General features: G+C 41.2%; 3 protein-coding genes across 3 annotated transcripts; 1 reads left to right on the top strand and 2 right to left on the bottom strand.

The window, feature by feature from the left end:
• Window positions 1-47701: 47701 nt before the first annotated feature.
• On the bottom strand, window positions 47702-50425 carry C18H7orf25 (chromosome 18 C7orf25 homolog). The gene is made up of 2 exons (XM_043873033.1): window positions 50275-50425; window positions 47702-49344 (listed from the first exon to the last, which is right to left on the bottom strand). The coding sequence occupies exon 2, from the start codon at window positions 49321-49323 to the stop codon at window positions 48058-48060; it is 1266 nt and encodes a 421-aa protein (XP_043728968.1). The 5' UTR covers window positions 49324-49344; window positions 50275-50425; the 3' UTR covers window positions 47702-48057.
• A 5007-nt stretch (window positions 50426-55432) lies between these two features.
• On the bottom strand, window positions 55433-65801 carry PSMA2 (proteasome 20S subunit alpha 2). Its single transcript, XM_043872919.1, has 8 exons — window positions 65688-65801; window positions 62053-62129; window positions 61356-61488; window positions 59886-60008; window positions 59341-59422; window positions 57813-57886; window positions 56345-56402; window positions 55433-56260 (listed from the first exon to the last, which is right to left on the bottom strand). Exons 1-8 carry the CDS (start codon window positions 65726-65728, stop codon window positions 56144-56146), a joined length of 705 nt encoding a protein of 234 aa, XP_043728854.1. The 5' UTR covers window positions 65729-65801; the 3' UTR covers window positions 55433-56143.
• A 127-nt stretch (window positions 65802-65928) lies between these two features.
• MRPL32 (mitochondrial ribosomal protein L32) lies at window positions 65929-70957 on the top strand. Its single transcript, XM_043873267.1, has 3 exons — window positions 65929-66097; window positions 67929-68110; window positions 70510-70957. The coding sequence occupies exons 1-3, from the start codon at window positions 65968-65970 to the stop codon at window positions 70762-70764; spliced, it is 567 nt and encodes a 188-aa protein (XP_043729202.1). The 5' UTR covers window positions 65929-65967; the 3' UTR covers window positions 70765-70957.
• Window positions 70958-72089: the final 1132 nt, after the last annotated feature.

Below are 72089 nucleotides of genomic sequence, written 5' to 3'. Positions count from 1 at the left end.
CTAGTACAGCCGCTATGGAGAACAGTGTGGAGATTTCTTAAAAAACTGGAATTAGAACTGCCATATGACCCAGCAATCCCACTTCTGGGCATACACACTGAGGAAACCAGATCTGAAAGAGACGTGTACTCCAATGTTCATCGCAGCACTGTTTATAATAGCCAGGACATGGAAGCAACCTAGATGCCCATCAGCAGATGAATGGATAAGGAAGCTGTGGTACATATACACCATGGAATATTACTCAGCCATTAAAAAGAATTCATTTGAATCAGTTCTAATGAGATGGATGAAACTGGAGCCCATTATACAGAGTGAAGTAAGCCAGAAAGATAAAGACCAATACAGTATACTAACACATATATATGGAATTTAGAAAGATGGTAATGATAACCCTATATGCAAAACAGAAAAAGAGACACAGATGTACAGAACAGACTTTTGGACTCTGTGGGAGAAGGTGAGGGTGGGATGTTTCAAGAGAACAGCATCGAAACATGTATATTATCTAGGGTGAAACAGATCACCAACCCAGTCTGGATGCATGAGACAAGTGCTCAGACATGGTGCACTGGGAAGACCCAGAGGAATCGGGTGGAGAGGGAGGTGGGAGGGGGGATCAGGATGGGGAATACATGTAAATCCATGGCTGATTCATGTCAATGTATGACAAAAACCACTACAATATTGTAAAGTAATTAGCCTCCAACTAATAAAAATAAATGGAAAAAAAATAAAGTATTGCTTATTTGTTTATGGACGACACTATGCAGTACTATGGTTGATAGAATCAAAATACAACCCCCATAAGTAGAGTGCTGGAGCCAGCTCTCATGAGCTCATAGATTGGATTATGCACGTCTCTTCTCAACAGTACTTTTGGTGACATCACAGCCTAGCCTGAGATCCACCACGATGGGAGTATTTATACTACAGAGTTTGACAAACACTCGACAGAGCCCACTGTTAACCACTTACCTGGACACCACTGACTACCACTACTTTTTGCTCAGTCCTCATTTGATTCACAGTTGCATCATTATATGAGTTTCCATCATGATCTATGTAGACAAATACTGATGGCAATTCAGGCTGAATGACTTTCCTAAGGTGACTAAGTAAAGAGAACAAATGTCAACATAAACACTGTCTGTAAACATGATTTTTCCACAATATGTTCTATTGGTGAGGAAATCAGAATACAAAAGGCCCTTAACAGGCTTAAATATAGTCCCTATACAATGAATCTTTTAAAAGGCTACCAGTGAATTTATCTACAGAACGGAAATAGAGTTACAGATGTAGAAAATAAATTTATGGTTACTGGGGGGTATAGGGGATGTGGGATGAATAGGGAGACTGGGATTGACATATACACCCTATTATATATAAAACAGGTAACTAATAAGGACCTATTGCACAGCACAGGCCATCTAGTCAATGCTCTGTGATGGCCTATACGGGAAAAAAAATCTAAAACAGAGTGGATACGTGTATACAGTTACACATGTACAACTGATTCACTTTGCTGTGCTGCAGAAACTAACACAACACTAATTCAACTATACTCCAATGAAAATTTTAAAATACATATAGTTCATATTCAACAAGATAAACACAATCCACAAGTATAAGGCTCTTGACTTGGAATTAAAAAAAAAAACAACTGCACCAGTTGGCTTAAATATAAACTTATAAAAGGAGACTAGAGGGGTTAGTTGAGAATATACCTTGACTTGATAAAAAAAATGTGATGGTCATTTCCACTGTGGCTTTCAACCTGGCTGACTCACTCATGAAACCATCATGTCCCAAGTGCCATGTAGCACCAAGGCGTTAACAGTGGCCCCTCTCATATGTGATCATCTGTCCTCAACACTTCACACACAGCCAGCTGTTTTTATTTATCCTCTGTGCTGTGTTCATTCCTTTGGCTTTTAAGTAGTCTGTTTCAAGTGACTGTTTGGTCAATTCAAAGTTCAGACTCTCTTTTAGGAATGCCTCTTCTCCAGTGGGATTCTCCTCTACTTTTTCCTTTCACACAACCTCAGAGAGCAAAGGAGAAGATTCTGGACTTCATGCTGCTCCTGGTCACAACGGTCTCACTGATTCCCCAGGTCACTGGTCTCCTTTAGCTGAAGTTTCCCAAGATGTGTCTGGTCTTTCAGATATCATGCTGACACCAACTGTGGGAGCCTGCAGCTCCCACCACGCCCTTTAGGAATTCAGTTCCTCCCTCAGCCTCCTCTTCCTGGGCCTTCCAGCTTATAGCTCTATCAGCACTTCCGCGCTCTCCCTGTCCTAAACTGAACACACAAATCTCCTACCTCCCTAATCTTCTATGCTCTGGCTGTGAGTCATAAGAAAAACTGTCACATTACCAGTCATTAGAAAAAATGCAAATTAAAATCACAGCATGATACTACTACACATCTAGTAGAATGGTTATGATTTAAAAAACACCATGCCAAGAGTTGGTGGGTATGCAGACTAACCAGAACTCTCCTACATGGCTAGCGGGAATGTACAATCATCACTTCCAAACATGAGCCAGGCTTTCCACTGCTAGATATTTACCAAAGAGAGATGAAAGCATAAGTCCATGCAAAGAACTGAACAGAGTGATGTCTCATCCAAGTCGCCAAACTCTCAAAGATTGGATGTGGCCTCCAGAAAATGACTGTGGGCCTGAGGTCATTTTTCACATGGACCCTGCCCAAGAGGACCCCTGTCACAGGATGAGGGAAAAGGGAGAGGCCGGATGAGATGCAGCATGGCAAAGGGGTGCTGCCATGTCATGGGAGTAGTCCGAAGGTCCATCAGGGAGATCCCTGAAGAAGCCAGGAAGTCCTCCTGGAGAAAATCCTCAGTTTTTAACAGCAACCAGGCCCAAAATGCACAATGAGGAGAAGCCATCCTCACTTTCCACACTAAAGCTTCTTGCCTGCAACCAGCTAGTTGAAATCCAGTTCATAGGTGTTAAATACACACCAGACTGGGCACTCTACTTTTCAAAGGGAAAGTCTCAGGACCTTCTATGACCTAGGACATAACAGAGAAGCCACAGGTCCTGCCGTGGGATGGGGAAAACCTTGGGACACAAAAAAACACGTAAATATGTACTGGGAACATATCCCCAGAATAGCACCCCTTTAATGAGTTGATTGTGCTTTAAAATGCCTCAGAATATAGAAATACTTGAAAAAATCATAGTGCATCCATATGATAGACCAGTATAATTTTTTATTATTTTGAAAATCATGACATAGCCTGAAAACAATTCTAATAGTGTGTGAAAACAAGCAGAACTCAAAACTCTTTATTCCACAGTATATGATCCCAACTCTATAAAAATTGTTATAAATATATAAAGAAATATATATAATATTATATATTAAAGTATATTTTTAAAAATATTATAAATATATAAAGAAATACACACAAAATATTTTATATAAATACACATTTCACCAGTGGTTTTCTTTCAGTAGTGAGCTTGCTGATTACTTTTCATTCCTTATTTTTACTTTTCTGCACTTTGAACATTTTCTACAATTAACCCCACAGTGAATTCTGGGTTTTATTTTTAAAGATGTAATGAAAGACTTCAGTGTGGCAGCCAAGTCTTTCCTCTGGGTCGGCTCTGGTCCCCTGGTGACCCTTAGGGAGGGAATTTGGGGGATCCTTGAATCTGCTGACCTCTCACCCACGGCAGAATGTCAGTGAAGCAACATGAGGTCCCCCATGATCCAGTGATCAGGTGGCCTTCTGTGATGTGGAGTCAACAGAAAGTAGTGGAGATTTGGAAAATTCATGCAGTTCAGTACCAGGATCAAAAGAGCAAGAAAAGTTTTGGAAGCATTTTCTATGTTTATCTGAAGCCCAAATGTCTGTGATTTTCTAGGAGCTGGGAGATGTGACTTCCTGGAGGGAAATAAATTTGGAACATGTGTTAAGTGATGCCCAGTGAAACATCTTTCCTTACAAAAGGATGTGATATTTTTTTCCGAAAATTCTGTAGGGTTATAGTAGACTAAAAAATACAACAAAACATGCATCATCATTCTGGTAGAAAAGGAGATTTAAAAAAGATGATTAGTGAGGAAATAACAAATTCTTTATATTTGTAAATCACTTTACAAAGTATGAAGTACTTATCCTTATAAGTCATTATTCAGTTCTCGAAGCAGTTAGAGATGAATGAACTGGGGACTCAAACAAGTTAAGCAAATTTAAGTTTAAGAACACCCAACTAGAAAGAGGGTGGGGCCAAGCTGGCTTAATTTGATCAGAATTATGAGATTTTGAAGTAACAAATATATTTTAAGGTCTAAGAAATATTATCAGAAGGTAGCCCGCCTTTCCTCTGAAAACACTACACTGTCTTCAATGTAGAGGAGAGCTCTAGTTAAAAATGTTTCCCACTTTTATAAGGAATAAATAGTCTATTTACACTATAAATAATTGCTATATTTCAGTTTGAATTTATCAAGTTTCAGGATTTCTCCAATATATCGAGTTTAATTTCTTATTTGATCTATGTTAATTTCTTTTTACAAAACTTGTAAAAATAATAGTGACCTATTGTATAGCAAGGGAACTCTATTCTATACTCTGTAATGGCCTATACGGGACAAGGATCTGAAAGGAGTGGACGCTTGTATGTGTATAACTGATTCACTGTGCTGTGTGCCTGCAATTAACACAACATTATAAATCAACTCTACTCCAATAAAAAGTGTTTTAAAAATAAGAAAAAGAAATTTCCCACCTCATAGATTACTACCCCCTGTGTCACAACCTCTACAGATAAGACTACCAGATACTATCTAATCTCTAGAGGTAAGAGGAATCCCAGTTATACTTGAATTTGAGCTAAACAATGAATTTTTTAACTGATGGTATATCCCACCCAATATTTGAAATCTTCTATTTTTATATGCTAAGTCCTGCAATTTTTTTTACCTACAGACAGCGCCTGAATTTCAGCCAGAGAGTCTTATGCTATATTAAATTTTGGCAGCATTTAAATTCTGTCTCCATTCTTTCAACTCATCGTTCCTCTGGAAGCAAAGTTAGAGTCTTCATGTTGCAGCCTGCTATCCTATTTCCTACTGGAGTTTCTTCCAGGAGAGTCCTGCAGTCCAGTCTTCCTGACAGGAGCACTTTGGGATACTATCCACACCTCTTGACTGGGATAATCGGTAGACAGGAAAATAATGTAAAAACAAATTAGAAACCTTACATTAATAACATAATGCATGGAAGGAGCCAGAGCAGGAGCATCAGAGTGAAGAGATTACTGCTGAAAGGATATCAAGATGGTGGAGTAGCTGGAACTCCTCTGGTTGTTCAGCAGTTAAGACTCGGAGCTTCCAATGCAGGGGGCCTGTGTTCCATCACTGCTCGGGGAACTAAGGTCCTACATGCTATGGGGTGTGGCCAACATTTTTAAAAATAAAAATAAACAAATAGGTTTTCCCTACTCCAATATTTTTTTAAAAAGCAATTTTAAAAAAAAAGATTGTGAAGTAGGAGGATGCAGAATTCAGAATTCACCTCTCCCCATAAACTCTTCAAAAATACATCTACAAATTTGGAATAATTCTCACTGAAAACTAATTGGAGACTGGGAAAAAGACTCCTGTACAATCAAGGATGTAAGAAAGTAAAATCAGGTAGAAAAGAAAGAGAAGGAATCAGGTCAGGATCTGTACCTCTGGGAGGGGTCTCAGCAGAGGTAGGAGATTACACAAGCAGAAATCTTCACTGGGAAGTGAGGTTCGAGCCACATATTGGGCACCCCAGCTGGGATTCAACAAAGGGAAGACAGGCTCCCTAGGCTGGTTGGAGGGCTGGTAGAACTAACAGGAGGGCCGTGGAAAGCCTGGACTACACTTGCAACGAGTATGCACTCCTGCTTGCTTACTCCCAGACAGGCAGAGAGAAAGGCCCGAAACTGAACGGGTCACGGGCAAGTTTCCCATCACTGCAGGAGGAACGCGCACTAGCCCGAACCGAACCACCTCTCTGACCCTGGTTGCTCCTCAGCACAGCTCCACACTGGGGTGAGACCTGCCGAGGCCTAGAAGAGAACTCAGCTGTAAGGTACAGAGGTGGCTCAGACCTGGAGTGGCATCGGGGCAGGGCAGAGGCAGCCGTCACTGGGCTTGAACCGGCAGAGCATCGGAAGCATCCGGCCCCTGACTGCAGCTGGACTGCCACAGCCCATAACCAGCCCCACGCCAAGGGCCTGCAGCAGTCTTTCTCGCTCCACCCAGCACCGCTCCCCTCTGAGGCAAGGGTGTCGGTGCTGGGAAGGGGAAGAACACACTCTTAGCTAGCTTAGACCCAACCCTGAGGGCTTCCACTCGAGAACCTTAGAACCCACTCCCGACCCAAATAAGGCAGTGATGGCCAATGAGCAGAGAGGCAGCCCTGGCTCACCCGTGGCTTTGGCCCCAGCCCCTTCTTCTCTAGGCCCAGAGGCCCCTTCTCATGCTACCAAAGGTGATCGCTGCCAGCATGCCCTGGAGAAAGACATGACTTGTGCTCACGTCAAATCCAGCTCTCGCTCCAAAGGCACTGGGCGCACACAGACCGTACGGGATGCTCTTATGTAAGGACACCCCTTCAAGACCACAACAGGTAACTCTTTCACCTAATTTCACACAACAAAGAAATTTAAGAAAGTGAGAAGGCAGAGGAGTTTGTTCATTGAAAGAACAAGAGAAAATTCCTGAAAAAAACAACTAATGAAATCAGAAAAAAAAACAATTTTAACAGATAAAAAATTCAAAGCAGTAGTAATAAGAATGTTAACTGAATTAGGGAAAAGAATACATGAACACAGAATCTTAACCAAGAACTAGAACATATAGAAAAGAAACAGTCAGAACTAAAGAATACACTGTGTGCTCCGTGTGTGCTCAGTCATGTCCGACTCTTTGTGACCCCATGGACTGTAGCCCACCAGGCTCCTCTGTCCATGGGATTTTTCAGGCAAGAATACTGGAGCATGTTGTCATTTCCTACTCCAGGGGATCTTTCCAACCCTGGGATCAAATGCACATCTCTTATGTCTCCTGCACTGGTAGGCAGATTCTTTTACCACCGCACCACCTGGGAAGCCCAAGGATACAGTACCTGAAGTGAAAAACACTAGAAGGTATTAATAGCAGACTAGGTGATACAGAAGAAGGCACAAGGAATCTGGAAGATGGAGTAATGGAAATCATCCAATCAGAACAAAGAAAAAAATTAATGAGAATGGTGTAAAAGTTCTCTAATATAACATGAAGTGTACCAACATTCAGATTATAAGAGTCCCAGAAGAAGAAGAAAGAGAAAAGGAGGTTGAAAGTGTATTTGATGCAATTATGGCTGTAAACTTCCCAAACCTGAAGAAGGAAACGTATCCAGGGACTGGAAGCACGGAGGATCCCAAACAAGAGGAACCCAAACAGGCCCACACCAGGACATTCCAAGAAAGTAAACTGAACTGGAAAAAAGCAAATGCAGAGGAGACAGACGGAATCTCGGGTTTTCTTCACGGGCTGTATGTGAGGAACGGGTCAACTTGCACCAGTGGTTCTACAGTCCGAGTCAAGTGAGTCAGTCAATGAGACAGACATGGGGTCTCCATGTCTGTTCTCCAGAAGACTGCAGGCTACGGTGAAAGGGGCGGGGCTGGACAACTGACAAGGCTCTGGATGGCAGGCCCTCAAAAATGTTTGCTCCATTTGAAAACAAATCTGGTGTCCCAGGCACATTCATACCAAAAAGGGAGGCAGGGACACCACCGCGAAAACACTGTCTCTCTGCATTACAAACCTGGGATTAGCATGAATCACTTCCTTTTTTTCCTGCTATTGTGTATATAATTTATTTTTTTTTATTGGAGTATAGTTGTTTTGGCTTTCCCAGTGGCTCAGTAGTAAAGAATCCACCTGCAGTGCAGGAGACACAGGACATGTGGGTTCGATCCCTGGGTTGGGAAGATTCCCTGGAGGAGGGAATGGCAACCTACTCCAGTATTTTTGCCTGGAGAATCCCATGGACAGAGGAGCCTGGGGGCTTACCGTCCAGAGGACTGCAAAGATTCAGACACGACTGAAGCAACGGAGCTCGCATAGATGCTTTTCCACATTGTGCTTGTTTCTGCCGTACAGCAAAGCGACTCAGCTCTGTGTAGACATATGTGCCCTCTTTATTGGATTTCTTTCCCGCTTAGGTCACCACAGAGCCCTGAGTAAAGTTCCCTGAGCTGTACAGTAGGTTATTAGTTACCTATTTTATACATAGTATCAGTAGTGTATATATGCCAATCCCAATCTCCCAATGAATCGCTTCCCTTGGATTGCACTAGCTCTGGGTAAATAGATAAATGCAGTGGTAGAGCCTGGGGCCTGAGCACCTCGCTTCCCAGACCGTGGACCATCTAGATGCTGCACGTCGAAGGCTCTGACAGACTGTCAGCTTCTTTGCATCCCTTTACAGCACTCGTGCTGAGACAATTTCCTCATCTTAGGGGAAAGGGATGTTAACTTCAAGATGATGCATGGAGGAGGCTGGGAGAGTCCTATTAAATTCACCATCAGATGGATAACTTTTGGATCCCTTTGCCTCTGTAGTACAATTGCTTCTTTATAGCTCGTTTTGTTGAGCTTGGAGGCTCTGCATCTGGTTTGGTCCAACTTCAGCTGATTTGATTTGCTATTGTTCAAAGATTACATCGGCGCACTTGACATCCACCCACCGAATGCTACTTCCAACTCTGGGTCCTGCTAGAGACAGTGTTCCTCCTAATCAGAACTGATGTTTTAATGGTGAGAGAAACAGGCATCGAGTATTCAACAAATCTATTCTTTGGCACCTCTTTTAGCCTTTATTAAGCCTAATGTGAATAAGTATAACATGAAGTCTCATAAATACAGAGGACAGGGAAAACTCTTGTTGGATTATAGCCAAACCTGCTTCCTTCTGTAATAGGACACTTAATTGCTCATTTATTGATTACACTGTGTGTGCCACAGTGGCCTGGCTTGCCAAGAAGATAACATTATGTGAGTTCAGCCTTGTAAAAGAGAGCAAAGAGGGTTCAAGGAGTAATACGCAAGAAAATTAAAGATATTTTCTTCAAAATCTTTCTCACCACCGAATGCCGTTTTTCTCAATTTGGAAAACAATTTTTTTAAACTATCTCATGTTTACCATGAATTAAACTTAGCCTTACAAGTTGGGTATCTGGGCATGTGGTTGTGGGTTTGACTATGGGTATGCATCTGTAGCATCTAATTATTTGCCTTGACTGCTTGCCATTCTGGTCACCCCCATAGACGCTGATGGTATCTAAATAGTTCCTACTGACTTAAAGTGGAAATTGTCATTTTAGAGCATTAAATTCCATTAGCACTGGTGATTAAGAGATTCATAGGCTCTCGGTCAAGTGACTTTAAGAAATCAGAGATATGCAAATTTCAGGACTATTAAAAAATAAGATTAACCTCTGTAAACAAATGTTCTCTTCCATAGTAAGTATTTGGAGCTTAATGATCATGTATTTATTATCTTGGTAGCTTTTAACCAACATTGAAATGATTCTGTTCAAAATGTTTGGGGCTATTTTAATACATAATTTATTTAATACAATGACACAAGCCTGTTCTCATGAGGTATATTTTTATTCCTTCCTTAAAGCACAAAAGAAAGAGGAAGACTTGGCTGCTCTTTGCTCCAGAAACCAAAGGCAGGGACCACTGACATGTAAGTTTGAAAATACACATGGGCTTTTTGGGTATACATTTGGTTTTCATTTGCTTGAAATAGTTTTGTAGCCTAATAAAAAAAAAAAAAAAAGAACCTACATTTTTTATAAGGAAGTTAACTGGCTATAGTTGAACAGAAAGATGGTTTTTCATTTTTCACTCAGTTATTTTAAGGGCATTACAGCAATAATATCCAACACTCCATCAGAATGATAATAAAAAGCATTGAATTACCTTAGTATCTCTTATTACTCATTATCTAAAATACCAAAGGCCGACACCTACACAGTCTCATGTCATATGTAAAAAAAGAATCATTTTCTAGAAAGCAATGACTACTATAGTATAATATGCCCATTCCTTATAAGTAATATAATGAATATAAGTATAAGGTGGCCTTCTTTCCTTAACCAACACTTTAAACAGAAACAGCAAATGGTCAATGTTGCTTTCATGCATAAACTACCTTGAACTCTGATCAGATGGATGCTTGCTTAAGAATTTGGAGTCTAGGGTACCTTCCACACAGAATAAACTTAAGAACCAATTTGAGTTCTTGAGAAGGGGCAGCCTACAGGTCTTGCCCACAACCTACACCTTCCAGGCTTATGTCAGTTCCTAAGAGCCAACAACTGCAGGTGGCATAGATCTAAATACTTGGACTAGATGTTAAGCTCCCTAAGGTACCAACAAATAAATACAATCAGAAGCATTTCCTTTTTTACTTGAATGGCTAGTGACTTAACCTTTAAAGCCATTAACACCAAAGTTTTGGGGTTTTTTTAATCTATTTTATTGAATTATAGTTAATTTACAATGTGCCAATTTCTGCTGGACAGCAAAGTGAGTTAGTTATAAATACATATATATCCTTTTTCACATTTTTCGATTATGACTCATTACAAAATATTGAATATATTTCCCTACACTATACAGTAGAACTTTATTGCTTATCCATTCAATATTTAATAGTTTGCATCTGCTAATCCCAACATTGCTGGATCACAGAAAAAGCAAGGGAATTCCAAAAAAAAAATCTACTTCAGCTTCATTGACTACACTAAAGCTTTTGACTGTGTGGATCACAGCAAACTGGAAAATTATTAAAGAGATGGGAACATCAGACCACCTTACCTGCCTTCTGAGAAACCTGTATGCAGGACAAGAAGCAACATTTAGAACTGAACATGGAACAATGGACTTGTTCAAAATTGGGAAAGGAGTACATCAAGACTGTATATTGTCACCCTGCTTATTTAACTTCCATGTAGAGTACATCATGCGAAATGCCAGGCTGGATGACTCACAGTCTGGAACCAAGACTGCTGGGAGAAATATCAACAACCTCAGACATGCAGATGATACCACTTTAATGGCAGAAAGTGAAGAGGAACTAAGAGCCTCTTGATGAAAGTGAAAAAGGAAAGTGAAAAAGCTGGCTTAAAACTCAGCATTCAAAAAAACTAGGATCATGGCATCCAGTGCCATCACTTCATGGCAAATAGATAGGGAAAAAGTGGAAACAGTGAAAGATTTTATTTTTGTGGGCTCTGAAATCACTGTGGACGGCGACTGCAGCCATGACATTAAAAGATGCTTGCTCCTTGGAAGAAAAGCTATGAAAAACCTAGACAGTGTATTTAAAAGCAGAGACATCACTTTGCCAACAAAATTCTGTACAGTCAAAGCTATGATTTTTCCAATAGTCATGCACAAATGTGAGAGCTGGCCCATAAAGAAGGCTGAGTACCTAAGAATTGATGCTTTTGAATTGTCATACTGGAGAAGACTCTTGAGAGTCCCTTGGACAGCAAGGTCAAACCAGTAAATCCTAAAGGAAACCAATCCTAAATATTCATTGAAAGGACTGATGCTGAAACTGAAGCTCCAATAACTTTGGCCACCTGATGGCAAAAGCTGACTCATTGGAAAAGACCCTGATGCTGGGAAAGATTGAGGGCAAAAGGAGAAGGGAACAAAAGAGGATGAGATATGTGGATGGCATCACTGACTCAATGAACATGAGTTTGAGCAAACAGGGAGATAGTGGAACTTCCCTGGTAGCCCAGCTCGTAAAGAATCTGCCTGCAATGCAGTAGACACCAGTTTGATTCATGAGTCAGGAAGATCCCTTAGAGAAGGGATAGGCTAACCACTCCAGTATTCTTGGGCTTCCCTGGTGGCCCAGACAATAAAGAATCCACCTGTAATGAAGGAGACCTGGGTTTGATCCCTGGGTTGGGAAGATCCCCTGGAGGAGGGCATGGCAACCCACTGCAGTATTCTTGCCTGGAGAATCTCCATGGATAGAGAAACCTGGCGGGCTACAGTCCATGGGGTCACAAAGAGCTGGACATGACTGAGGAACTGAACAGCAACAATCCCAAACTCCCAGTCCATCCCTCCTCCACGCCATCTCCTCCTTGGAAATGGCAAGTCTATTCTCTGTATCTGCGAGTTTGTTCCATTAGAAGTATTTCTTAATACATGAGTTCCAAATACAACTCAGAACTTGGCATTCAGAGTCCCCATGATGCAGGTATTTAAAGGGCTCACCCCTTCTTTGCTCAATCAGACTTCACCCTTACAGATGTTTCTTTATTTGAAATAGCAAGGTTGATGTTCAAGAGAAAGTAGATATATCAACATAGAACCATAATGGCCTAATAACAAGAAAGTTGTATTTTGCAGACCACGTGCATCTATCTAATTTGGGGGAATTGCAACAATGTGAGTGCCTCTCCACCATCCCCTTCAGGCAAGACAATAGATTCTAACACCCTTGGAGAAAATGGTCCTACTTCCATAAAACAACAGCTGTCAATGAGTACTTTGTGTGTGGTCAGGCACCCTGCCTACTGCTTCCAACCTTCACAGTGATACTGTAAGATAGCTAGTATTCCCACATTATAGGAAGACACTGAGGCCCAAAGAGGGCAAGTGACTTGCCAAGACCACATAGACTAGAAAGAAGAGGATTTTTCATGCAAAGTGAAGTCAGAGAGAAAGACAAATATCATATATTAACACATACATATATATATGGAATCTGAAAAAATTGGTATAGATGATCTTATTTGAAAAACAGAAATAGAGACACAGACATAGAGGATGAACACATGGACACCAAAAGGGAAGGGAGGTTGGGATGAATTGGGAGATTGGAATCGACATATATACACTATTGATAATATGTATGAAATAGATAACCGTTGAGAACCTACTGTATAGCTCAGGGAACTCTACTCAATACTCCGTGGTGCCCTAAATGGAAAGGAAATCCAATAAAGAGGAGATATATGTATACGCATAGCTGATTCACTCTGCTGTACAACAGAAAGGAACACACAGTGAAGCAACTATACACAATTAAAATTTTTTTTAAAATAGTCCACCTGAGAATGGCTCTAAATAACAATAACAATCGTTCTCTGTGAATTTGATTCTCCTCTTCATGCCTGAGGAAAGGGGGACAACCCCACCTTTTATAGATGCTCCCCCATTCTCTTTGAGACGATTTTTTGTTTCCTACTAACTCCTGACCCTGCCCATGTGGCAAAAGAATAGGCCAGATGGAGCTGAGTGAGAACAGGAGTTGGGGAAGCAGACCCATGAGGAGAATCTCCTCAGTCTTGGAATTCACAAGACTACTTTGGGGAGCCCCGGGTGATTCCTCATGTGACATGATACCTCGAAATCTTCAACAGTGGCACCCAAGAAGTTCATATGCTCTCAGCCTCCTGGTCTTTCGTGAGGTTTCCTTTGAGCACAGTCCACTTGGATGACAGCTTGGGGGCTTCTGGTAGATGCTGTCATCCACACATCTTGTGCACGACACTCTGAAATGCCAGGGTTTATCAGGAATAGTCTCATTAACTACAAACCCTACTGGGCTTTGTGCTTCTGTGGTTTTTTTTCTTAAGATTTTTTTTTTTTTTAAACGAGGACCATCTTTATTGAATTCGTTACAATATTGATTCTGTTTCATGTTTTGGTTTTTTGGCCACGAGGCATGTGGCATCTTAGCTTCCAGACCAAGAATCCAACCCACACCATCTGCACTGGGAAGCCAAGTCTCAACCTACAGGACTGCCAGGGAAGTACCTGTGCATCTGTTTTTATTTGGACACTATTATAATGCTACCTCTTCTTCTGCACTAGAAGGTAAGCTCTGTGAAGGGCCAGTTACTGACTCTGTGTTCATGCTGCATCCTCTGAACTGTACCTGACACCTAGGAGATGCTCACTACCTATATTTGAATTCATGAATAGGTAAATGAGTTTATCCCATTGATTAGCCCAGAGAAAGCAGGAGCCAAACTGCTTCTTCTGTAAGACGGTAATAGGTTGGATTAGGATCCTGGTTAAGAAACAGCCCAGTGGTCAATCTTTTCTCATTCCCAACACATGGTGAGCAGGACGTTGTGCTTTGTATAGTCACTAAGGACACCAGGCAGAGGATAAGCCACCACTCCTTCTGCAGAACTCTTGTTTAGAGAGTCTGGAACCCATGGTCAATGCTCTGACGTAGCAACACCTACCACACTCGCAGCTCACTGGCCAGAACTAATCATGTGACCCCACTCAAGCCTAAAGTGCCAGGACATGCAAACTACAAGATGGTTGAGAATATTTGGTGAATTACACAAAATGGAAAATAAACAAAACAGAAACTCACTAGGCATCAAAGTGCAGGATGCAGATTCAGACAGAACACCATGCCCACGGACATGGAAGCAGGCAAAGATGTAAGAAGGTCAGATGGGCTGCATTCACCCCAGCTTTCTTTGTAAGCTGTGCAAAGGCAATGATGTCTCATGGTGACAGCCCCACTGTGGAGCCCAGCAACTGATACTCAAGAACAACTTGAAAGTATTTGCTGAATGAATGAGCACATAAAACAAGTGAAGTCTGCAGATGGAGTAGAAACAGAGTAAAGTTGAAATGGTGTTGTTTCATGGGAGGCCCCGGGAGTCATGCATCAGCCACATCAGAGAGCACATTTTCCCTATCCCAGAGTCCAAAACTGTAGCCCCTCAATGTCACACACACACAAGGCTGCAGAAACCCAATATCCTGGATAACAATAGGCTGCGATCCCAAGTCCTGGGCTGGCTGCCAAGGGAAAACTGGCTGCCCATCCTGGAAGTTGCTCCACCTCCTCAGATGGGGGCTGGATCAGGTGCCCCCTCCCATCTCTTTCCAGCTTCAAGAAGCTGTGATTCTCTGACCCTGGTTTTGGCTCTAACACAGAGCTGTATTCTGTTTCTGAGGTCATTGTTTATCTTACCACATGGCTGTAGCAGCCTCATTTTATAAATGAAGGAACAAAGAACAAGAAAGTTCACGGAGAGTCCAATCTCACACCATAGTTTCATAACGAGGGCAGGATTGTGGAAGTTAACCTGAAGTCTTATACGTTCTCTCTCAACATTAAATCACCACATGGAAGGTGCTGGTGAGAAGTTTGCACACATGCCTCAGATCCAGAATTACACAGGTTATTCATTCGATGCACCAAGCCAGGCTTGATTTCAAGTTAAGCCAGGCTGCCTGAAAATTCCTTCTGAAGTTTTAGAAGGGAGAGACTACAGATCCACGCAGCAAATTCAGAGGCAGTTCAATTTGGACAGAAAGCTCCCTCTGCTGGCTCAGAGTCCTTATTTTTTGCCTGAGAAGAGTCCAATATACTCCACTTGGAGGTCTGCCTCCAAGGCCTCTGGATCTTTAGGATGGCAATGTAATCGGGAAGAACAAATCTGACTCCATGTTATATCTGCTTATTTTACTTCAGCCTTTGCTTTCTGTTTCTTTTGTTACAAGTTAATCACTAATATGATGTTGCCTGGGCTTTCCTAATAGCTCAGTTGATAAAGAATCCGCCTGCAATGCAGGAGACGCCGGTTCAATTCCTGGGTCAGGAAGATCCACTGGAGAAGGCATAGTCAACCCTCTCCAGTATTCTTGGGCTTCCCTTGTCGCTCAGCTGGTAAAGAATTCGCCTGCAACGTGGGAGACCTGGGTTCAATCCCTGGGTTGGGAAGATCCCTTGGGAGAAGGGAAAGGCTACCCACTCCAGTATTCTGGCCTGGAGAATTCCATGGAATGTGCAGTGCATGGGGTTGCAAAGAGTCGAACAGGACTGAGCAACTTTCACACTCACACTCACGTAGCTATAAGTACATATAATGGCCTGTCTCAGGGAATGGCCTGCCCTCTGCATGAATATTAAACTAAAATACCTTTGTTCAACTCTCAGGAAAATATCCTGATCCTGATTACCTGTGAATGGCTGCAGGAAAGAAGAAATTAACACATCCCGTCCTGGAGGCTAGTGAAACCAGGAGATATTTGCAAAATTTAGGGTATCTTTACTTTACCTCCTCATCTCCCCCTCTCTTTGTTTTATAAAAGAAACTAGCGTCCAGGTCCAGGTAAGATGGTTCTTTGGTATATTAGTCTGCCATCTTCTCAGACTTCTGGCTTTCCAAATAAAGTTGCTATTCCTTGTCCCTACACTTTGTCTCCCAGTTTACTGGCCTGGCCTGCAATGAGCAAAAGGAGCTTAGACTCAGCAACAGCAAGTATCTGCTGGATTAGCAATCCCTGGAATGACAGGTAATGGATCAGACAGAAAAGCCAAAGCAAAAAGGAACAAGTAGACTTTGGCCAGGGAAGAAAATGCTACTGATGTTGCCTGAGTTGCTTCTAAAATAAAAATCTTTTTTAAAAAAGATGTGATATATTTTTACAGATTTAACACTCAAATCATCTCTTCCATCCCACAACTCAGTCCAGTTGAGGTATTTTGAGCAGAGATTATGTTCTCAAATAATTTTCTTATGAATTTATATTAATAGTAAATAAGAGCCCAAGATAAAGTTCATTTCGGGAATCTGTCAGCTTTACAGTGTTTATCACAGTGGAGATAGTGATCCTGGCTCAGAGGTCTGGCAACGTCCAAGGGATTGGGAGGAAAACAATCTGTTTCATAGTTGAACAAAAGACTTCCATCACCTGAACTGCTGTTTCAGCAGAGGTCAAAATCTGCCACACACACACACAGCCACATACACACCCCACATACACACATAGCCACATACACACCCCACATACACACACAGCCACATACACACTCCACATACACACAGCCACATACATAACCCACATACACACAGTTATACACACAACCCATGCACATGTAGACACATACATACCCCACACACACAGCCACATACACACACAGCCACATTCATACCTTATATAAACACACACTCCACATACACACACATACCACATACTACATACACACCACAATATACTTATATTCACACCTATCACTCACATATACTTGTACACACATGCACACCACACACACACATACACACCCCACATACACACATATTATATATACACACACAACACACTCATATTCACACCTATCACTCATACACACTTGTACACACATGCATACCACACATACACACTCACACACAATTCAGCGCCTTTTTATTTTCCAAAGTTTTAAGTTAGCATTTTCCAATTAAAAGTTAGGCTTTAATCTGGTCATTTCTCCACACCCCATCTTTGCCCAAAGATTTTGAATTATGTCTTCTGAAAAATTTGTCTGAAAAATGAATAACTCATTTCTAAAGAGGTCACTCTAACCTCCAAAATGGCTTGTCAGGGGGAGGAGGGTGCCAGAATCACTGGGGCTAGTGAAGTCAGTTTTGCAAGTAGGTGAAGGGGAATAATAACTTGAGTAGAATTTCCAGAGTCCCCACAGTATGTCACTCTCCTACCTCTTCAGCTTTCTTCCTAATGCTTGAAATGTGGAATTTAAGCTGCACTTTTTTGACCTAAACCGATGTATCCCTTTCAAATATATCTTAATATTTAAAGCTGAGGAATCATTCATACCTAGAGCATTGACTCTTAAAGTTTGGGGCACTAAAAATCAACTCAAGAGTTAGTTAAATGTACACACTCATATTTATAAAATAGATCACCAACAAGCACCTATTGCATAGCACAGGAACTATACTCAATATTTTGTAATAATCTATAAGAGAGAATATGAAAAGGAATAAGAATATACATACTTATAACTGAATCACTGTGCTGGACTCCTGAAACTAACACAATGTTGTAAACCAATTATACTTTGATTAAAAATTTTAAAAATAAAATAACAAGAAAATAAAGAAAATTTTAAAAATTATAGTCTATTAAAATAAGAACCTGATCCAAGTCTCAGCTAGGGCCGAAGAACGTCAGTTTCCTAAGTGCCCTGGGTGATGCGGTTACAGGCAAGCTGTGCGCTGCTGTCAAAAACAGTCTCTCCTAAGGGGTGGGGGCAGGAGGAGCAAGGGAACGGATGACCCTAAGATAGTGGGCGTCTAATCCAAGGAGAAGCTGGGGAGGGAGTGACAACCCCAACCAAACGAGTGAAAAATTCTGGAAAAGAGAGCCACGAAATTGTTCACCAGAGCCCTGGGCCACCTTTTAGCCTTGCTGATCAAGGATGCACTTTCACGTTATTAACGATTAGCGGTGGCGTTTCCTTCTTCCCGTGTGGTGAGCACTGTGTTCTGAGCTGTGTGTGCTAGGTCCCCCGCCCCTGAATCCTCAGAGGAACGATGAATCCTGCCATCTCCCAGACAGAAAATGAAGGCTCAGCCTCTTATCCAGGGTTAAGTAACTGCTCTGAGAACAGTCTGTGCCACTTAATGCCCTCAATGGGGACTGCTTGGATGACTGTGAATGGAGTTATCACAATGTTTCCACTGCTTTTACCACCAATGGGGACTATTTCTGAAGAGTAAACCAGGGTTTAAACCCCTGAACAATATCCTGAGTGCCAGGACATCCTTCTGAGGTTATCTTTAATCCCTCCTTTTAAAGATTAAGAATTAAAAACCTAGATGGGGCAAAAGACATGAAGTATCTGAGGCACCACTCTGCCCCCTATGTCTTATAAAGGCTGAACCAAGAGCCAACCCTGATATCAGGAAAGAAACTGAAATGCACACACATTAGAAGACATGCATTCTCACAATTTCAGTGTGGGAATAGGCACATATTTATAAACATAATTATTTACTTTTTATAAGAAGAAGACTTATATATCAATATTTTCATTCTATTGTTTAGTTTTTTCCAATGAATACATTTGCTTATTTTGCTCACAAAAACCAGTTCTACAGTTAGAAGTTTTCAGAATCTATAAAATAGATATGAATCATTTCTTCCCAAAAAACAATGACATTCTAAGCCAAACGGATAAGTTCCTACTCTGAATTCTTCATGAGCAATATATTGATTTAGCTCTGTCTTCAAGAGTGAAGTTTTCAAAGTTGAAGGCATGCCTTTGCATAAGTAAATCAAGAAGTATTCTGAGAATCATCTACAGCCAGCACTAGAGTCTACTGTGAAATACATTGACTTCATAGTTGCTATTAAGAATTGCTCCGCTGTTTTGATCTTTAAATGGGGAGACTCATCCAGAAGTTTCTAAAAGAAGAGAGCAGAGGATGAAACACAAAAGTGTTGAAATACTTTATTGTTCAAACTATTCCATTTGATTTTTTTTTTTCTTTCACATGGAAAAACTTAGGCTCCTAATTCGGAGAAAGCTTACGAGTTTTCTGTCCTTTCCTAACCCATCTGCCTTCCTGTTAATTACACACTGGGAAGATTTTTCTGTTTCTTCTAAGACTTTGTATTTGAGGCTTTGCAGGTGGGTGGGGATATCAGGCAAGAAGTTGACTAAATACCAGCCAATGACACTAGTGGGCCACTTTTAACCATAGGTTCAGATTATAGTGGGGCTTCCCAGGTGGAGCTAGTGGTAAAGAACCCGCCTGCCAATTCAGGAGCCACAGGAGACACAGGTTCGATCCCCAGGTTGGGAAGATCCCCTGGAGGAGGGCATGACAACTCACTCCAGTATTCTTGCCTGGAGAATCCCCATGGACAGAGGAGCCTGGCAGGTTACAATCCAGAGGGTCGCACAGAGTCGGACATGACTGAAGTGACTTAGCACAGATTCTGGTAAGGACTTCATACCATAGTGAAGGGGTTGGCATCCTAGAGAGCCTCTGTCTCAGATTCAAGTTTCATCTGACTGAATTCTTAGTGAAAACCTGCTACCCCACTCAAGCCACTATATCACTTAATCAAATTGTCTTTTCACAAGCTGTGAAGATCTTGAATTGACATACTTCTATGTTTTTTTCATAGTCTCCCTGTTGGGACCACATTACCTTTATAAATAATAAGACCATACATAACTGAATCCTAGTTACAGTTTAGTTATTAAAAACAGACTTTGTAACCAGATTTCCATGAGTTGGAATCCTAACCCTGGCATTTCCTGGTTGGGTGACCTTGGGAAAGACACTTAGGGCCTCAGGGCCTTAGTTTTCTCATCTGTAAATCTCTTATTGGGGTATTGTTGTGAGGCTCAAGTATTAATATAGAAAAAGTCCTTAAATAGCCCCTGGAACAGAGGCAGCATCTATAAGCAGATCCATGATTATTAATCTTTCTTGAGGTCCTGGATTGAAAGGCTGTTCTATCTATAGAATGTCTGCCCATTTTGTAATCATAAACAATCAACCATAAGACAGGCCTGGTGAGAGTATAGGCCTTGTATATTTCTCTATTGATACTAATCTTACTTATGTTGGTGGTGAAGAAGCAAATAATCATGTTAAAGCTATTCAGGAGAATAATCCTGCTGCCACAAAAAGTTCTAGCAGGCCTTTCCACTTAACCAAAGTTCTATTACTCCAGGGGTAGCTGCTCCCAGGGAATTCTGAGGCTTAGGGGAGGAGAGGACCTGGCATAATCTATGTCCACTCCACACTCTTCTAGAGAGCTTCCTTCACTGCAGACATGAAAAAATAATCACCACATTTCCTGAACACACTTGCAAGTAAGGTTTGGCAAATGCTTTGAGTCCCACCAATGAGACACATCCACACAGTTGGGAAGATGGCACCAAGATCTTCGAGCTCTGGCCCTTCTTCTGCAGTGTCTAAAGCACAGAACCCAGCACCTTCTCCTTGACTTTGTCAACATCGAAGACTCAACAATCAAAAATGTTGCTTTCTACTATAACTGAAAAAGACACATGTACCCCAATGTTCATTGCATCGCTATTCACAATAGCTAGGACATGGAAGCAACCTAGATGTCCAGCGACAGATGAATAGATAAAGAAGTTGTGGTACACGTACACAGTAGAATATTGTGTGTTTGTCCTAAGTCACTTCAATCATGTCCCACTCTTTACGACCCCATGGACTGTAGACCACCAGCTCCTCTATCCATGGGGATTCTCCACGCAAGTATACTGGAATGGATTACCATACCCTCCTCCAGGGTATCTTTCCCACCCAGGGATCAAACCCATGTCTCTTATGTCTCCTGCATTGGCAGGGGGGTTCTTTACCACTAGTGCCATCTAGGAAGCCCCAATGGAATATTACTCAGTCATAAAAAAGGCATTTCAGCCAGTTCTAATGAGATGAATGAATCTAGAGCCTATTTACAGAGTGCAGTAAGTCAGAAAGAAAAAATGAACATCATATATTAACACATATATATGGAATCTGGGCTTCCCTGGTGGCTCAGATGGTAAAGAATCCACTTGCAATACAGGAGACCCAGGTTCAGCCCCTGAGTCAGAAAGATCCCTTGGGAATGGCTACCTACTCCAGTATTCTTCCCTGGAAAACCCCATGGACAGAAGAGCCTGGCAGGCTACAGTCCCTGCAGTCCCAAAGCATCCAACACAACTGAGCAACACAAGCATGCAAACACGTTTGGAATCAAGAAAGATGTTATCATGAACCTATCTGCAGGGCAACAATGGAGACACAAACATAGAGAACAGACCTATGGACACAGTGAGGGAAGGAGAGGGTGGGACAAATTGATAGAGCAGCATGGAAACACGTATATTACCATATGTAAAATAGACAGCGGGTGGTAATTTGCTCTATGACTCGGGGAGCTCAAATCAGTACTCTGTGACAACTTAGAGGAGTGGAATGGGGTAGGAGGTGGGAGGGAGGTTCAAGAGGGAGGGGATATATATACCCATGGCTTTACTTATGTATACCATATGTATGCCTATGGCTGATTCATGTTGATGTATGGCGGAAACCAACACAATATTGTATAGAAATTATCCTCCAATTCAAAATAAACAAAAATGTTGCTTTCTTCCTTGCTCCCCTCAAAAGTTTCTTCTGTGTGTTCCCCAAGCCATGCACAGTCTAGGGCAATGGTTCTTAACTAGGGATTCCCCCAGGGGCATTTTTGATTGTCAGGAACAGCAATGGGGGGCGGGAGGGGGAGCTGGAATATTACTGCCATCTAATGAGTAGAGCCCAGGGATGCTCGCAAACATCCTATAAGACAGCCTTCTACAATCAAGAATAATCCAAAAGGTTGAAAAACCACAGAACCACACAATATGCTCCATATATGCTCATGAAGTAGCTCTTCAGCTCCATGAGTTGCTTGTATTTAACCCCGGAGGAGAGGAGATAACAAGTATGAAAGTGGGATTTGATCAAGAGCATGAGAGCCTTGTACGGAGCAGAAAAACTTATTGGGTGTCTGTCTGCGGTTAGTTCATTGATCAGTCTGTTGGTCAGTGGCATCTGTTTCTAATTTTTGAATGCTATTATCAGTAGGGGGGATAAAGGGTCCTAATTTGTTCCAAGAGAGGATCAATAGAGGATATTTCAACCTTCTTACTGATTTGTTGAAAGGTTCCCTAGACTCTCACTGCTGAAGATATGGTCCTGAAACCAACACCACTGGTACTACCTGAGAGCTTGTCGGAAATGAAGATGCCCCATTCCCTCCCCAGAGCTTTTGAATCAGAATGTGCATTTTAACAAGGCCCCCAGGAGACTAGCTTGCACTTTGAGATGCATCGCAGGGACAACACCAGCAGGTGTGTATGGATTGCAGAGACAACTTTTAATTGGCAGGTCCCTAGATATTAAACTTCATGGTTTCATTCTTTAGCTCCTTAGCCAGTAAAAGGCAAAATTTCAAAATCAGACACATAAATCAGTATAACTTCAGATCCACTTTGTTTTTATATCCGATTGCTACTTAAACACCAGTGGCCCAGAACACATCAATTATTTCTTTCTCCCTCTATTAAGTATTTAATGATCTGCAAATAAGCTCCCAAGAAGATGCCACTTAAAGAGACCCTATGGTCCTTTTGTAATGTGAGTCATTACACCCTTTGTTGTTTCAACTTGGTAAGACAGATGTTTAGAGACCAATGTTAGGTGTACTGTTCAGTAATGTAAAAGACCGTCCTATATGAGAAAGGTTACATCTTCCCCTCAGCAGAAATATTCCCAGCACCATCACCTACTCTACACACACACACACACACACACACACACACACCCTCAATACCACTCCTCACCTACCTGCCCAGTGGGATTTTGCAGGTGGTCCTTGGCAGCCTTCCTAGCTCTTCTCTCCTTCAATCACACAGGCGTGGCTCCACAGGTCACCAAGTTACCTCTGCAAGGATTCTTCAGGGATATCTTCCAAGGGGGTAAGATCATGCTAGAGGCAGATGGGTGACTTGCAAACTCTTCCCCAGAGGACTAGGGTTTCATGGAGCAGAGTCATGGGTTGAAGGAAAGCTAAGTGGTAAGGCTTACAGGACCCTCCACTCCCACTCCAACCAGAACACTTGTATTTGTAGCTGTTCTGGAAATTGGAGTGTGTAAAATTTCTTTTGAAAAATGAATACTACTGTGTATAAAAAAATGAATGATACTGGAGATGATTGCTAAGATCTAGTCAAGATCCATCATTCTATAACCTAAAGAAACATAGCTAGTTAGTTAGTTAAGTGGCTCAGTCGTGTCCGACTCTTGGCGACCCCGTGGACTGTAGCCCACCAGGCTCCTCCGTCCATGGGATTCTCCAGGCAAGAATACTGGAGTGGGTTGCCATTTCCTTCTCCAGGGGATCTTCCCGACCCAGGGATCGAACCCAGGTCTCCCACACTGCAGGCAGACGCTTTAACCTCTGAGCCACCAGGGAAGCCCATAACTGGTCACAAATCATGAAAAAATGCTTACCCTCAACAATAATCAAATGCAATTCCATTTTTCCCAATATCATCATAAAAAGTTTTTTAAAAATAAACCATATCTCACCAAAGTGTGATTAAACATAATTCATACCATATGAGTGATGAAGCTATAAGATGATATAAAATTTTTATGAGTATTTGACTATATGTGTCACTATTCACAAAAATATTCATATCCTTTTATAGAGAAATTCCATACCTTTAACCTTTTCCTAGAGAAATAATTCAAAATTCATTTAAAAATTATATATACTAATATATTTATTATGGTGCTATTTATTATATCAGAAAAACAGGAAACAATCTAAATTTCCAAAACAGTGCAGTTATTTAAATATGATTATAATAACTATGTTGGAGAAGGAAACGGTAACCCACTCCAGTATTCTTAGCTGGAAAATTCCGTAGACAGAGAGGCCTGGTGGACTACAGTCCATGGGGTCACAAGAGTTAGACATGACCTAGCGACTAAACCATGCCCATAAGTGGCTCAGGTGGTTAAGAACCTGCCTGCAATGCAGAAGACACAGGTTTGATCTCTGGGTCAGGAAAATTCCCTGGAAAAAGGAATGCCGACCCACTCCAGTATTCTCGCAGAAGAATTCTGTGAACAGAGGAGTCTGGCAGGCTGCAGTCCATGGTGACGCAGAGAGTCAGACACAACTGAGTGATTAAGCAGAAACACACACATAGTAATTACAGAGTGTCTATGATATCATCTGAGGTTAAGAAAAACACAATACCAAAAATGTGCAAACTATACTTTCTAAAACTTCATTATGTATAGAAAGAAAACTAAATATTCACAGTAGTTATACAGGCAATTGAATGATCATCTTTTTTCTTCTCATTATTTTCTAAATTTTGTACAATTCAAGTATGTCATTGTTAAAATGAAAACAACTCTTTTGCAAGGAATCTTAACAGATTTCAGTGACCACCATCAAAGAAATATCTTTAAGCTTTCATGTAACACCACTGCCACTTAATATTAAAAAACTAGCCTTTGCTCTTAGTTAACTCAACGAAGAATGCAGTGTGGTGAGGTAAGTGTGAACAGACATATGCATAGCACGCGGGAGCCCCACAGTTGAGAGAACTCATTTTGACTGTTACAGTGAGTCTCAGAATATGTCATTTGCATATTGATGATGTGATAAACAAAAGTACTTCTACCTGCACTTATTTCTTCCTTTGAGATATTTGATTCCTTTTTTCAAAAGGCATAAGAGTGCTGGTCACAGGCTTAGTTTCATACAGAGATATTTACATGAGCAATGGTCCCAGTCCTACTTCTGAGAATTTTTGTGAGTGTGAGAAATAGGTTCAAAAGAATGGGACTTTGGAACGTATGGAATCACTGCACTGGGTCAAACTAGAAAGATAAAACAGAGGTGGAAGAAGGTATCCTCTCAGAGAGGAATAAACATGACCAGACGGGAACAAAGATGCAGCCATGTTGGAGACTCTTGGAAACCTGCTGGTCTGTGGTGCTCTTCCCTATGAACATGACATTTTAGCTTTACACTTATGAAATGGACCCTGGCCTGATTTCATACATTGAAGGTTTATTACTGCTTGCCATTAATTTGTTGGGAGATGAGAAGTGGGAAGGTATTTACCTTAACAAATGTATCTAAAGACAGAGAAAGCTTTAGACCTTAGTCTAATGGATAATACCAGAACAGTAAACAGCTCACCTGCTCCTTGTTTGGACTTCTTCCTCATTGTTTATTTTCATAGCAGTATGATGTTTAATAATTAGAAGTACATTATCTAATTACTATCTAGGGTTAAAATGATCAAACCCAACTTACTATTTTAGGGTGTGAGGTAGTAGTCTAAATTAATGTGCTTCTGGCTCTGTGCTAGGCTCTTTACAGGTTATCCTTAAGCTAGAAAAGATCATCCATTTTTATCCCCATTAAAAATGTATTAGATAGATGCTATTCATTCCATTTTCTAGATTAGCAAACTGAGGCTCAAAGAGTTTAAATAACTTGGCCATAGGTCAGAGCTAGTAAGTAGCTGGCCGTGACCTGGATTTAGGTTGTCAGTGAGCCAAATGCTTATGCTTCTTCACACCACGTCAGGCTACTATCTGTACTCGAGGTGGTCTCCACTGGGTTCCAAGACAAAACAAGTACACACAATACCTAGACTGAGGAGAAGTCCCCAGTCCCTTGCTGACTACAGTATCCCAGCAGCATTGGCTGACTCTACAAAGAAAAAGATGCAGGGCAGAATAAGGCACACTGCTGCTGGATCTTGCAACCTACCTCTATGAGTAGGTTGATGATGCCCAATCTTCTTCTCATGACTCTCAGGAGGTAAAAAGCATAAAACACCTGGCACACCCATCTTACGGTCTTTAAATACCATTTTTCACCAAAGAAACCAGGAGTCCAAAACGATTCTGGGACATCTTACCTTACCACATAGCAATGAAGCTCTTGTGATGACTAGGATCATGACAGAAGTCAACCTAAGTTAGCCCCCACCTGGCAAAGATAACACAACAACTGCAATGGGTTGAAACACACGAAGTATGTTTAAAATCCGTAATGATGCAACAATATAAACCTTATTGGTCACCTCCAGCAGATGCTAAACTGGTCGAGAAAACTGGTAAACAAAGAGAAATCTGCCACCATTTATCCTCTTTTCCACATGATCCAAACCTAAACAAGCCATGTGATGGATGAGGGGCACAGTGTCTCTATAGAAGTTCTTCAGCTAATAGAAAAAGAATGTAAGGATCACTATTTAGCAACTGCTCAGTAATAATGAATCCAACTGTGGTAATTTGCACCTAACCAAGCCTATAACTCTAAACTTCCAGTAGGAATTACAGGGGGTAGGAAAACCTGTGAAGCAATACCACCGGAAGTCGAGAGCAAAATCAAAGCTGTGAGAAATTCTCCAGGATGAAAGAACCAGTTTACTCAGCAATGGAAAGGACATGCAGATCATAGGAGATACATCACAACATACGGACTCCAGCTTGATGGCGATTAAAACAAAACATTTAAAATTTAAAAAGAAATCAGGAAACTGTTAGCACTGCCTAGACACTTGATATCCGGGAATATTAAGGAATTAACGTTTATTATCTGGGTGGAATGATAGTATTACGATTTCTTACAGAGGTATATAACAAAATATTCAGATGAAATGAGAAGGTTTTGTCTGGATTTGGGTTCAAAATAACACTGAAGAAAGTGTAGCTGAAGAAAAGATTGCTCAGGTATTCATAATTACAGTTGCAGAGGATTTACATGAATAAATAATGGTCCATCAGGTTCACTGTAATGTTTTCTCTGTATATGTTGGAAATTTTAATTTAAAAAAGTTTTAAAAGAGCTCAAGAACCCTTATAAAATAGAGTCTTTTCCCCCTTCCAAACTTGGCAATATGTTCTACTTACTGATCCTGTAAAAACAGAACATATGCAGTCTGGGACACACTTATGAATTTTCTTCAGCTTCAAAGATGACCTGTTCCACACAGGTCATTTCCACAAGGCAATCTTTGCAATGTCTGCCTTGTCTTCCTACGTATCTTTAAATTGACACTGATTTTTAGTGACACGGGCCGCTACAAACGACCAGCTTTGGTGGTTTTGTCAGAAGAAGGGTCACCCATTTGGTTAAAACGTGCTTCTGGTCCTGGAGCTGCTGCCCTGAGTCTTAAAGAGCGACTAAACTACGCAGAAAAGGCCTTAAGCGCCCCCGTGTGGTCAATACAGGTAAAAACAAGTCGTGCCTTCCTGAATGCAAACAGGCGGCTAGATGTCTCCCAAAATTTCTGTCCTTAAAAAACGGCAGATACAGCCAGGATTGTTTTAAGAGAGCTTACTTTCTCAGGTCTGACACATTTTTAAATGTTAATCCTGATATCCCATCCTAATCGCAATTAAAAATCAATTAATTCTCTTTGGAAGAGGCCAACAATGAAAAAGTCTTCAATCATGGTATTTCTAAAAGATTTGGCTATTTGGGGGTGTTTAGAAAATCCCATGGATGGAGGAGCCTGGTGCAGGCTACTGTCCATGGGGTCGCAAAGAGTCGGACACGACTGAGCAACTTCACTCACTCACTCACTCATAGTGTTACGAGTCAGTTCCTGCAAATGTCTCAGGTGATTTCCACCTCTTTGGCATTTGAAAGAGTGTCAGTACTTTTTCTGTTTTATAACAAATTATTTACAGGTCCAAATAGAGACGGCTTCCCCAGTGGCTCAGCAGTCAAGAATCTGCCTGCAGTACAGGAGACTCGGGTTTCATCTCTGGGTGCGGAAGAGCCCCTGGAGAAGGTAAGCCAACCCGCTCCAGTATTCTTGCCTGGAGGATCCCATGGACAGAGGAGCCTGGCGGGCTACAGTCCATTGGGTCACAAAGAGTTGGACACAACTGAAGCAACTGAGCTTACACGTCAAATAGAGAAGAATCCTAAATAATCCTAAATAATAAAGCAGAGACATTACTTTGCCAACAAAGGTTGTCTAGTCAAAGCTATAGTTTTTCCAGTAGTCATGTATGGATGTGAGAGTTGGACTATAAAGAAAGCTAAGTGCCGAAGAATTGATGATTTTGAACTGAGGTGTTGGAGAAGATTCTTGAGAGTCCCTTGGACTGCAAGAGATCCAAACAGTCCATCCTAAAGGAAATCAGTCCTGGATATTCATTGGAAGGACTGATGCTGAAGCTGAAACTCCAATACTTTGGCCACTGATGTGAAGAACTGACTCATTTGAAAAGACCCTGATGCTGGGAAAGATTGAAAGCAGGAGGAGAAGGGGATGACAGCGGATGAGATGGTTGGATGGCATCACCGACTTGATGGACATGAGTTTGAGTAAACTCCGGGAGCTGGTGATGGACAGGGAAGCCTGGCCCTGCTGCAATCCATGGGGTCGCAAAGAGTCGGACACAACTGAGCAACTGAACTGAACTGAAAGGATCTGACTTCCTGAGAAGGCAGTCCATCCGCATTAATGAATGGGACAGCCTCAGGGCAGCAGAAGGAGCCTGGGAATCAGAAAGGGATAGAGGGATTGACCGCTCTGGACTCAGTCCCTGCGGCAGCTCCAGAGGGCCGATGTTTCTGTCCTTGTGGTCCAGAGGGGACGTGACTCACCCAAGAACACTTGGCAGAGCAGACCTGCAAGCTCAGCCTGCCTCACCCAGTCATATCCTTCCTGCATCTGCTGCCTGTGAGGCCTTGGGCAGGTGATGACCACTCTTGGCTTCCATTCTCTTTCTGCAAAATCAGGGCATTGGGTTAGAGGATCATTCTGTTCAAAGGCTAAACCTTTATCATTTCTCTAATGATTAAAATGTAAATGTGCTCAGAATAAAATGTGCTTGAAAAAAATCTGCCTTTACACTTTACTGCCCAGCTCTGACACAAGCCTCTCTCCCTTAAAGCAATGTTCTTCTTTGGGAGTAGATCACACCACTAACCAAAAAAAGGGCACAGAGACACCGCCCCAGTGCCCCGTGTTGGTCAGTTCTGAAGAACCACCGCTGCATCAGACCCCCTGCCTCCGTCGTGACAGCACTGAGTTTTAGCTAGTCCCTCTGGGCGGTCCTCCTCCATTCACTCCCTGCAGGGCTGACCTCAAGGGCAACCCCTGAGAGACCTTTGCAGGCCCACAAACCCCCATCTCAGAGGGAGCTCATCAAAGGCAGTACTGAGGGAAGGGAAGCCAGACCACAAGCTCCCAGGAGCCTGCTGTCTTCCTGGTCTATGTGAGACCTGTATCTCCCTGGCAGGGCCCTGTATCTCTGAAGTGGTGGTTGTACTCTGCGGTAGGTTTCTCAAAACAATTAAATAAGACTGTGTTGTAAGGGATGTCATACGGTGCCTGGCCCAGGGAAAGAAGCTCAATAACTTTTTTGTTCTTAATGCTATTGACATTAGGTGACGATGCTGACGAGGATGTTGATGAATGAAAGTGAATGGCTTAATGGTCCACCTCATTGGACTCGCTATCTCTGTTCTATCAAAGCTTGACTTAAACTGGTGATTCTCACACCGTGATGTGTAGCACAATCGCTGGGAAGGTAAAGGGGTGGGGAGGACTTGCTTGTGACAGATGCAGATACTGGAGCCTAAATGCCTCTTTGGTGGGTCTAGACACCTGCCTCGAGCACACGATCTCCTTTGGCTGAGGCCGCTTGACCCCACCCACAGACTCAGCTGGCCCGAGTCCAATCCAACCCCAGTCTGGAGGAGTCACACTGATATTTACACTGGACAGCCATGGCCTCCATCCTAGAAAGTGGGCTTCCACATGCTTCTATGTAGACTGCAGGATACAGTGAAGGGAAAAGGCATTGGTTGGCAGTGTAGGTAAGGATAAGGGAGTTTACACGTTACTCTGGAGTTTATGCTCATTCTCTGGGATCCAGAAATCCCTCTTTCAGGATATGCCCCAAGAGACTCTGATGAATCAGCTCTCAAGCACATCAGGACCTTTATCTCGGAGTTATTTGCAGTCGTGGGAATTTGGAAGACACTTAGAAGTCCATCACAAGAGAACAGATAAGGAAATGGTACACATGCAGTTAGAAGCAATAAAGCGAATGTGACTATAGCAACACAGAAGTTTAAAGGAGAACTGAGTGAAAACAGGAAAGCAAGAGTTTTCGCGGAGTTTTAGTCATAGTTCCTATAAATTCAGACACACGCCAAACAGCGCAGAAGCAACCCTGAACTCTGCTCAGCCTGCTCCCTCCCTTAGAGAAGACACTTCCTCCAAGGACCCTCTGTGATAACGCCCTTGCCACCCATCCACACGTGTTGTTGGGGACTAGGCATGTTTGGTCCCTGGCCTAAAAGTTAACTAGTAAAAACAATACAGATCTGTTCAAATGTGCTTTTTAAAAAGCATGCCACTCCCCAAGCAGAATCAGGAGAAACCTGGCTAAGAGGCAAAATAAATGACCAAACAGAAAAGAAAACAGCTCTAGATAATCTGGAGAAAGAAAGTGTAACAAGATGTGAAAAGCAGGTCAGGGCCCAGGCTTGTCTCTTGTATCCCTCGGCGGCGCAGAGGGAACCCTTCAAATCATCCAGTTAAATTAGGTACCCTTGCTTCTAGGTGACTTCTAGGGTCTTTGGGCTTCCTGGGTGTCATCAACTCCCTGATACCATAAGATCAGCGGACAAAAGCCGTTCGTCCAGTGGGACCGCCACAGGATTTAATAAAGATTATTACCAGGGACTTCCCTTGTGCTCCGGTGGTTTAGAATCCACCTTCCAAAGAAGAGGATGTGGGTTGGACCCCTGGTTGAGAAATTAAGATCCCAAATGCCTTCTAAGACCCAATGTTGCCAAATAAAGAAATAAAATTTCTTTAAAAAAAAAAAAAAAGAAGACTAATACAAGACATTCCCTCTCATTGTTTGTTGTCTTGGGAGTTTTGTTTGTGGCAATTCTGCACATGCTCTGGCCCTTGCCACAGGTGAGACTGAATTTATAGATTTACAGTGTCAAGACCCAATAATGGGCCATGGCAACAGCCCCCTGGGGCCAGGAGGCCTGTTCTGTTGCCTCAGGAACAACCCACCTTTGTGGACTTTTCAGGGCTGTTCTCCAGGCCTTTTCCAAGGTCTTACTGCTTTAGAATTTGACTTACTCACGTCAGTGTTCTAGCCAAGAACAAAATCTTGTGTTGAAATTGAGGCTCAGTTAATTCTTTTAAGTGTTTCTTCTTTTTAAAAAGAAGACTTTCCTTCTTTTTAAAATCATTTAAACAACCAAATCATTTAGAAAGATGTACTTGAGATAATTTCTTCACACTTTCTAGCCTCTCATTGGAATAGCATTCATCACATTGTGGGCAGTTAATAAAGAGTTATTCTCTGTTTATGTCTGATTTTGATTATTTTTCCATTTTCTATGTCTGTCTTCATTCACCTTTGCCAGTGAACCTCTTTCCCCAAAGCACTATAATTTCACTACTCAGCCTTATCATCACTTGCTCCTGGCCTTCCTTCCATCCTTGAGGTAATCTGGAAATAATATAGTGTTTTGTTTAACTTTGTCTCCTACTATCCTGGTATGACATTTTCTGGTACTTGGTGACACAACAGAAGAGTTGCCCATCATGCACTCTGTGATGTTGGATCTGGATAAATTTCATTACTTGGTGTTATCTGGCCCAACAGGACAATAAACACATATGAATAAGAAGGTTAAATCTGAAAAAAGATAGCACATACCAGAAACTCTTAAAAAGAAAATGATGTTCAGGTTGGAGGTATAAGAATCACTGCGGAGGAACCAATGCTAAAATTTCCTAAGTGCATGTGTATGGTATGAGTCACTCTTTTCTAAATTTGTGAGAATTCCCATGTATACTCAACTTCTTTTTTTAAAAAATATTTATTTATTTACTTATTTGGCTGGGCTGGACCTTAGTTGTAGCATGTGGGACTTTGTAGTTGCAGCATGTGAGATCTAGGTTCCCAATCAGGAATTGGACCTGGGCTGCCTGCACTGGAAGTGCAAATATTAGCCACTGAACCACCAGGGAAATTGCCTCAACAAGAACATCTCAGTGCCCTGTACCTTGTAGAATTAGCTTTTTCCTTTTCTTTCCTTTCACCTCCTAGAGCTGGATGTACCTACTGATTTGTCTATTAACTGATGTAACAAGGATTTTAATTAAGGTGATGCAGTTGGATTGTCCACACAAGGCATAGATGCTCCTTGTAGATCAGTGGCTGTTTGCATACATATGGCTGTGACTCAGCTGGTAAAGAATCCGCCTGCAATGCAGGAGACCTGGGTTTGATCCCTGGGTTGGGAAGATCCTGTGGAGAAGGGAATAGCAATCCACTCCAGTATTCTTGCCTGGAGAATCCCATGGACAGAGAAGCCTGGCGGGCTACAGTCCATGGGGTCACAAAGAGTCAGACACGACTGAGCCACTTTCACTTTCAGTGACTTTCACTTTTCCCTCTAAAGCCCAGGAGGGTCTCCTGCCTGGCCCACACCTTGCTAACCTACCTACACACTCAAGCCCACCCTCACCTGTCACCATCCTTACTCTTCCTTGGTTCTGACCCAGGCCAGGAGCATCTAGTCTCCTGAAAGCATATCTCGTAGAAAGAGGAGAGAGGGAGGAAGAGAGATGATGAAAGGAGAGACAGAAGGGAAGCCCCCACCTTTCCTGTTCTCCAGCTCCCAGGGCTGCTCTGAATAGCAGCCAGAGGAAGAGAGGAGCGGGAGGAAGGCAAATGGGAATAAGAGATGCACCCCCAGAGGAAACTCCCTTGATCCCCAATCTCTGCAGCCCCATCTGCCTGCCCCTCACTTACACCTCTGGAGCCTGGCCAGGCCCAACTCCCCACCAGTGTCTGGGTGTAGAAGTGCCCGCCCCTCTGCCAGGGGAGGTAGCCTCCAGCTCCCAATGCCAATCTTCCAGCACATTCTGCAAATGACCTTTTGGAACAAAGTGCTTTGTAAATAGGTAATACTTATATTCTTCCTTGACTTTTGGTATGCATATTTTTAAACTTCCATTTATATATTATGTACAGCTATTTGAGTCCATAAGTGTCTTTATTTGCATTTTAAGGCAGGCTCCACCATTTCAACCATATTCCTGTTTTTAAAAACCAACTCTCAGGACTTCCCTGGTGGTTCAGTGGTTAAGAGGCCAAGTTTCCAATGCAGGGGTTGCAGGTTTGATCCCTTGTTTGGAAACTAAGATCCCCTATGCAGCATGTCCAAAAAATTATTTTAATTTTTTAAAAAACCAACTCTCTTTGCTATCCATATTTTTATAATAACATTGGGATAATTTTACTATTTAGTAAATAGTAAGAACTATTACTAAATAGTTCAATTACAAATGCTCAAATTACCATACATATATGTATAAAACACAGTGATCTTCATGTATATGACATTTACATATAATAATTTATGTCTATTACACACAGTATATATATTTTATATATATATATATAATATTAAACATCATCCAAAAAAAAAAAAGGTACCAAAGTGTAAACTATGGGAGTAGAATTATGGAATATTTTTAAGTCCGTTCTACTTTCTATGGTTCCCAGAGTTCTTATTAATACACACACTACTTTTATAATTGGAAAAATAAACATAAATATTTTAATATATGAATGCCTGCTGATGATGAAATCCTGGCTGCAACAAATAGAACAAGGGCACTTTGAGAACAAAATTTTCCAAATTTGGATTTTCAAAACCAGAGTTATCTACTACTATTACAATGTTTTTAAATATGACAGAAATTTAGAAACTGTCAGAGTGGTAGAAACCTATAACTGAGACTAAAAAAAAAAAAAAAAAAGATCTCTTTCCAGGCATTAGCTGTAGTTAAAAAAAAATCTATAGGAAAAAGAAATCTGGCTAATTCTTAGAAAAATAAACCATTATCTAGATAGATCTATCGAGTGACAGGAAGTGTTGCTTGGTGAAGTCTCACATTCTTGGTGAATTTCCTGATTTAAAGACACATGTACATTTTCATCATTTCTGAAGCATATGTGATTCTAACTTAAAATCACAAGGGCTCCCATCCTACCTGGCTAAACCTATATCAAGCAGAGCTGTGTTTGCAGCAGACAGTGAAAATGAGAGTGGGCAGGAGTGAATTAGGGGAGCTGGTCCTAGTCCAGCCCTGGGACCAAGGACCCTGTCCCTGCAGGTCTGTCACTTACCCACCCAGAGTCCAGCTTCCTCACCCGAGAACTGAGTCCACCTAACTGAACCCCTCAGTGCATTGCTGGGAGGCCCTGTTGCATGGAATCATCTGAAATGCTGGCCTCTGATGTGGCTACAACTGCTCTGTCACTCTCCCTGAGAAGTGCACAGTTCCAGGGGAGAAGGCAGAGGCCCCAGGAGCAGACAGTCCTCTCAACAAGCTTTGTGAAAATGTTTCAAAGCACAGAAACAAGAAGAGCCACAGAGGGTAGCTATATCCTGAGATAGGAGGGGCTTTGATGGATGCCAAGGGAGAGACTGGAGAAAGGAAAACTTTCCTTGAAGGAACATTTGTTGGTCTCTTTTCCCAAAGTCATGGGCAGTTGAAGAAATAAAGTGACAGCATGTCACAAAGCAGTTCCTATGAAGACCAGTGACATGCCGGGGCAGGCCTTTGGTTTGGGGACAACTAGGACAGAGCAGTGGCCAGTGAGCCTTCCTGGTGAAGGTCCTAAAGAGGACCACCCGGTTGCTCAGTCATGTCCAACTCTTTGTGACCCCATGGACTGCAGCCCACCTGTCTATGTAATTTTCCAGGGAAGAATACTAAGTTCAGTTCAGTTCAGCCGCTCAGTCGTGTCCGACTCTTTGCAACCCCATGAACCGCAGAATGCCAGGCCTCCCTGTCCATCGCCAACTCCCAGAGTTTACCCAAACTCATGTCAGGGGGTTGTTATTTCCTCTTCCAGGGATCTTCCCAACCCAGGGATCAAACCCACATCTCCTGGATTGGCAGGCCGATTCTTTACTACTGAGCCACCCAGGAAGCCCCTTAAAGAGGCCGGCTTAGGCCTTATTATACAGAGAATGGATAAACAACAAGGCCCTACTGTATAGCACAGGGAACGACAGTCAATGTCCGGGGATAAACCATAATGGAAAAGAATGTGAAAAGAATGTGTACACATATATATGTGTGTGTATAACTGAATCACTTTTCTGTACAGCAGAAATTAACCTAACATTGTCAGTCAACTATACTTCAATAAAATGAGCTTAAAAATACTAAGGCCCACCCCGATCGTCCAGCCCAGCTCCTGTTTCCTCTCAGTGATTCAGAGGGGCCATGGGATGTGATGAGAGACTGCAGATTGGGTACAGGTGAAGCTCCATAGTTGCTGCACCTGGTTCGTCAGATGATTTACTAAAATATTGTTATAGGAAGGCAGCTGGTGGGGGATCCAGGATGTGCGGAGTGTGTATTTTCCCAGGTGCAGGATGGGATTTCAGCAGAGAGAAACGTGAAACCTTTCCATCCAGCACACACAGGGCCGGTCATTGCAGGGACATTCGTGAGCAAAGCGTTAAAAGGTCACTATTGTGTCTAAAGAGCAAGACAAATCCCCCAACAACCGAGACCCTATAGAGGGATCGTGTGCAAATTAGGGCCAAGCACATCAACAATCATCTTTCAAAGGAAATGTAAAGTGCTCATAAACCAAATTGCCTCCCTCGTGTTTCCTGAATATCTAACCCAGATGGCTAATTGGTGAGCCCTTCCACAGCGCCTGTCTCTCTGCCCTTTTGACTTCCCTTTTGTTTATTTAAAGATGTCTTGAATAATCTTCCTAAGGAGGGGCTTTCTCTGTCAGAATCAGCAGGATCAAGTAACAATCTCACAGGCTAAGCATAGAATGACTAGGTCGAACAGATAACAAAACTTCAGCAAGGAAACCCAAAATGACTTTGGTAGACAATGATTCTGAATTCATTCTAAATGAACTCTTATGGATTTTTCTCAATGCCTGTGACAAAGCAGTCTGGGATTTTTCTTCCTGTCTAGTTAAATGAAAAATAATTAATGCTCACACAAATGCTTACTTATTAACATGACAAATTTTATAGAAAACAGATGGCTACATTGAGCCTGGCCCACAATATTTCTGAATCTTTCATGGGATTCTAAAATTTCAAGGAAAGAGAACTTATAAAATTTTCAGAAATGGGTGTCCACTGGTTCTAAAGGTGGTGATGGGGTCTGTTTTAGACAGTTTCTTGCTTTGTCCTTGTCTCAGCCTTGTTCTCATAGAGATAAAAGGCAGATACACACGGTCTTTGCTTGGCATCACAAAATGATGCCAAGCTATAAAGTAAAAGATCTCTGGAAAGGCAAAAAATAAGGAAAAGGTACATTTCCCATAGAAAGCAAACCAGTATTTTTTTCCTGTGAAGAAACTGGTCCTTTGGGCTAGGATGCCGGAAGACAGGTTTTTGGAGTTGAAATGATTAATGCTCAGTTTATCTGTATTTTAATGGGGGGGGCGTGCAGTGGGTGAGCAGAGAGAGAGGGAAATTCCTAAACAATGTCCATAGAGTTTCCCTCTTTTGTCATGAGCATGTAGCATCTGAGATGAATATTAAAGGGATGAAAAATTAAATTGATGATAGAGAATATCCTTGAGGGTGAGACTAAGAAGATCTCATTTTAGCTATGTCTGTAAAGCTTCCATTTCTGCCCACTGGGCTATGTGTCTTAAAGCCCAGTGAGCCTCTGAGCCTGAGCCACTGGGCCATGTAGGTGACAGAGGCGACTGGGTCCAACAAGGACCCAGGAAGGGTGCCGGGGGCAGAGCTCACAGGAGGATGAGCCTGCTGCCCTGGGAGCCCAGTCGCTGCAGTCAAGAAATGCTCTGAGCACTGGGAAGGGTCCAAACCCGGGTGGCCTTGGAACTATATTGGGTTGACCAAAAACTTAATTTGGGTTTTTCTGTAACATCTTATGGACACTAGGCACAAGGAGCAGATGTAACTTTTAATGATTTTAGTGCTTTTCTAGACATAAGGAGGTCCATATAGTCAAAGCTATGGTTTTTCCAGTAGCCATGTATGGATGTGAGAGTTGGACCATAAAGAAGGCTGAGCAACGAAGAATCGATGCTTTTGAACTGTGGTGTTGGTGAAGACTCTTGAGAGTCCCTTGGACTGCAAGGAGATCAAACCAGTCAACCCTAAAGGAAATCAGTCCTGAATATTCATTGGAAGGACTGATGTTGAAGCTGAAAGTTTGGCCACCTGATGTGAAGAACTGACTTATTTGAAAAGACCCTGATGCTGGGAAAGATTGAAGGTGGGAGGAGAAGCGGATGACAGAGGATGAGATGGTTGGATGACATCATCGAAGCAACGGACATGAGTTTAAGTAGGCTCCAGGAGTTGGTGATGGACAGGGAAGCCTGGTGTTCTGCAGTCCATAAGGTCGCAAAGAGTCAGACACAACTGAGCAACTGAACAACAACAATAAACACATAGGAGATACAAGAATCAGGCTCATAAAATCCTCTCCTGCTCTGTAATGATGTATCTGGGAAAAGAATCTAAAAAAGAGTGGATATATGTACAACTGATTCACTTTGCTATACAGCAGAAAGTAACACAATATTATAAGTCAACTATACTCCAATAAAAAGTTTTTTAGAAATTCACCCCCCTTTAAAAAAAAAAATAATAATCCTCTCCTGAAAATATCTAACTGTCTGAAGGCCTGTTCTGCTAGTTTTTCCCAGAGCACAGAGGGCCCCATTCTTGATCTCCACCCTGAGCTCCTTTCAGGGGGTATTGAGGGTAAGCAGTACAGCGGTTTGTGACTTAGTCCTTGTAGAGGCAGATGGCAAGTGCCAGTTTTTAGTTGGCAGCTGGCTGAAGTCACAGGCATTATAAATGAGACACAATATTAATTATCAGCTGCTGGAGCAGCATAATTCATGCAGCAATCCCTCCAGCATGCATTTGGTGTCTCTATTATTTCTAGCTCAGCACCTGAACTGAGTTCCTTTCCAATTTGAATTTAAAATTTTCATTTCCTAGTCACTGTAAACACTTTAGAGAAGCTGACATTTTCAGAGCAAATGAATTTATGTTCAAGTCCTTAGCAAAACATAGTGCTTTTATACTCTAGTTGACTTTTGGTAGCCAGACATCTTAGAGTATATTTTGCTAGGTCTATCTTGAAGTTGAAAACTTTTTCTTTTGTACTTTCTGATATTTTTTGTTTATTGATAAGAAAATTTGTTCAATGTGATACATGCATGATTTTTTTTTTATTATTGAAGTATAAGTGCCAGATCTTCATTGTACCTAAAGAATTCTTTTAAGAAAAACAATGGCTTACAGCACTTGTGTTAGTTTTAGGTGTAGAGCAAAGTGATTCAGTTGCATATTATATTTTTCCAGATTCTTTTCCATTATAAGTTACTACAAGATATTGAACATAGTTCACTGTGCTACACAGTAAATACTTGTTGTTTATCTATTTTATATACCATAGTGCATATATGTTAATCCCACAATCCTAATTTATCCCTTTCCACCTTGGTAAACATCAGTTTGTTTTCTATGTCTGTGAATCTGTTTTGTAAATAAACTCATTTGTATTTTGTTTTAGATTCCACATAAAAGTGATATATTATTTGTTTTTCTCTGTCTGACTTACTTCACTTAGTATGATAACCCCTAGGTCTATCCATGTTGTGGCAAATAGCAATGTTTCATTCTTTTTCTTGGCTGAGAAATATTCCATTGTATATACACACATATATATACACACATATGTATATAATCTGTGTGTTTTATATGTATTTACATATATATGCATATATACTTGTGTGTTTACATTTACATATTTATATTTACATGTTATATAAATATTACATATTATATGAATGTGTGTTTACATATATATATGGTATATACATGTACCACATCTTCTTTATCTATTCATCTGTTACTGGACACTTAGCTTACTTCCTTCATCTTTTCTGGATATATACCCAGGAGTGAGATTGCTGAATCATATGGTAACTCTATTTTTAGCTTCTTAAGGAACCCCCATAACTGTTTTCCACAGCAGCTGTACTGATTTTATATTCCTACCAATCGTGTAAGGAGGTTCCCTTTTCGTCACACCATCTCCAGCATTTATTATTTGTAGACATTTTGGTGGTGGCCATTCTGACCCATGTGACATGATACCTCACTGTAGTTTTGACTTGCATTACTGTAATAATTACCAATGTTAAACATCTTTTCATGTCAGGTGTGATTTTTTTTCAGTTCAGTTCAGTCGCTCAGTCGTGTCCAACTCTTTGCAACCCCATGAACCGCAGCACGCCATCCCTGTCCATCACCAACTCCCGGAGTCCACCCAAACCCATGTCCATTGAGTCAGTGATGCCATCCAACCATCTCATCCTTTGTTGTCCCCTTCTCCTCCTGCCCTCAATCTTTCCCAGCATCAGGGTCTTTTCAAATGAGTCAGCTCATCACATCAGGTGGCCAAAGTGTTGGAGTTTCAGCTTCAACATCAGTCCTTCCAATGAACACCCAGGACTGATCTCCTTTAGGATGGACTGGTTGGATCTCCTTGCAGTCCAAGGGACTCTCAAGAGTCTTCTCCAACACCACAGTTCAAAACCATCAATTCTTCAGTGCTCAGCTTTCTTTATAGTCCAACTCTCACATCCATACATGACCACTGGAAAAACCATAGTCTTGACTAGACAGACCTTTGTTGACAAAATAATGTCTCTGCTTTTTAATATGCTGTCTAGGTTGGTCATAACTTTCCTTCCAAGGAGTCAGCGTCTTAATTTAATGGCTGTAATCGCCATCTGCAGTGATTTTGGAGCCCAGAAAAATGAAGTCAGCCACTGTTTCCAATGTTTCCCCATCTATTTGCCATGAAGTGATGGGACCGGATACCATGATCTTAGTTTTCTGAATGTTGATTTTTTTTTAGGTGCAAGTAAATTCTTTCTAAAATATCCTGTCTTTCTCCTCTTCTCCTATGTAATGGCACTGATTTAGGAATGGGATAAACTCAGCTGAATGAAGAAAATAATAGAGACCCAGGTTTCATTTGTTGTTGTTGTCATCATTATTATTTTTCAGAGTTATCTCAAACTTTGCCACCTGAGAACGTAAGTCCAATACTTACAGAAGAAATAACTATTCTGTCTAGCCAATGCTCAACAGATGATTATACTACGGTTACAAAGTCAGATAAACATGAAGCAACCATGGATGGACCATCTGCCCTCGCCCTCAGGAGACCAGTCAAGAACCATGCCAGGAACCAGAAGTCAGCCACGTTACTGACCTGGATGATTGATGCCAGAGTCCAGTGGAAGCACCAACAGCCCCACCGGGAATTCCATTCCCTATAAGCACTCTGCTCCCTGACTTTACAATTTACTTTACAATTGGCCTACTTTTTTTTTTTTTGGTCAGTTTTTCCTCTTCATTCATGTGCCTTTCACAATCCACCACTCTGGTTGGCTCCCACCCTACCACCCTTGATAAATACAGAAATAAAACAACCACTCTGCTGTAGTCAAGCCATCACCTCATTCAGCTCTCAGAAATACAAAAATGAGTAGGATCTATTATTATAGCATCTCCCATTTAATGTTCTCCCTGCAGAATTTTCGTTAGGGTTGTAACCTTGTTCTACTGTCACTTTCTTTTTCTTTTGAACTGATGTTCTATATTCTAGAAATCATGCAGAAGGAATATATATTCCCTACATTCAATACACATTGTGCAAAACAGAAAGAGACAGGGCACAGCAGAGAATGCAGAGACACCCTTTCAAGAAGCAGCAATAAATTTACTTTCTGTTCTCAGCTCACATTGTGCCCATTTGTTTTTTTTCATAGACCAAGACCACAAGAATCTTCCAAAGAAAAAATGCCAAGAGGGCTAGAATCTCACCAGATGTTGGCATTAATAATGGAGCAAATGAGAACTGATGACAGAGACATCAAGTCTGAAAACAACACAAAGAATATACTGTGAGATAGCTCCCCTATCCCTAACTCTGCCTATTGCCAAATATTTTCATTTCTTCCACATTATTCATGGTAAAGTACAGAACACGGAGCCACACATCACATCCAAAAATGCTCTGCTGGTGACCTTGTTTGATTCACTCCTTTTCATTGTAAATGTCTTTAGATAATAAATTGATGGTTATTAAAATCACAGAATATTTACTATGAGCTTATTTTACTTATTTACTATGAGCTTGTGTCACCACTTTGAATCAAAAAAGGATTTAAGGTGTTTATAAAGTGAGAAGGAAAAAGGGTAAACAAAGGCCAGAACTTTACCTAGAATCAGAACTGAAGTAGATCTTTAGGAATAAATGCCACTTTGAGTTTTTCAATTATTTGCCATTAGCATTGACACCCCACCCCTATACAATTTATGTGCCCACAAAAATCTCAACCTCCCCCTGCTACTCTACACTCTACCCCATAAAGACACACAGGACAGGGGTCTCAAACCTGTGTGCTCTCCACCACAGACACAGAAAATTATCCTCATTAAAATTGTTAGGATCCCTAACAATACCCACCCTGTTCGGGAACCTGTGTGGTCATGCAGTGCTATTCTCAAGGTCCTCTATTTGCCATGTCTGAATTATTGCCAGAATTATGACCAGGAGTTAAGGAAAGGGAAATAATTATCTTAGGATTCAAACAAAAATCAGAAAGGAACTGGAATTCTCAAAATGAAACACAATTGAAATGCAAAATGATAATAAAGGGTCAAGTGATGCAAAATAAAGGGATCCAAAAGTCTGTGTGTGCATGCAAGCACATGTGTATATAGCATATGTAGTCTATATAAATGTATAGTTTATTCCATAAAGAAATAATCAGCATGCAAACTCAAAGCAATCACATGTCAAAATACAGAAAGTATGACAACTAGCAAGGCCTGATAGTTACTAGGCCTTATTTTGTGTCAGATACTGTTTTAAATGCTATCCATAGAGTGTCTTATTTCATATCCTTGTTTTACAGATAAGGAAACTAAAGCTTGGTGAGGTGAAGTCACTTGCCCAGGGTTCACACAGAATGGCAAAATGTATCCAACCAGCTCTGCCTCCCAGGCAAGAGCTGCCCATTACTGTGTGCTGCCTCCCAGTGGCCAGAGCTGGTAATTATGAAGCCTGAATTCTGGCTGTTAATCTCATTGAACTAAAACGGTTTCCACCCAAAGCCTGAGATGTGTCTGGCAAAGACAATCTCCAAAGTCCCCTTTTTTTTAATCCAACATTCTTCATTACACCAAAGTTAGGAAAATATGTGCACGTATAAAATCTATTCCTAAAGATCTGACCTCATAACCAAACTGATGGCAATTCATTCAGCCTGGAATTTATAAATACATGATTAATTTGTGTCATCTCTGCACTCCTGGCACTGGTAACAGTCATCCTTCACACCAGAAGGGCTCAAAAATAACTAGGGAGTCCTCAGGGATCTATGTAACACCATTAAACCACCTCACATTTGTCTTTTTTGGGGAAAAAAAAAATGGAGCTAGAATTGAAGTCAAAGACAATTTATTGAGTTCACTCTGTTTTATAAGTGACTAAATGAGGCCCAGATAGGACAGTTTTGTTATACTGATATCAGCATTATTACTATTGTCATCATCATCATCTTCTAAGGGTCCTAACTGGCTAAAAATTCTTTTCTCTGTGAAGCATCCCAGGAGAAGTGTCAGAGGCTCTTTGCCTTTTTTCCTGAGCTGGAGATTTTAGGAACCACTGTTAGTCTCCGTTCCACACACACACCTGGAACCACGGTGACACAGGTTCAATCCCTGGGTCGGGGAGATCCCCTGAAGTAGGACATGGCAATCCACTCTAGTATACTTGCCTGAAAAATCCCATGGACAGAGGAGCCTAACGGGCTACAGTCTATGGAGTCACAGAGTCAGACATGACTGAGCATGCATGCCACACACACATAAACACACACATGTGACTCACTGAAGAATTCCACCCTTAATATTATGGACACTTATTCTCCTTAGTGAATGTAGTTTTGACAACAACTACTTACAAACAGTTGGGGGGTTGGGTACTTAAAGGAAGAAAACCATGCAGTGTACACGTGCATGCGTGCAACGCTGGGTCTGTGCTGCAGGTGTGCATTGCTTGCTATACACCTCACTGGCAGATACAGTTGTCATCAAAGAAATAAAATACAGTGCTCCATTTGAAATTAATTTTAGTTTAGAATTCTAGTCATTTTGCATGACTCCTTAAACCCTTGTGATGACGTATCTGAGAGGTGGAGGAGCAAAAAAAAAAAATTATTTCCTGGAATGAAATATTTCAGATTAAAAGTGTTTATCTCCTGGGATAATCCTAATGTCTAAACTGGAAAATCTTTTCATATGAATGTCTATACCGCTTTCTTCTTAGGAAGATCCAAAGGGTCAGGCAAAGCTCTGGAAAGAGACTGAAAAGAATAGGTCACATCCAAAGAAGTCCTTTCAAAATACAATGATGTGATAAGATAATGCCCCTAAAACCTGCATGGAGTTCATCAATGAAGAAAAACAGGAAGCGTGATTCAATTCCACCCAGCAGAAGTGCTCCCAGGATCAGAATCCACCACAGAATCTTTAGCATCTGATTATCAATGAGAAGAAGAGTGCAAAGGATCAAAGAAGTTCTAGAGCCAAGCCTGGACGTGGTGCATATGCCCCACCCATATTCCATGGCCACAACTCATTTCAGAGCAGGTTGAGAGATACGCTTCCACCGTGTGCTCAGGAGGGAAAGGAAATAGGGTTTCATAAACATAACAGCACTTCCCCAGTCACACACACACACACACACACACACACACACAAAGGCAAACTAGAAGATTTAGCAATGCACTATAGATAAAAGACTCATATCCATACTAAACAAAGAGCACATGTACGTCAATAAAAAGATGGAGAAACATACTAAGAAAAACAGTCAAAAAGTGTAAAGTAATTCAATGCAAATCAAATGTACAAATGACTTAACTGGCTGGTAGTGTATCTGGAGGCTTCCCAGGTGGCGCTAGTGGTAAAGAACCAGGCTGTCAATGCAGGAGACATAAGAGACTGGAGTTCGATCCCTGGGCTGGGAAGATCCCCTGAAGGAGGGCATGGCAACCTACTCTAGTATTCTTGCCTGGAGAATTCCATGGATAGAGAAGCCTGGCGGACTACAGTCCATGGCGTCACAAAGAGTTGGACACAACTGAACACACACACACACACAATGATTTGAGACAACTGGCCTGCAATTCCCTGAATTAAGATATAGCCACAGCGCCGGAGGCCTTCACAAGGGCCCTGTCCTCAAACAGGAACAGCCAAAGTTCTCATTTTGGGGCAAAGGAGGGGGAGTAAATGGAACACATGCTCGAAATATTTCTACCCTACGTACAGGGTACTATTTTTTAAATTGATGTGAAATTCAGAAAACATAAAATTAACTGGCCTACATTCATAATGTTGTGTAACTACCAACTTTATCTAATTCCAAAACATTTTCATCACCGCAAATTGTTTAGGGCAGAACTGACATGATACTCATTCATTTAATAAACATTTATCAAGTGTCTGTCATGTGTGAGGTACAGTTTGCCTGTATTATTTTTCAGAGCAAGGAGATTACTTCACATTTAAACATAAGCAAAACTTACCTAAAGGAAGTTAACTGGACCTGGAAATTTGGGGGAGGTCATTAACTATTTTAACAATTTTCTCAATGACTATGGGTTAAGTAGGTTTTCTAGTTCTTCTTCAATTTTAACTATTCTCTAAGAAAATAATTTTTTGACATTTTGAAGTATCTTTTAATCAGTTTATTCCAAAGACTCTCTTGGCTCCTCCAGAATCAGTCACATGATGTTAGAAAAATAATAAACATGTGTTCTCTGAGCTGATTTAGAATGAGAGATGGCATCTCAACTGATAGGGAGCATGGCTAACTTCTAAGCTTATTAAAATAGTATATAGTTATTGTATATTTTTTGGGTTTCCCTGGTGGCTCAGAGGGTAAAGCATCTGCCTGCAATGCAAGAGACCCAGGTTTGATCCCTGGGTCGGGAAGATCCCCTGGAGAAGGAAATGGCAACCCACTCCAGTATTCTTGCCTGGAGAATCCCATGGATGGAGGAACCTGGTAGGCTACAGTCCACGGGGTCACAAAGAGTTGGACATGACTGAGCGACTTCACTTTCGCTTTTGTATATTTCCATATAATTAATCTTCTCCAAAGCTGTTTTATATCCTTCTTGGTCTTGTAACTCTTATCTTGTGCTTTGATTTTATTGCTTCCCTTGAGAATTCTTTTTACTTGTCTTCTCTATCTGGACCACATTTATTCTCCACCCTGGCCCCTCACTTCAAAGTGATTCAATTTGGTTTACTTTTTTAGTATTGGTTGTATTTCCTGTTTGACACCCAAAATTATATTGCATGCCGTCTGACATGGCAGGCACTTGATAAATGTCTATTCAACAAAGGAATAAGTATTAGGACAACTGCCTTGAATGGGCTTCCCCCAGTGGCTCAGTGGTAAAGAATCCACCTGCAGTGCAGGGTTCAATCCCTGGGTTGGAAAGATCCCCTGGAGAAGGAAATGGCAACCCACTTCAGTATTCTTGCCTGGAATATCCCATGGACAGAGGAGCCTGGCAGGCTACAGTCCATAGGGGTCACAATGAGTCGGACACGACTGAGCACGCACACCCTGAATGAATCTAGTATAGAGCCATGACTATATTCCACCATACTGCACTATCATTTTTATAATCCTATCTTTCCTTGTTTAATTATTCCTCCACACTACAAGTTTTTGTTGTTTTCCTGAGGGATTTGATCATGACCAGATCTTAAAAATCACCAATGGCTCTCTAATGCCAAACTCTTCAGAGAACTTTGCCTGCTTTTCTAGCTTCACCTCCAGTTTTAGAGTGTCCACATACCTGGACTCTGGACAGAACCTCAGTCAGACTTCTGTACCTTTCCCATCCATGCCCTGTATACTTCTTGTCAAATCTTACACCCAAACCCCTCAGAGGTTACTTCCTCTCTGACTTCCTGTCCCCCACATCAAGAATTACTCCCTCATTGTTTCCACAGTATTTTAAACATAATTCTTTACAAAAATTCAGCACATTAATTATACTTCAATTGTTCACCTCCAGTCCAGACTAAGAACTCCTTAGAGCAAAGAGCAATTATTCATTTTTTGTACCAATAACTGTTTTAACACTAGGTACTTAATAGTACCAAGGATCAATACTTTAGGACTTTAAAAGGTGCTTGAGAAGGCCTAAGTTCAATTTCTAACCCTAGATAATTTATGTTGCAATGAGTTAAATCTACCTCTCTACACTAAATTGGAGTCCCAATCACAGCCATTTCCCCCTAGGAAATGCATTTAGTAATAAAATCTCTCCCCAGAGAAACACCCCATACTCTTAATTTTGCATTTCCACTGTCACAGGCCCCGACAATCAAATTTCACCTACTCAACATTGTGGCTGGAAACAAGTTTACTCACAAAATAGGGGTTGGCAGAGTAGAAAAGGCCAGGCTGTGAAAGCACAAAATCTCAACACTGGTTCCTACACTCAGCACAAGTTAATACCTCAGCTTTAAGACTCAAGTCCCAATTTTTAAAATGTAAATACATTATCTACTTTGCTAATTTGTTTTTGCTGCACATTAATAAAACACCTAGCACAAGAAAATTTTCTTTTTAATTACAACTGTATCATGCAGCAGGCATGAAATCTCCCTGGGGCTATCTCACGAGAGAGATGTAATGAGATAATGTGGCTATCCCTTGCCACTTGCACAAGAATAGTATCCATAATCCAAATACTGGCCATGTGGGGGCTATTTATATTTAAAAGTAAAATCTGAATTATTTTATATATTTTTCATTATATTCAAATTAACATTTAATCTTCCAACATCTTAGGTGTGCAGTAGTATGACTGTTGTCTATCTTTTTACAATGGTATTTCAGATTCATGGGACTCTTGTGATCAGACTTCACTTTGTTTCCTTCTATGTTAAAGTACATAACCACCAGACTGCACCTAACAGATAGCAATCAGGTTTTTTTTGTTAATAATGGCCATAATTTTGGAATCTAAAATTATCTGTAAACAATTAATTCCCAGGCTCAACCCATATCAAATGCTAAATCAATATAATGAAAAACAAGCTTCAGAGGTTGCTCGAGATTTAATGCAAGATGCAATGTAGCCACAGTCAGAGATGCAATTACCATTAGGGGAGATGGAGCCCTACTGAATCAAACAAATCAAAGTATTGTGATACAGCTACAAGCCTTGCAGAGATGTATTTCTGTTCTAATTATAATGTAGCCAGTTTGATAAATAAGGTTGTCTCTTATGCTTTTTCTACGGTAGGCTATTTACTTTATAGATGAGACACACCATCAACTGATTTAATAAGAGTTCTAAGTATTAATTTTACCATAGATTTTTTTTTCCAATTAAGATGGGGAGACACAGCCTTTGGTATAAATAACTTATTTCCATGACAATAAAGGATATCATTAGTGTTTGTTGTCAGTTGTGCAGTCTTTTGGTAAGGGGGTAGCTAGGGCCTCTTTGCTCTCAGTAAGCGCTCTGGGCTGATGGATAAATACACTAAACTTAACACCCTGGTTGTTGGCAGCCCTGACAAAACCACTATTGGCAGTCATTGTAATGGCTTTCAGGGTGTCTCCTGTCCCAAAAATTGTTAACGAGCGGCTGTTAATTTTTGAACTAGCCACTAGTTTCAAGGCACGCTCAGAAGGCTGGTCTGGGACCACATTAATTCGCTTAATCAGCATTGCAGCTCGCTCTCTCTCCCCGGGTCCTCCTAAGGTATCTAGAATAGACTGAAAATCCTTGACAGCAGATTCGCAAGCAAACAACTCCTTGTCCTTCATAAATGCCTCCAGCTGCGGCAGAACCTGCTCTTTCCTCTCCTGCTCTGCTTGTTCCGTGAGCACTTTTTCTTTGAAGATAAAGTGGCAGCCTCCATAGCTGAGGGCAGATACGTAGGTGATTAAAGTAGTAATGTCCAGGTTGACTCTTTTGCACACGTCCACCTTGATTTCTGTAGGAAACGCGACACTTGCTAGGATGTTTTCTCGGTCTACCCGGGTCACCTGCAAAAGTTCAGGGCCCTCATCATCTGATTCACTCTCACTGGGCTGGAGCTCTTCAGGGTGATCTAACAGAGAATTCACTGCTACTATGTCCCCCCTCACTGATATGCCCATTTCTTTCAGCTTCTCAGCCATGGGGCTGGAGACGCTATTGTAAAATGCAAAGATGATGTGAGGGTTGCTATACTGCACGGGCTGCTGGTGACTGGCCTGGAGGAAGTCTTCAGCCTGCTCAATAATGCTTTTGTCACCATACTGGCCCCTGCCCAACCAAATGTTATGCAGAGCTTCAGCCTTGCGGCCAATGGCTTTCACCCAAGTATGACCACCATTTGCAACAACATCCACCACAAGGGTCTGCTTTTCTCCAAAGGTGTCTGTGTAACCGAAGACATGGAGAACACTGACCACTTCCTCCAGGTTTTCTGCTGATTCCACGATGGCTCTGAGGTGTGTCAGGTTAGTGCTCTGCAAGTGGGACTCCTTAATAGCTACTTTTCCAGCTTCTACTTTCTGTAAGAATTTTAATTCCGCCTTCAGCTTGCTGCACAGCTTGGCACCACCTTCGATGCCCCCTTTTCTTGATCTGGAAAGTGATTCTGCTCTCTTGATCAGCTCCTTGGCTATGGTGATGCGTTCACAAAGCATGGAGTGTGCAGACATGCTGACAGCATTATTCCTTTCCTATGAACACAAAACAAATCAACCACAAGCAATTTTTCACTCAGGATTGTAAGATTTCAATCGGACAACTAAGATTATGGGGGCCCCGAGACTATGAACCTGGGATTCTGGGTGTCTGGAGTGACTTCCTCTTCTGAGGGCTAGGGAAAGAATGACAGCTATACTTCCCAACTCCTTACCTACGCTTGGTTTTCAAGACTCTTTACACTTTCATTTTTTCAGCTTGAAAGTCATGGGATCCACAATATAACCCAGGTAAGGATAAAATGCAGCAGGCTGGCAACCTGCTACATAAGAAATTTCCTTATAAGGAGCCTTACTATTTGGCTATCAAGAAATTTTAGAAAGCTCGGAATGTCAAAGTAAAATGGTTAAAGTATCCGCGTAGACTAGCTGGTGAAAAAATTGTCCAAAAAAATTAAATTTTCCAAAACAGGAGATTCTCTCCTAAATTGAGCACTCTAAGCTTTTCATACTTGTGTCTCCTTCAGCCTCGTGATTCCCAGGGGCATATGGTACACGCGCCGAGGAATCAAGACTGCCTGTTCGTGCCTGTGACGTCAACCCAGCCTATTTCTAAGGAACTAAGGAGCCCACCGACTTGCCTCCAGCTCCCACTCCAAAAGTAAAGCCTGAAAATAAACTCCACGGAGCAGCCCGCGGCAGCCCGAGCGGGCGGGCCTGAGATCAGTGGGGCCTTCCTGGCGGGCATTCGGCCCTGTCGGGTCCACCTGCACCGCTGGCCCCGCTGGGCAGGCTGGGGCTCCAAAAGCACCCGCGACCAGGGCGGGGTCTGCAGCGCGGGCGGAGGGGGCTCGGCGGCCCGGCGCCCACTACCCTTCCCGCGGGGCCGGGCCAGTTAAGTCCCCTCCCAGCCTCAGAAGGGGCGCCCCGTTCCCTCTCCCCTTGGCCCCTTCCCCGGTTCCTCACCGGTAGCGCCCAGAACTGCGAGCGCGAACAGGGGGCCACGTGCGCGCGAGGTCGGGACCCGCCGGGAAACCTCACCAGGCAGCCCCTACCCAACTCAGGCCTCTGCTGCTGCTCCGCCTGCGCAAGCCCTACCGCCTCGGGCGCCTAACGCGTCACGTGGCCCCGCGCCGGGTGACGCCGAGTCCGTGATTCCCAGGCGGCAGCGCGTCCTCGAGAGCGGGGCTGACGCTAGCATGGCGGCCATGTTTGTTGATGGCACCGACTTTTCCTAACTGCCGGCGCGGAGCGAACCTAGGGACGCGCGGCTTCCTGGCTCCAGGAAAGGGGCAGGGGTAGAACTTTCAGGACCGCGCATCTCCCACTGGCCGCCGACCGCTCGATCCCCAGGGTGCCTGGTCGGCTGAACCCGCACCCTAGCATTTGATCTAATAGTTAAGACTTTGCCTGGGGCGGGAGTCGGTGCGTTTTGGTGGAGAAAACCTCCCGATAGCGCCCAGCTCCCATCCTCGGGCCAAGCACATCGCTTTGCCATCAAGCTCAAACCCCTAGAGTGCCAAACGACGGTTGTAGAAAATGCTTGGCTCATTTTAACAGAAAACTGGCTGGAGAGGCTTGTCAGAGGTTACACAGCTGCTAAGTACTGGAGCTGAGAGTTATGACTCCAAGCCAAAGCACTCGCCACTGCATCATCACGGGCTCTGCATAGTGTCATACCCAGATCCTCTGCCTTTCTAAAGAAGACAAATCGTCAGTGGCTTCTGAAGGGCTGAGAAATTGACATTAACCCTGCTAGTGTTCAGAGTCACGCATAAAGTAGAAAGTGAGGTCGCTCAGCTGTGTCCGACTCTTTGCGACCCCATGGACTGTAGCCTACCAGGCTCTCCGTCCATGGGATTTTCCAGGCAAGAGTACTGGAGTGAGTTGCCATTTCCTTCTCCAGAGTATCTTCCCAACCCAGGGATCGAACCCGGTTCTCCAGCATTGTAGGCAAGACGCTTTACCATCTGAGCCCCTGGGAAGTCTTTAAGCCTCATTCTAAAAATTAAAGAGAACTTGACGTTAAATTTTATCCTATGCCTGCCTGCTCCTTTAAAGGAATGAAAAAGGAACAAACCTACAAAGCTTAAAAAAAAAAAAAAAAAAAGCAAGACTGCACAGGAGACATGTCAATACGTTTTTGGAAGACCAAGAGCACTGAAACTTGCTCAATGCTTAACATATGGCCGGCATTGTTCTGAGTGCATTTTACATATTATTCAACCCTTTTAGCCTAAAAGATACACTTTAGAGTTAAATCTGCTAGAGAGTGGTTATTTGAACCAGGAAGCCTCTCCGTGGATGGAGTAGTTAGCAGAGACAAAACTGCATCAAGCGATTCACAAAGCACAACTCCCAAAAGGTTCTGGATACCAGGGGAGTAGTTGAGGCAGGACTAGAAATGGGCATTGCTTATGTTGTATATACAAGAGACACATAAGTCCTCTCTCCAGTCCTGGGAAGCTGGGACTGTTACCCATCCTTCCCCAGGCAGAAGTGTAGCATTTAAGATGTTGAAGATAGGGGATTAGAAAGGTTCCAGACACATTATGAAGAATCCAAGTTACTATCCTGAATAGTAAAATGCTGTTGGCCCCTTCTCTGGCCCCCACAAAACAAAGGCACTCCTGTCCCACTCCCCTCATCACCTTCTCCCCCAAACCCTGTTTTTCTCTGGAGTCACAGAGCACATGAAAGACCACAGAGAAATGATTTACAGGTGATATTTGGTATCCCCCAGTTGGTGGCTCAGACAGTAAAGAATCCACCTGCAAAGCAGGAGACCTTGGTTTGATTCCTGGGTTGGGAAGATGCCCTGGAGGGATGGCAACCCACTCCAGTATTCTCGCCTGAAGAATCCCATGGACAGAGTGGTGAGCAACGGTCGCAATGAGTCAGACATGACTGAGCAACTAATCACAGCACAGTAAGCAGGTTTGGGACTCACAAACAGCACTTTCAAACATTTTTCTGTCTGGAATCTAAAGGAAACAGAAAGCAGAACAAATGTTTCGTTTTTAAATATCTTTAAACTAACATCCTCAGGTGGCTCAGATGGTAAAGAATCTGCCTGCAATTCCGGAGACCTGGGTTTGATCCCTGGGGTGGAAAGATCCCCTGGAGAAGGGAATGGCTATCTACTCCAGTATTCTTGCCTGGCGAATTCCATGGACAGAAGAGCCTGGCAGGCTACAGTCCAGGGGGTGCAAAGAGTGGCACATGACTGAAGTGACTAACACTTTCACTCAGATAAAAGGTATTTTAACCATGAATCAAGAGAATTTTTTCCTAAAGGGGAGATAATGGAGTATCATACAGTTCTTCAAAATTAAAAATGCTATCCCAAATCTTAAAAACATCAATAGAAAAGTAGGAAGTGTCTACTAAAAGTAGAAAAGTCTACTAAAAAGTAGAATTTTAAAAACAGGTGAAAAATACAGTGAAAACAAAAGGGTCCAGTATCCAATTAATAAGAGACTCAATGTGGAGACAATTCTTTCTAGTCTAGAATTTTTAAACCCAGCCAATCAAGAAAAGGGGAAGAGGATGAGATGGTTGGATGACATCAACTCGATGGACGAGTTTGAGCAAGCTTCGGGAGTTGGTGATGGACAGGGAAGCCTGGCGTGCTGTAGTCCATGGGGTCGCAGAGTTGGAAACAACTAAGCGAGTGAACTGAATCAAGAAACAGAATAGTTTCAACATGCAACTAGCTTAGATTAGAGCAGGAAGAGAGGGTTCTTTCTTGGAATGGTGTGAAAGGTAGGGTGAGAACTGTTAAGATTACCTGATATCTGACCAAGAGGAAAACAGACTGAAGAGGGTTTTACAATCCTGTTGGGGGGGAACTGCTAAGAATTAGTGAGCCACAGAAAAAAACAAAGCAAAAAAGTGAGGAAAAGCAATCACAGTATACTTGCGTGCTAAATCACTTCAGGCGTTTCCAACCCTTTGCGACCCCATGGACTATAGCATGCCAGGCTCCTATCCTTGAGATTCTCCAGGCAAGAATACTTATGTGGATTGCCATGCCCTCCTCCAGGGGAGCTCCCAACCCACGGATCGAATCCATGTCTCCTTTGTCTCCTGCGTTGGCAGGCAGGTTCTTTACCACTAGAGCCATCTGGGAAGACCTCACAGAATACTTACATACCAATTTAAAAAAACCTTTTAAGCTCAACATTGTGATCTAATTAAAGCAGAGAGGAATTGAGGGAGGTATAAGGGTTCAAAATTCTCATATTGCAGAAAATGTTTATATGGTAGTTAACCTTCTGGAGTCCAAAAACGACCATATAAGCCTACCGTTTTGAAATACAGGAGTACTTGATAAAAGTACTTAAAAAGTGAAAAGTGATGAATGGATCAGGGACAAGGCCTTTGATTAGTGTTAGTTGTCCAACTTTAAGTTCATGCTTAGGAAGCTATCACTTGGGAGCCAACTATTGCTGGTTCTATAAGGTTCTTTGGAGCAGAGTCATGGGAAGAATATTAATTGAAGGACCTGTGTGAAGTAATACATTAATACAGGACCACTGAACTGGTTTCAGGAAATTAGGATTCTAAACCAAAGGACTTACTCTTACATGTTCTCGGGCAGTCCACTGAATATTAGTGTAAGTTTCTTTACAACAGGGGCTCAGAGCTTGCCTACATTTGCAATAAAGACTGAGAGCAGGCATTTTTAGCCATGAACATAATTGAGCAATAGATAAAAAATCCTCTGATCATATTTATCAGCTAATCAGTGCCCAATAAATTAGCACTTGGTTAAAGATCCGTATTTTCTTCCTGATCCCCCTTTCCTTTTGAACGCCCTCCTACCCCCACACGTGAATTTTAAATATGTCCACATTTCACTGCTAATAGTTTTGCAAAAACTTGAATTCACAGTTCAGTGAGAAACTAGAAAACAAAACAAGTGGAGGCAAATGTTTTAAGAGAAGATACAAAAAAAAAAGAGCCGAAAATGGAGAATGTACATGAGGAGCATTATGATACTTAAAATGATTTTAAAAGCTAGAATCCACAAGTTAGAAGACTGAAGAATTTGGGAACGTGTAGGGATGCATGCAGTGGGTTGCTAGACCAAAAACTTGAGTTTCCCAAGAACTGAGACAAAGGGAACAACTTAAGATCAGTGAAGAGAGCAAACTGAGAACCAAAGCAGATGTGCTCATGGAGAAGCTTCAGCTGAACTGGGCTTTGCATTTAATGGGGCAAGAGGCAGAGATGAGACTCTGGACACTGATGTGCTTCAGCTCTTTTTTCCTCCCTTTATTCCACAGGATTTATTCTGTTAGCACTCCATAAGAACCTCCATGTGCTTTCTGTCCTAAATAAAAATGCCTTTACTCTTCCCTTCTTTGAAGAATTTTGGCATTCCTCTGATTTCTTAATGTTGGACATTGGCGAGCCTAAGCAAATTCAAAGGAGCTGAAACTAGCTGAAACTTAACCATTAACCTTGCCAGGCCTTTCACTTGCAGAATCAAGGTTAGTCCTGAGAAAACCCTCTGAAATAATTACCGTGTGCAGTCACTCGGCCAGTTAAGGGGGAGAGGTAAGACCTAACTCCAAAACCATTCCTTTCGACCACTAAGTTCTATTTTTAGCATGGTGGATTCATAATGTACCAAGAGCCAACAAGGGGAGACTAATGTTAAATGAGGTCTTCAAGACAAATGTCTTAAACAGTTCAAGTTGGCATCTCCCATCTCTTATCATAACACTTCTGCCACTATAGGGGGTTACAGTGACAGTAAGGAGAACTGAGAATCCTGACAAAAATACTCCAAGTCAAGTCTCTTTCCTAAAAAGCCTAAACTTAACCAAATCTTTTGAGATCTCTTGAGCCACATTTAAGTCACAGAAATCCCCATCTCTTTGTTGGTAAGAACAGTGACATTCATAAACTATGTTCTGTGAGCAAGACTAATGACAGGATTTCTCTCAACCTACGATGCCTTAAAAAACAAAGAAAGCTTTAAGTGCTATGCCTTCACGTATAATGGAAACAGGGCTCTGATATTCCATGATTAGCTTGCAGGTGGAAGTCTTAATGTGCAGTGAAGGTTCTGATTACAGAGGTTACATGAATGAGGGAGAGACTTAAGCCGTAATTTTGACATTTAAGTATTAGTATTTTATTTCCAGCACTCACGTTCATCCTTGAGTTAGAAAGATCTAGTAGACTCTAGGGGGCACTTCTAAAATACATTTATGTACTTGTGATGGAAAAATCAACAGAACTAGCACACCGTTTTTTATGTATTTACATAGTACATCTCCTATAGGAGACTGTTTGGCTTAGCACTCTCAGCAGCTCCAGTGCAATCTCACAGAACATCCTAGGTTTCACTGATCCACACCTAATGGTGCCTGAAATACAGCTATGCTTCCTACCTTGCCTCAGAATCCATGAAAGTCTACAGATTCTCTCAGCTCCAAAAGCAGTGTTTACTGAAATCAGGATTTTGCTTTCCTGAAGCAGACAACATCTGACAGTAAAGAAGATGACAAGGTTTGACTTAACCCAAACTGTGTGAAGACTAAAGACCAATTTCACCATTCTGCTTTTCAATGTAGCTTCCAGAAATCAACTGTGATGGAAAGCAGGAAATAACTGTTAAAAGTTTACTAACTCCTAAAAAGCTGGAAGTTAATTTAAGAGTTTATTATGATTTATAAGTCTCATTTTAAAAACATCAGTCCATCAAACCATGTAGAAATAAGTATGCAAAAAGTCTGCAAAACAAAACATACTTTAAACATGTTTAAGTAGAGAAGTTATCTGAAATTCTGCATTTTCAGTCACTTCATTATTTGCATTATTATGCAATGGCAGCCAAATAATCCTTAACTTCAGTTGGGGTAAGCCTCCTAAATCCGGCTTCGTTGCAGATTCCAACTTCTATATTATCTTCTGTCATCTGCCCTTCAAAGCTTTCCTGATGAAGGAGGGGAAAAGGTCAATTTTCCAAACAGTTAATCATAAAATCACTACAAATCCAATCATTAGATATTGAACTAACCTTTAGGGTTAATATGGCTGTATGAATGGCATCTTCAAGTTCCAGATCTTCATTATATCTATTTTTTTTAAGAAAAACAATGACTTGTGGCACTATTAAGATGAGTCATGACTAAGAAAACACAATGATAGCAACAGCATGAAGATTTTTTAAACATCTAATAAGACATTCTTAAAAACATTGCATTACAAATTCTCCTAGTCTCCTCACTGAGCTGTCCCCAAAATAAGAAATTGACAATTATTTGGGGTGCATTCCTGACATCATGAAGAATGTAACCCTAACATGAGTTTACTTAGGAAATTTCCTTAAGTATAAGTATTTTACTATGATCAGCATGTGGTGGCAATATTACAACAATTTACAAAAATAAAGCAGAGAAATCAAACCTTTAGTAAAATTTCATAATGTTTGGAAGACTCACCAATAACACATAAGAGGATAAAGAAAGTGCTTTAAGATCCTAAGATTATTTAAGTTTACCAAGAAATCCCAGGTCTAAGATTTTTAAGTAATCTTAGCATTAATATTATCTGAGAATGTACTGAAAAGGTTCATTTGGTGGTTAAAATCAATTGCAGACTGTTCCCATCCAAAATATAGGACACTTTTTGGTGGGCTACAATAATGCTGAGTCTAGAATACAGCTGGAATAAAGTGAGAGCAGTCTGCTGTGTTGGGCAGGGGTAGATTTTTATGTATCATTCCACTTTTTATCAAGTACATACATCACGTCTTTTTTTAACTTTGTTTTTTTAGTTTATATTTGGCTGCACTGGGTCTTCATAGCCGTGCACGGGCTTTCTCTAGTTGAGGTGAGCGGGGGCTACTCTCTTGTTGAGGAGCACAGGCTCTAAGGCACACAGGCTTTAGATTGTAGCCCATGAGCTTAGTCGCTCTGCAGCATGTGGGATCCTCCCAGACTGTGCCCTACACTGGCAGGATTCTTAACCACCGGACCACCAGGGAAGCCCCGTATGTCACATCTTTAATCTACCATCAACACCAGGTATTTGGGTTCACTATGTATTTTTTGGTAATTGTCAAAATGAAAAATGACAGAGGAGCCTGGAGGGCTACAATCCACGTGGCCTCAAAGAATCAGACGCGACTGAGTGACTGAGCACACATACAGTTATCACTTAAACCATTTAAAAATTTTCTTCCCAAACTTTTTACTCCAAATCCAATGGTCTTTTTTTCTTTTTGAGATGATAGAAAAAATGAAGTAAAAAAAAAATTTAGGAAAACATGAGAACGTAGAAAGAGAAGTTCTTAAGAAATGAATATTACCACTTAATATGTTAAAGGCTGGGGAGCCCTAATACAGACAAGTAAGTTTGTTCTATCAGTAGCTAGGCTTGACTACAGTCATGCAACAAATTTGTTTATAGATTAATGATACTATTTACAGAGAGCTAAAGACCGTAGAGTAAGTGTGGTAATGAATCTAGTTTTATAAATCTACCTTTTCTCAAGGAAAGTTTTCCCATTCACATAGTTCTTTCCCATTGCTGTGGCTTTCCAGGCAAAGTAAGCTCCCTAATCAGGAGAGGAAGAGGAAAAAAAAAAAAACACGTTTTAAATCATTAATTATTTATGCTTCTGACATTTATTTCTCAGCTCCATAATTTGTCTCTAACTTCTAAGGTTTTCAGAATATTTATTGGAGTGCAATGAGCTATGTCACAAAATAAATTAAGGTGATAACAAAGGCATGAAGAAACTTTTGGAGGTTCAGCACCTTGTGTTGATGATCTTCTCAGGTATTTAATACATCAAAACCCGATCAATGTACAATTTACTGTACAAAATTTTTGTAAAAAAAAAGAAATGAAGTTAATTTAGAGCAAATAATCAAAAGCAATATTTTAGCTTACTAGGATTGAAAGGCTCTAAAAATCTGTCATATCTATCTGAAAAATGGTGACCAGCTCTCCATCACTGGTGAACAAACTAAAAAGACACAACTTTGCACTAAAAATTTTCAAAGGTGTTGATATTTTGTAATCTAAAGTTACATGAAAACAGCTATCATATCATATATGACTCATCTACTGAAAAAGTACATATGCACACATATACAGAAATTGAAAGCAACAGACCATACTTTAAAAGAAAACAAGTGACTTTTAGCTGTAACAGGGGAAAAGGGCAAAAGATGAAAGCTAGATGCCCACAATGATGGCTCTGCTACTCTGAGGAAAGGGAGATAAGAGGACTTGCCATTTAGCTTCAGAAGCTCAGATATGGGGTAACAGACAATGTCAGAGTTCCTCAAATATTTAATTTTTCTGATTTAATTAACAACCTAAATATTTTTCCCTTTTCAGATCACAAAGCTAGAGCATAAGATGTGAATTGAGTAAACCTGCCATTACCTAATGATCTATAAACTATGAAAGATCAGTTTCTAATCGTGAATCTTTTCTTCCAGGTCTCCTCAAAGCAAACCTGAGTGACAGACGTGAGACACACGAGGAGTGGTGCCTTCTCCAGACATCTGCCAACCCAGACACCAATCTTCTGCTTAACAGCAGACGACTCACTCACTTTGCAAAACATCAAAGTCATGACAGTAACATCAATATTTGTGCAGAAGAGTCACTTCAAGTCAACCCCAAGATTAAATTAATGGCAAAGGGCACTGCTCATTCCCAGAAAGGTTTTAACTGAATTAAAATTAAAATTAGCTTTAATCATAATTTTTAAAAGAATTCCACAGATTTACAGAGATTTGATAATAACTACTTCAACAAATCATTCTAAGTATGTGAAGTTAATCAGCATGCTAGAAGAAAAGAGGGAGAGCTAAAGGAGGTTCCTTATCAGAAGACGAAATTATCAACATTTTAAATGTTCAAGTGAATATGTATTAGTTCTAAAGCCCAAATGCAAGAGAAAATACTCTAATTTGTAAGGGTTTTATGGCTTCTATTATTAGATATTCAAAGAGCATTTTAACAATCTACTCGAATACATCTAATGGTACTTACAGATGGATCTGACTGAAATAAATATGGCCGTCCCTCATTCCAACCACAGATAAGTAAAGAAACTCCAAATGGGCGAACACCCCTGAACAAGGAGAAATGAAAATTACTCAGCACCTTCATGGTATTAAAGTCAACTCAATGTAAGAAGTTATTAATACTCTCAAGTAAAGCAAGTTACCAGGTAAATCAAATTAGACTTCATCAAGCGCTTACAATCATTTCTAGCTAGAAGATAAATCTGGAGCAGCAATGACTGCCTGCCCATAAAGAAATGTTTTAATCACTGTCAAAAGGACTTTATCTAGAAGCTGCTTTCTGCTGTTACATGAACAGCAAGAAAACATTCCCACTTTCTCTTTAAGAAAATATTTCAAGTCCAGTTAAGATCAGAACTATTCATCCACAGTGGTTTTCTTCACTGATTAAGGTAATACAGGAATACTAAGTCCTCTTTTTTTTTCCTGAAATATGTCTACTTTTACAAAAATAAGATGATTTTTTTTTTCCTAATTCATGACACATTTCAAATAATAAAATCAACTTACCCTGACTGGGTGTATTCCTGCATCACGGAAGCTACTCTCTGGACCAGTTGAGCTGTGGGAATAGGTTCTTGGTAAACGAGATAGTACTGTTGAGCTAGTTTTCGAGCTCTGTGCACAAGTACCCTGAAAAACAGAAAAAAAATAAGACTTAATTAAAATTCAGATGCTTTACATCCTCAAGACTCATTCACCTTCTATAGGCATACAACTATAGCACAAGTTTGACATGCATCTCTTTAATAATAGCTCTCAGCTGTAAACCAGTCATCCAATTACAGCTAACTTAAAAGAAAATATCAGAGTGTCGCTGAAGAGCTAAACTCTAGGAAATGGACAAGAATAAGACGAAAGGAAAACTATGGACTAGGAGTATCAATCAGTTTAACAGACACAGCTTTAATGCACATGAGATTTTTATATCTTGTCACAGAATCTCCAAGAGTATGCCCCCCTTATCCCAAGAGTAGGTACCTTCTCATTTTATATCTCACTCCAGGCAATACACTAATATGCACACACATGAACACACATACACACGCGTTAAGGCATCTCACTCTGCCTCAATCATGTCCACAGACTGAACTTCAAAGAGTACCATGAAACTGTTCATAATGTAAAAAATGTAAAATTTATCAAAAGTATAACCATTAAATATATTGGCAAGACAAGCAGGATTTACCTCTACCTGCTCATGTACTACTGATCTGAGCTGTACACATTATCCCTCTGAGCAAGACTCCTGCCATGTCTCTGTTTATTCTGTGAGTGGTAACACACTGCAGCCTCCCTCCCTGAAGTGGTAACAGGTTCCACTGCAGCGAAGCCTGGTTATATGTCGGTGACACTAGTGCTGTTGCCGACTCATGAAAGTGAAATTCTGGCTCTACCTATCTTGTTCCACAAAATCAATGAAGTAATAATAATCCTTTCAACTGTTAAATGACAAACATAGAAAACTGTCAATCTCTTTAAACTTGCTGGTACCCTGATGGAACCAGATTACTCTCTTCCTGTGAATATTAAAGAAGAGACTACATAAACATCTGGATCCTAACTGGTTGTCATACTCTACAACTTCCAATGGCCTTTTTGAGAATTCTGTCCTTTTGCTAAAAACAGAAATAAATACAATGAGGTTAACTCTGGATAGTATGCTTTCTTTTGCTGTCTGGTAAACTTTTTAAAAATATAGTTTATTATAACATGTATTGCTGAGGCCTTGGATGGTAGAAGAGAACAGAGGTGACAGGGGTGAGTACTATATCCATCTCCTCTTTTAACAAGTGAGGAGCACTGAGTTCTTCACCTTCAAGAAACCCCCCGTCTGCCTCATACTGGCAACTAACTTCAGCTGCTGTTCTTCAACTAAGCAAAAAAACAAGAAGGCAGGCGATTAAAGGAAAACATCCCTTGTTTTTTCTTCCCAAAGTATCGATTACAAGGAATTCATGTGATGGTGATACAAGGTACCTGTAATCTGGGCCCATGCCACTATACACCAAACCTATATGCTTGGTGATTGGTTCCACTTTGTGGACACTTCGCTCATCATACAGAATGGATTTCTGTTTCTTCTCAGTTGCCAAGACCACGCCATTTGCAGCTTAAAAAAAAGAAAATAAGAGACTTGAATGTTTAATCATTTAAACGCTCCATTTTAATAGTTTTCTAGTTACAGAAGCATTTCAGCCAAACTCCTTTATTTTCTTATTTATAAAACCTTTTCTTCTGACTTTCTATATTAGAATCACCAAAGGAATGGTAAATCAGCTTTCCCTCAATAGTCATCTGTATTGCACAAGAAATCCCTCAGTTAAAGGTATTATGCAACTTTTCCTAAAGTATTCTAGGACACCTTAGAGTACATTAAGTTTTAAAATTATGGAATTCTGCCTACTTAGCCTACTGTTCTTGTAATTTGAAACTTAAAAACCAATGATACATTTTTACAAGGTATCCTTAAATTTTACAATTAACCTTTTCTAAGTTAAAAAATTTAATCATCTTCTTTGATTTATTACTTCTTTAAACATCAAAATACTGTAGATTAACAAAGAGAACTGTTAAAAATTATGCCGCCACAGTTTATTTTTACATTAGTGGCCTATTAATCCCCAAAAAGCATTACAACTAATAGGAATCTGAAGTGAATGAAGCATTTAATTACCTTTAATTCCCACTGAAGGAGCTCCTCCAGCTACAGCAGCCAAAGCATATTCTATCTGGACAAGTTTACCAGACGGGCTTAAAAAGAAACAGATATTGCTAAATTTCACATTCTCGAATATTTATTATAGGAGCATCTCTGAGAAAGGGCAGGCAAATAGACCAAATCTATTAATCAAGCATCAACGAATAGATGGGCTTTGAAAATTTATCACAAGTTATATAGAAACCAAAGTTATTAGGTGATGTGAACATATTCATAATGAAACACTAATCTCTTCCTTTGGTTGATTTTTCTTGTCTGCCATTTAAAGCAGCATTATTATTCTTTTCTTTCACCACTCACCAACAGTTTTCTCATCTGTAAAATGAGGATAATAGTGTTACTGGGTTCAAAGGTTGTTGTGACGATTAAATGAAATGATGCCTTTTGTTCCTGGCACAAAATTAGCACTGAGTAAACACCAAATAGTAACGTTATTAAGAACATGTATTTGTCTGTTAAATACCAAATAACAGCACATATTCCATGTGGGTGGAGTTTGACATTTCATAAAGTAGACATGACCTAACACGTAAGATCTAGATGTCAGTCACAACAAAATATAACAACAACAAAAAACTATTTCAAGATGCGGTGAGCTGGTTATACTTCTCTGGTTCCATTGAGTTTGGCAGTCAAATGCTAGGTTCAAACTGGCTTTTTAGGTGATATATTATTTCAGTCTAGTTGTTGAGTTAGAACAAATACCATAAACATCACCAACCTTTCTATTTGATTGATAAAGTCTGTGAATGAAAATAATTTGTCCAAAGTGAGACATAAGCTAGGCCCACATATCCAGTCTACTACTGAAAAGATTACCTTCAGATTCAGGAGATCATCTGTTTCATCTTCATAAAATTATAGATATTGTCACTCAAGTCTCAACTCATACCATGCCATTGCGCTCGAGACACAACTACCCTTAGAATTCAAAAAACCCCTCTGGCAAGACAATCCCTGTTTGCAATGCACTTCACCACTGTCTGGTGAACTCCTTCCAAGTCACTCTCCAATCCTTAGTAGAAGTGTCATCTTCTCAAGGAAAGCTGCCCCGACCGCCCAGACGAGGCCGGATCCCACACACTCATACCCCAGTGCCCCACACTTCCTCTTTGGCTCAGAGGCATCACATTTGATTTACTTTGTAACATTCACGAGGTGTAAGCTGTGTTCAATCAATACACCAACACATAACCGATGACCAGGTTCATCTGGCTGACAGACAGGCATACATCCACACCTATCTTAAGGAATACACCTAGGGGGAGCAGTCTGTTGCTGCCACTGCTGCTGCTAAGTCACTTCGGTCGTGTCCGACTCTGTGCGACCCCATAGACGGCAGCCCACCAGGCTCTATCAGGGATAACTGAAACAGCCCTCCAACTAGTTTTCTTATTTTCCACTCTTACTTCCATTCCCCGTTCCGGATACTTTTATATCATAACATCTTCCACTTAAATCCTTTTAATTTTTTGACTCATTTACAATAAAAGCTCCTTACTCTGGCCTACAGGGCCATGCAAGATTGGTCCAGACCCAGGATAATTTCCTGCTCACTATACTCTAACACATTGGCCTTCTATCAACTCAGTCTTTCTCAACTTCAGCACTTTCAAACATGCTTTCCCTTGTCTGCAACTCTCCCTACCCCTAAATTTTCAAATAGTTGGCTCCCTTTCATCTTCCAGTCCCCCAGAACAACCCCCAAGCATTGGTCTTTCCTGATCACCCAATCTAAAGTTACATTCCTTCTTTCGCCCTCTCTTAATAAAAATTCCTGAATAAGGGAAAATCATTCTTCAGAATGTATGAGTAGACACCCATTTGTTTACCCACTGATTGTCGATGAAGTGAAAGTGAAAGTCGCTCAGTCCTGTCTGACTCTTCGCAACCCCATAGACTATACAGTCCATGGAATTCTCCAGGCCACAATACTAGAGTAGGTAGTCTTTCCCTTTTCCAGGGGATCTTCCCAACCCAACCAGGTCTCCCACATTGCAGGAAGATTCTTTACTAGTTGAGCCACAAGGGAAGTCCAAGAATACTGGAGTGGGTCACCTATCCCTTCTCCAGCGGATCTTTCCAACCCAGGAATTGAACCGGGGTCTCCTGTGTTGCAGGAGGATTCTTTACCAGCTGAGCTATGAGGGAAGCCCACTGGTTATCAATATCCCCAACTAAATGTGATCCTCAGGAACACCTTTTCATCCTATAGTATAGTCTCTTATCATGTCTACCATTAATAATTCTGATTACAACAGGCTAGAAACAATTTTTAAAATCCAAAACAGAATTGCACCATATTTTTTTTAAAAAGTGTTTAAACAAGGAAATTTATTATAGAAAGATTCAGTCCCTGATAACATATGGTTGCTTCATGTTTCAGCTAGAATTAGGATAACACTTTCTTAAAGATAGAGGTCCAGGTTTTGTCTCCGAATAGGAACAGTAGCGACCTGTCAAAGCCTGTTTCCTATCATTGTATATGAGGAGATCTTTTTTGAAAAGATAAATATTCTAGTATTTTAAGAAGACATTACACAGTAATGCAAAATGTATTAATTTTGTCGTCAGAAAGAACCCAGTTTAAATGTTAACCTATGACCAGGGAGGAGTTATTGAATTTGAGCTGTGGTCAGCTCATTTGTAAGATGTTTAGAAAACATTCATCACACAGGGTAGCCCAAAGAGGAGTAAGCTCCACCCACACATAAAGTACTCAACAAGTTAGATGCCGTCTGTCTTTAGCTGTCAGGTAATATTTTTAATTAAATAGGCCATTACTGATGGTAGGGAAAATGGCCAAATTGAATCCTTCTCCGGTCAGTAAAGCCTTTGGTGACGGTTTTCTTACACCGGGAACGATGATAGTGCATCTCAGATTTATTTTGAAAAATATGCTTACATAAATGCTCTAAAGTTTAAATGCCTACAGTCTTTCTTTAAATAAACATATCCCCTTCCAAAAATAACAGCCCCAAAGCAAATACAGCCTATTTTGGAGCCCACAAAGACAACGGGCTAGAAACATTACCACTTTCACTTTCAGTTCTTAAGCTTCCAGTAGGGGCACCGAAAAGATCGAAAGCGGGAAAAGGTTTCCAAAGACATTAGCGCCAAATGGAAGCTAAGACTAGAACTGAACTGTAAAGTTGGGGCTTTCCAAGAAAAAGGAACCCCACAGAGCTGACCAAGATTCCAAACTGCAGAAGCTCCTGAATCAGGCCTACTTGGGTCAGGAAGGAAATCTTCTGAGTTCTGAACAGGAAACCTGAACGTAGCTCATTCAAAATTGCCTTTTTCTCTAGTTCCAAAGCGAAAGAAAATCCCTGGGTGAGGGCCTCAACTTCCCATAGCGTCTAGATAGATCTCCCAGGATACCCTGACTCGCGTTCCCACGGCCCCCAGGCACCAATGCTCCCCAGGCCGCGGGAAGGCCCTGCAAATGACTTGGCAAACTCGCATTTCCACCCCCATTTCCTACTGGGCCCTCAGGAAGCGCCAAGTCAGAGACCAGGAAGGTAAAAACCTGGTCGGCAGAGCTCCTACAACCTCGGTTACGTGGAGGACCTCAGAAGTCCCTTCCATACCTGAATGTAGTCAGCGAAAAGCTGTAACCACGCTCCGCCATCTTTACCCGAAGACCCAACGCACATCCGCGCACATGCGCACTGAGGCCAGTTTAGTTTCTTTACCCCGCCCCGCGCCTTCCTTTCTAGGTTTCTGATTGGAAGAAAGGCAGAGCCACTCGAGAAGCATGCTGGGAGTTATAGTTCCAGGTGCGCGTTTGCCCGACTCTGTGTCTGTGCGCATGCTCAAGGTAGGGGCGGGACCCAGAGGCCTGGTGGGTGTGGCTTTCGGCCGAGCAACATGGCGCCCACCATGCTGGTGCTGCTGGTTCCGCCGTTGCCCGCAGCCCGAGGACTTCTCCGGAACTGTTGGAAGCAGCTGCAGCGGAAACTTCTGCCGAGCCGACCAGGTTTTCCCAGTCCTCCATGGGGTACGTAAAGAAGGCCTCCGTGAAAAAGGGTTTGGACTGGGGACCCCAGGCAGCGTGGTGAATTCTGCTCGTACCTAGCCTGCTCCGGTGTTCTGATCTTTGGCTGCGTGTAGGAGACGATGTTCCGGGCATTCACTTACTTAGGAACAAAGACAGCAGTTTTTGCCCCCCAGTCCCCTGCAAAAAGGAAAAGGAACGTCCTCTGACAGTCCCATTCCTACAGAGAATGTAACCGAAGTGCATTAACTTAGCATCAAGGGACACCGCTCTCTAGATCCTCTTTTCTTTCCAGTCCAGTCCACCACCTAAAGCAGTTTGCCGTCCGTGGCATTTGAGCTTTGTCAATTGACTCTTGATCCTCTATTTCCCCTGAAAACTAATTTTAAATGGAAATGTCTTGGCTGTTAAAATTGTCATTGCTTTGACGTTTACATTCTACTCGATTTCGAAGTTATCCCGAACATAATAATGATAATACTCAGAAGAGCCCACTAAATGTCAAGTGAAGTGAAGTGAAGTGAAGTCGCTCAGTCGTGTCCGACTCTTTGCGACCCCATGGACTGTAGCACGCCAGGCTCCTCCGTCCATGGTATTTTCCAGGCAAGAATACTGGAGTGGGTTGCCATTTCCTTCTCCAGGGGGTCTTCCCGACCCAGGGATCGAACCCTGGTCTCCCGCCTTGTAGGCAGACGCTTTTACCGTCTTAGCCAACAGGAAAGTCCCTCTGAATGTCAAAGTCAACATATATTTCGTAAGATAATCTCCACCACAATCCCATTAGGTGTCTCCACTTTTCAGCTGAAGAACTAGACTCAGAAAGGCCTCAAGGTCACACCGACCTTCCAGAGCCTGTGCTATTAACCACAGGTCTGTGCTTAGCAATACTTTCAGGTATATTGAAAAGGAGTATCAGTTAAGTGTTAAACAGCTTTGTATATTTTTAAGAGTTCCTAAAATCAAAAGAAATATTGCAGGCCTGCGGAATATAGCAAGGAGAGGGTAAAGAAATCTTTTTCTTTTTTTTGTTTTATTTTAATTGAAGGATAATTACTTTACAATACTGTGTTGGTTTCTGCCATGCATCAACGTGAATCTACAGTAGGTATACATATGTCCCCTCCCTCTTGAACTTCCTTCCCACCTCCCACTAATTTTTATAAACAGTTTAGAAGAACAAAAGTGAAACGTTGGTGGTCACAAGAGTAAATTAGTATCCTACAAAAAGTGATGAGTGAGTTCTTTTCCTTAGAGTACTTTTCTTAGGGAACAAGACTAAATATTATGAGAACTAAGTGTCTTAAAGGGCCTATCAGGTTATATGACTGAGGCACTAACTCAATTTGAATATAATAAAAAAAAAAAAAGACAATCAGCATTTATTTCTGTGCTGGTAGGAAGTGGATTTTGAAAGCCTCAAGCTTAAGATTTACTTGTAACTAGATACTGCTCATCAAGTAGAATGTGGACAATTGAGTGAAATTTTTTTTTTTGCCTTGTTTTGTTTAAATTTGGTGCCTCTCACACTTTTATTCATGTTTACTACTAAACCCCTGAGTTCTGTATTTTAAGATGAGAAACTTTTGGTAGAATTTCACTGATTCATTTAAGCAAGTTCCACTAAGAAATATTCTGTTCTAAAATTATTTCCGGTATGAACTTTAAGTATATTTTAATAGCTTCTAAGGTTTCCTGTTAAATGTCTGTTGAATGTAATGTTTTAAGTTACATAGGCCTGTTGATACATTACTGTTGATTGTTAAAGAGAATGATACTTGGAAACGGTCATTTCGAAGCTAGAAACCATTCTGTATCTCCATGGTTTATTTTGTAGGACCAACGTTAGCAGTCCAAGGTCCAGCTATATTTTCAGAACCAGCAAATGATACCAGTGGAAGTACAGAGACTTGCAGCCTTCTGGATAGTATATTTTGGATGGCAGCTCCTAAAAACAGGCGCAGCATTGAAGTGAACCGGTGTAGGAGAAGAAACCCTCATAAGCTTATTAAAGTTAAGGTAATACGGTGATTTTTGTGGGTGTACTTTTTCTCATGTCCACCACTGCATAATCTCTTGATTTGTCCATGTAACCTATGAGTAAATTATTTTTAGATCCTGTATGTCTACCTTTCCCTGGTCTAAATAAATACAATATTCTTGTTATATATGTATGCGTCTACTGTTCTGTAGGCTAAATACTCGGTACCCAGTCAAGGAGGGAGTTCAGAGTCTGGACAGAGAACTGAGTTATAAAGAGTCTGTGACTTTTGTATCATGAGCTGTGCCAGTCCTGAGCTGTGTGCTTTTGAACTATATGTAAATAAACATTTTAACTATTGCAGAGCCTAAAATTAAAGTCAGAAGCAGTAGATCTATTCAGTACGGGGTTTTATTAACCCTGACAGGCTTATTCTCTTCTTTCCTGAGTCCAATGAGATACTGTGAAGTAAAATCCTTAGATAAGTAGTAAAAATAGCTAATATCTTAATAAGTGCCTATGATGTATCTAAGTGCTTTACATGAATTATATTTTCAGAACAGCTCTCCAAAGTAAATATTGTTTTGCTCAGTTTTAGGATGAAGAAACTGAAACAAAAAGAATTCACCTATGATCCCAAACTTAAGTGGTAGAACCAGGATTTGAGCCCTGGTAGTATCCTATTGTGGAAAAGGAAATGGCAACCCACTCCAGTATTCTTGCCTGGAGAATCCCAGGGGCGGGGGAGCCTGGTGGGCTGCCGTCTATGGGGGGTGTCGCACATGGTCGGACGTGACTGAAGTGACTTAGCAGCAGTAGCAGCATCCTGTTCTGTGGGCTACAGTCCACGGGGTCGCAAACAATCGGACACGACTGAGCGACTTCACTCACTCAGTGTCCTATGGAAGTCCTGTTCTCTTGAAACATTTTTTTGTGTGTGTTCGTATCCTTAGATAATTCATCTCAGTGCTCCTTCTCCGTCTCCCCCCAGCACTAACCCACCATCTCCAATGGGTACACTTACTTCATTGATCTAGTAACAAAAACTATAGTGTTTATGGCCTTTGATTTGTTAATTTATGGCTTTAACAGCCATGATTTGAGTTCCTGTTTACTGCACGGCGTTCTCCAGGGCAGTGCAGATGGAACTCAAGGACAGAAAATTGACTTCCATAAGCTTCCACATTCAGTATTAAAACAAACCCCTAGAAGATAAGCTCAAAAATATTACTGAGTCATGGTTGGGACCACACTTAAAATGTGGAACTGGAAAATACTTCATTAATTTAGACAGTTTTCTGTTAACATATAATTTGTTATGCTAGGTCTTTGTTAGGAAAAGAACACCTACTGACCATGGGTATTTTTTCAATTCCTCAAGTTGAATGTACAATCCAGTTTTCCATGTATTGGAGTAAGATGAGAAGTCAGTGGGTCAAATGATTTGCAAGGTTCTTTGTTTCTTTTAGGGTTTCCCTGGTAGCTCAAACTGTAAAGAATCTGCCTGTAATGCTGGTGACCCAGGTTTGATCCCTGGGTTGGGAAGATCCCCTGGAGAAGGGAATGGCAACCCACTCCAGTATTCTTGCCTGGAAAAACCCCACGGGCAGAGGAGCCTGGCAAGCTATAGTTCATGGGATCACAAAGGGTTGGACATGACTGAGCGACTAACACTTGTTTCTTTTAGAAAATGAAGTTCTTGTTGTCATCTGCCTGATAAATGTTTGTTAGTCTTCAAACATGTTTAGAGTTTCTTTGATGTTCCTGTTTACTATTTTTCTTTATATTTCAAATCTACCTTTGGAACCCATTGAAAGGACTTCTTTAGAGATTAGATTGTCTTATTAAAATTAGATACATGTATAAAAACTCATTAAAATACCCTCAAATTGTAATATATCAAGAGTTTTACATTAAGAAATAATCACTGTTCATTTATAGGAAGAAAATCACACCCCATACCAACTATACATCATACAGGAATTTGAATTACACTGTGATAATCAGGGGAAGCCAACTTGTAATGTGTTTGTCATCTTGTTCTTCCCAGGATTGACTGAAAGGAAAAGTGAATTCCCTTTGCCTTGGTCTCTTAGTTAAGATGCTGGCTGTGTGGATCACCCATGGGCTCCTTACCAGATGTTTAGTTTTTGAGGCTGGGGGAATGGAGTACCATTTCACATAGTAAGACTGTTGTATTTAAGTAAAAATGTACCAGATTCAAAGTTGGTAAACCTGGCTTCTAATTCCAGTTTTCCTACTAATTCAAATCAATGTGTGTCCTTAGTTTCCTGATTAAAGTGAGGTCGAACTGGGTACTCTGTGACCTTGTGTAGGATGAACATTTCCAAAGAAGTTTTAATACAAGCCTCATCCTCGATGATGTGTGCATTTTGTTGCCTCTCGTTAAATTTTCTTTCTTTCTTTCTTTTTAAAGAACAATATAGACTTTTGTCCTGAATGTGGTCACCTGAAACAGAAACATGTCCTCTGTGGCTATTGCTATGAGAAGGTGTGCAAGGAGACAGCAGAAATCAGAAGACAGATAGGGAAGCAAGAGGGGGGCCCTTTCAAGGCTCCTACTGTGGAGACTGTGGTGCTGTATTCTGGGGAGACACCCTCCGAGCAGGATCAAGGCAAGAGGATCATTGAGCGGGAGAGGAAGCGGCCATCCTGGTTCACCCAGAACTGACATCAAACATGTTTCAAGAGGAGAGCTTCACATAAGACGTTTCTCCTGAAAAAGAACGATTCTTTGCTTTGACATTGGTTGTGTGCTTGTTTTTAAATCATCGACATAGCTTCAGACATTCTGTATAAGCAGTTAGTTTTTTGCAGGTAATTTGCATCAGGAGTAAAGTCTAAATGTTTCAGCAGAGGCTCAATGGATTTCTGTGTCTGTTTCTATTATACAGTGAAGTTTCAGTAAAGATAACATTTTCAGGACTGAGAGATAAAACAATTTAAAATTCATAGCCAAAATTAGGAGTATGGGTTCTAGTTTTATTTGTTTGCGACTGGTTTTTCTTACTCAAGAATACTTACATGTATGCTTTTGTTTAAATAACACCTGGAAATAGGTTATGTAAATTCTCAGTATCATTTTTTTAAGATGGTAGATGTAGCAGTAAGAAAAAGGTTGTTCTGTTTCTTGTTTTTCTTTTGTTTTAGCAAATTAAAATTGCCTTTGTATGGCACTTTGTATGAGACATAGTATGTTACTTTTTTTAGATGGAACAGTTCTTGATATTTTACATTAAATCATGATAATATTCAGAATTCATTAGATGTTCATGAGATCTGTAATTAATAGTTTGGGGAGAGGGATTTTTTAAAGGAGATGTGAGTGAATTCAGTAGCACACAGAAAATGCACTGACGGGGTTGCCCTTGCATTTTCCTTCTAATACGACCTTTTAGTTTATTTCACATTTCATCGTATTTATAACAATGGCTTTTTTAGCAATGCAATTCATATTTCTCTCTCCTTCCCCCATTTCTGTGTCTACTCTGAGTCCAGAGTTTGGTGTTTTCTGCCTCATGGAAAAGGAAAATAATAGAAGTGAAATAGCTTATTAAAACACAAAGTAAGAAAATTATATAGTTGAATGAAAAATCAGAAGGCAAAATAAGATAAAGCCCAGGGATATATTTAAAACAAAATGCATGCTGCATTGTCCTGAATACTTACAAGAATTAGGCAGTGAATTCAACACTGAACTTGCTTTTGCTTGAAGAGGACATCCATGGATGAGTCTCCACAGGTCGACACATGAACCAGAAGTGTACTCCTACCCTGGTATTGAGGCCTGAGGTACGTCTTGCCCCTGAGATGTCATGAGGATTCTGTGATGGAGTCATCCATGTTAACATTCCTAGAAGTAAAATGACGAGTTTCATGCAGTACAGTATAAACCAAAGATGTATTATTAGAGTGTGATTCAGTGAGAGCAAATCCTTAAATCTTCCAAAATAGTGGAGTCTCAGTAATAAGCTCTTTGAAGACTTAGCTGCACCT

The sequence above is a fragment of the Cervus elaphus genome, chromosome 18, assembly GCF_910594005.1.
Source record: "Cervus elaphus chromosome 18, mCerEla1.1, whole genome shotgun sequence".
Classification (NCBI taxonomy): domain Eukaryota; kingdom Metazoa; phylum Chordata; class Mammalia; order Artiodactyla; family Cervidae; genus Cervus; species Cervus elaphus.
This window is presented reverse-complemented; position numbering and strand designations above follow the sequence as displayed.

What these genes read in the sequence shown, in the direction of transcription:
- C18H7orf25 (XM_043873033.1), bottom strand. Translation starts at nt 49,323, where the DNA reads ATGTCTGCACACTCCATGCTTTGTGAACGCATCACCATAGCCAAGGAG.
- PSMA2 (XM_043872919.1), bottom strand. Translation starts at nt 65,728, where the DNA reads ATGGCGGAGCGTGGTTACAGCTTTTCGCTGACTACATTCAG. An exon ending in GGCATGGGCCCAGATTACAG is followed by an intron (nt 60,009 to 61,355) that starts GTACCTTGTATC and finishes TCTGTTTTTCAG; the next exon opens with GGTACTTGTGCACAGAGCTC. An exon ending in TATTTCAGTCAGATCCATCT is followed by an intron (nt 57,887 to 59,340) that starts GTAAGTACCATT and finishes TCTCCTGATTAG; the next exon opens with GGAGCTTACTTTGCCTGGAA.
- MRPL32 (XM_043873267.1), top strand. Translation starts at nt 65,968, where the DNA reads ATGGCGCCCACCATGCTGGTGCTGCTGGTTCCGCCGTTGCCCGCAGCC. An exon ending in TTTTCCCAGTCCTCCATGGG is followed by an intron (nt 66,098 to 67,928) that starts GTACGTAAAGAA and finishes TTTATTTTGTAG; the next exon opens with GACCAACGTTAGCAGTCCAA. An exon ending in ATAAGCTTATTAAAGTTAAG is followed by an intron (nt 68,111 to 70,509) that starts GTAATACGGTGA and finishes TTCTTTTTAAAG; the next exon opens with AACAATATAGACTTTTGTCC.